Source organism: Lampris incognitus, chromosome 14 (assembly GCF_029633865.1).
Source record: "Lampris incognitus isolate fLamInc1 chromosome 14, fLamInc1.hap2, whole genome shotgun sequence".
Lineage (NCBI taxonomy): Eukaryota > Metazoa > Chordata > Actinopteri > Lampriformes > Lampridae > Lampris > Lampris incognitus.
The window spans coordinates 19,486,180-19,556,916 of NC_079224.1; the positions used below are offsets into that span (position 1 = coordinate 19,486,180).

Sequence of the window (70,737 nt, forward strand, 5' to 3'; positions counted from 1 at the left end):
ATTATCCTGCTCCCTTCATCTGAGTACACAGAACACATTTACCCTAATTGTTGCAACTGAACATAGACAAATAAGGTTGCTGTTGATTTTGAATGGTTATTTTATAGACAAATAAAGTTTGCACAGTGGCATTGTTTTCTTTGTTTTTGCCAATTTCTGCCCTTGTGATGCTAAAGACAATAGCCCCTGTGTGAATTGATACAGTAATTTTGTAGAAACCTGGTGAGTTTGAAATATCTGCATGAGTATATGGGTATTGAAATAAGTAAATATGTAAGTAAGAACAAGATTTGCCACTGTAACATTTTTTAAATAAATGAGAGGGATGCCCTTTTTTCACTTGAGCACTGCACCCCCAAAATGTCTGTGCAGTGACATAATTAGAAATGACACATAACGATGTTATCAGGTTGCACGTTTTTTAATGTGTTTGTGAATTTTCAAGAACAATTTTGCCAACAGTGGTGCGGATGCTGGGTCACCGAGCATGGTAGATGTCAGGGGCACTCATACGCTGTCAATTGAATGCAGCTTCCAAATCCACGTCAACTAATAATCTAGAAATGTATAAAAAGCAATCCTCCTACTATGAAATATGTCAATGATAGCTATGGATATAGTTAAAGGCAATATTTTGACACACTGTGCATTTCCACATTGGGCCTGAAAAAGGGTTGGATCTGGAATCTTTCATTTGGGCATGAAATTTACGTTACGCTTTACTAAATAACTAAACTTAACTAAATAATACTCCTACAATATCTCTAGCCATCCCAACGAAGGCCACATCATTTTGCATTACAGGAGGGGACCTCGTTGATGAAAATGTTTAATAAAGTTGGTGGTGACACAGATATTGGGGATTTTGAGGTGGGAGAAAAAATAAAACTCTTATCGCAAAAGTAAAGAATAAAGACAATTTCAACATTTAAAAACAACATACTGCAAAGCAAAAAGTAATGAAAGAAATTACAAGCATTATAATGGAAAAAAATTGATTACAGGTACAAAAACAAATTGAGGGACAGGTAGAAAGGCCTTGAGGCTGGTCAAGATGTGTCAGGTTAGAGTCGCCAGTCCTCTTAAGCCTTCACCCTCGTACCACACACTTTCACATTTTCATGACCTATTTCTCTTAATAAAGACATCTGTTCTGACCTTTTTCAGTGAGTCTAGTATATACCTCCATTCTGTTCTTGTGGTTTTGGCACCCATTTCCCGGTAATTCAAACTTTTTGATACTTTAATCAAGGACAATTGTTACAATTTACCAGTCTATCTGGTGCAATTTAAACCTAAACTTCCATTTTGAACTTTCCACTTCACCACACTTTTTCCCTTTTAAAACTTTACTTATTATGGTCTAGTAAAGTTTCACAAATCTGCTGAATAAACTTACTTTTAATGACTTAATTTTTATTACTTTTATTCAGCTCATAATCATATTTGCAGCTACTACTGGTGTTGGTGCTGGTGTGTTACAGCAGATTGATTTATTACATTCATCTAAACCCCCTCGAACCCTGACCCACTGGGGTCATCATGTCTTTTCTTCTGCCTTCTTTGAAAATGTCCCCTCATCGTGGCGGTTGTTGCACAAGGGTCAGAGGGCTTCTTTCCAACTCCAGGATCAGCAGTGGGCTGGCTCGTGACACCTCCAATTACCAATTCTACAATCAATATTACAACAACATAACAGTGTTCAGATATAGTTTGATGCAGTTTGTAATACATTACATTGCCTGTGTTAGTGTTGGTCTGAGGATGCCATTTTTGAAGTGTGGGAATTGCACACAAGCAAACAATGTCTGCTACACTGTATTTGTAGGTTTTCCCTGCCGGAGGAGGGAAACCACAGATTTTAGCTTTAATTAAAAGCGATGATCAACATCTTGGGACATGTTTAGCTTTTGATCAGCGACATTTTATACCCTCAATGTTAAAATGCACCATCTGAATGAAATGCATAGTTTTCATCTCAAGCGCAAGACACAATAAATATTTTGCCAATGCTGACATTCAGAATTTAATAAAAAAAAAATCAAAGCAACACTTTGCATTTTTCTGTTAATTTATTAAGGTCTGGAGTGTGTACACAACAAATTGAGACCTCTTGTGCTTCAATACATCACTTAATTCCACTGCTATTGCCTCAAATGCCCTGGTGCAATACACACAGGCAGTCTTGCCGCAATGCCAGCGAACATGATGTGAACATTTCTTCGCGCGCAGAAATGATGCTTGTTCCGAGGCATGATAGATGAAAATGAACATGGGATTTTAAGATGCTTTTTTCTTTGTAGACTTCTTGCAAAGCAAATTCTTGGCTTGTTGATGATAGGCGGTAGGTTATAACAAAATACCATGTAGTCCATTGCTGAAGAAAAAAACATCTTAAATCCCATTGTAGAGCCGCATTCCAGGGGCGCCTTAATGTGGCGGTGTATCTTAGCCCGCTGACAGGCAACACACGAGTCGGCCCACGCTTTCACGTCTCTCTTAAGTCCCTCCCACACAAACTTAGCAGAGGTCAGGCGCACGGATGGCTTACCGCCTGGATGAGAGAGGCCGTGCACAGCTTCAAACACGGGGCGTCTCCGGCTGTCCGGGACGATGGGCCTGGGCTGTCCTGTGGAGACGTCACACAGGAGGGTGACACCTGTGTCGCTGAAAGGAACGTCCTGCAGGCGGAGCCCCGTGTCGGAGGTCCGGAGACGGAGGATGCTCGGGTCCATGGCCTGGTCAGCGGCCATCTGTGCATAGTCCAGGCCTAGGTGGACCGCTCCAATCACTGCCCTAGAGAGACAGTCAGCTACCTGGTTAGACTTACCAGCGACGTGCTGGATGTCGGTAGTGAATTCCGAAATGTAGGAGAGTTGTCGCTGCTGGCGAGCGGACCATAGCTCGGCCGTCTTGGACATGGCAAACGTGAGGGGCTTGTGGTCCACGTACGCAGTAAACTCGCGGCCCTCTAGCAGGAACCGGAAATGCCGGACGGCGAGCCAGAGACCGAGGAGTTCCCTGTCAAAAGTACTATACTTGTGCTCTCGGGGTGTAAGCTGGCGACTGAAAAATGCCAAAGGCTGCCAAGCCCCCCCCCACCCACTGCTCGTGAACCGCACCAACAGCATAGTCCGATGCATCCGTGGTTATGGAAATAGGCGCTGTAGGTGAAGGATGCGCTAGCAGGGTAGCCTGGGAGAGTGCAGCTTTAGTCTCGGTGAACGCCCGGTCCCGCTCTGCTGTCCAGTCGACCGCCTGGTTGGGGCACATGCCTTTCAGCGCCTCGTAAAGTGGCCGGATGATAAAGGCGGCTCGGGGAATGAAGCGGTGGTAGAATGTCACCATCCCGATGAACTCCCTGAGCACACGAGCTGTTTGGGGGGGCGGAAAGGCCGCCACCACTTCCACCTTTGAGGGCAGGGGGACCGCCCCGTCCCCAGTGATGCGGTGCCCGAGGAAATCAATGGCCGTCAGCCCGAACCGGCACTTCGCCGGGTTGACGATCAGCCCATGCTGGCTGAGGCGTGTGAAGAGGGCGTGAAGATGGGACAGGTGTTCTTCCTCGGAGGCGCTGGCGATGAGTATGTTGTCCAAATAGACGAAGATGAAAGGAAGGCTACGGAGCACTGAATCCATCAGCCGCTGAAAGGACTGGGCCGCGTTTTTGAGTCCAAATGGCATTTGTAGGAATTCAAATAGGCCGAATGGGGTAGTCACCGCTGTCTTGGGGATGTCCGAGGGGTGCACGGGAACTTGATGATAACCACGGACCAGGTCGACTTTTGAGAAGACGCGTTTGCCAGACAGGTTTGCAGAAAAGTCCTGGATATGCGGGACAGGATAGTGGTCGGGCATGGTGGCGTCATTTAGTCGGCGGTAGTCCCCGCATGGGCGCCAACCTCCATCAGGCTTAGCGACGATGTGGAGTGGGGACGCCCACGGGCTGTCAGAGCAGTGGATGATCCCCATGCGTTCCAGGTGCTCGAACTCAAACTTGGCAATGCCGAGTTTGGCGGGGTCGAGACGCCTGGCTCTGGCGTAGACCGGGGGCCCCTTCGTAGCAATGTGATGCTCCACCCCATGCTTAGCGGTGGGTGCAGAGAAGGTAGGCTGGGTGAGGTCAGGCAACTCAGCGAGGAGGCGGTTGAACTTGTCTGCCTCTGAGAGAGAGTTGGCTAGACCTGCATAGGCCGCTTCCCCCCGCGTACATGCGAAGGAGGAGAAGGTTAAGGCGTCGACCAGACGGCTGCTCTGAATGTCCACTAGCAAACCGTAAGCGCACAAAAAATCAGCTCCGAGGAGGGGAAGCGTTACATTGGCCATGACGAACTCCCACGTGAAACGTTGTCCACCAAAACACAGTTCTACAGACCGCACGCCGTAGGTGTGGATAGGGCTGCCGTCAGCCGTCGCCAACTGGGAGCCCCGCTCCCCGCCCATGATGTCGACGTCAGTAGCAGGGAGCATGCTTCTCTGTGCGCCCGTATCACAGAGAAATCGCCGACCGGAGATGGTGTCGAGGATGAAGAGTAGCCTGCTCGTATCGCCAACACTCATGGCCACTACTGAGTGTGGGCCCTCTCGTTTCCCGTCGGCCTGTAGTTGCAGGGGGAACGGCACCGTTTAGCTTTCGCACCAAATCGAGCGTGGTACATACAGAGTCCAGAGGGCTTGTAGCGGTCTGACGCTGTGGCGCCACGCCCGCGATGTCGGCGGGGGGCCAGTGAAGGTAGGAGCCAGCACCCCGGCATGGGAGGAACGTTGTGTAGCGACGAAGAATCGGTCAGCCTCCTTTGCCAGCTCACGGGGATCAGTGATGGTGGAGTTAGCGAGCGCAGTCTGGACGTGGGGCGGCATGTTGCGCAGAAACAGCTCCATAAACAGGAAACATGGCTTTTCTTGACCCGGTAGGTTTAACATCCTGCTCATTAGCTCCGATGGTTTGCCATCTCCCAAGCCCTGAATTGCGAAGAGGTGACGTGCTCTCTCCGTAGTTGATAGTTCAAAAGTTTCAAGGAGGAGATTTTTAAGTGCGGCGTATTTACCATCGGCCGGTGGGTTGGTTATGAAACCGCTTATCCTGGAAGCCGTAGCGCCCCCCAGCGCTGCCACTACGTAGTAGTACCCTTTCTCGTCTGCTATTATGTCTCTGAGCGCGAACTGTGCCTCAGCTTGCGCGAACCATGTAGCCGCGGAAGACTCCCAAAACTCCGGCAGTTTAATTGCAACGGCGTTCGTAGCCATAATGTGTGTGGTTTCAGAAAACTTATCCGAAAACCGACGTCGGGGTCACCAGTGTAGAGCCGAAGGAACGGAGAAGACCGTAGGTTCACACTTTAGCCGTGTAGGCAACTTTCTTTAATCCACGGTAAATCAGACAGACAACAAAACCACAGCTCGACTGAGCGGAGGCGGCAAGAATAACCAGAAAACTGGCTGGACAACCATAACTTAACCCTGCGTTAACCTGCCAGGGCAACCCTGACTTAACCCTTAGTTCCTGGGGGGAATTCTGTCCCCAATACGTGTCCACCACACCGTATTCATTTTTATCTTAACCCGTAGCGAGCGCCATTTCCCGTGTGTGGAGAAACGATCATGTCTCGGTTGATGGTATTAATAATAATAAATTTAACTTATGTAGCGCTTTTCTAACACTCAAAGTCGCTTTACAATAAATGGTGGTGAAACAAGACAACAGATAAACAACACAAACATACAGGGGTGGATGGGAGGGGGGCTACGAGAGGGAGAAGCGGCAGCCACACACGACACCAGCAGTACTCTCCGACTTAGACAGATACAAAAGGGCAAGAAAAACACAAAACAACAGCACTGTAGACGTTGATTTTCTTTAGGGGTTTACTCCCGTAGCCTCGTAGGTATTCCCATAGCCAATCCCGTAGGTATTCTTGTAGCCAATACCGGGAGTATTTATTGCAACAATACTGCTTGTGTGTGTCGCACCAGACCATTTGAGACAATAGCAGCAGAATAAAGTGGTGTATTGAAACGCCAGATGTCTCAGTTTGTTGCATAATCACACCAGATCTTAATAAATTAATAGAAAATTACACAATGTCACTTTAATGCAAACTACCATGCACAATTTCATGAAAATGTAAGCAGGACACACAAGCATGATAAGTAATCAAGACAAGTTTGTAAACCTACTGTTCTGGACCAGTTGCAGCTCTCCACCTGGTCAGTCAACTCAGACAAAGCTGAGGACAAGTTTCTTGGTTAGGGTGTATTTGGGCTCAGGCATTTGCTTATAGCTAAGAAATACTCCCTTACTGACTTCCCGGTTCACACGTGTCAGAACAGTGAGAATGTCCTCGTGTCTGTAAGAGAGGAAAATAGTGAAAAGTCAAAGTGATGTTAAGTTATACACATTTTCATCTCACTAAATATGCCATTGTCATTGACTGTTTTGTGTTTGTAAGTTACACATGTCTGGTCCTTCTGAAATGTCATAGCACAACCGATTAGCTAAAGAGGACAGAAGGAGACAGAAGTTAAGCTGGAATCATTTTCTGAGAAAACATTCTCTCAAACAGTGGTTTGAGCGGTGGACCCCCAATACTGCTGGTTTTCTTTTCTGCCACATAGTTCATTACATTCACCTGTTCCAGGTATAAAACCTTTCTGACTGGGAGCTGGACTTCCTGACCAAAAAAGTGAATGTAATTAACTACCCGGCCGAATACAAAAGCAGCAGTACCGGTGGTACTCAAAGACCGGATTGAAAACCACTAGATTACCTGGCTCACCACAAATAAGAAAGCACATCCATCTTTTCTTGAATCAACATTTAATGTCAAACCTAAATTGTAGACAATTGCAAAATAAACAATAAATAAAAAATGTTCGATTACTATTTTTCCAATATCATATTCTGCTACTGATGACAGTTAACATTAAATTCTATTCAATAAAAATAAAAAATAAAAAAACCACGTAAAACAGAAACTTAAATACTTCCATAATACCCAGGAAATTCTCTACTTCAACCAGTATCGAATAATCCGTAACATCAGAACTTGTGGTCAGGTTGTGAAACATGGCAGGTTTGGCCATGGTCCTGTCATGTTCGGTCAGGTTCTACATACGGCCATCATAAGTAATTGAGTAACTCAATTACAAACTGATCCACTGCAATTTACTGCCTCCAAGCTTTGTTTCATATCTTTATGCATGTCTAAACATGCCCTGGCATGCAGGACAATCACATAGGTCATCGAAGCACTCAGATGATTATGATGCATGGATTACTCGAATCAAGGAAATGGAGGTAAAGCTAGGAGGAAAAAAAGAAGCAGGACCCAATAAAATGACATAAAACATCAAAAGTTTGCAACCATTTGCAATTAAAATGCAAAAAAAAAAATGCAGTGGTCTGCAAGGATTGGGCTACAGTCACACGTGTGAATGCAGCATCGCCTACCGAGACAAAATTCGTATATTGTTGTGCTGAATGTGGACAGTACAGGATGTCACACGGAGATTAGTTCGCTGGTTTGTTGTCCATTTGAGCGGTTGTTGGTTTCGCAATGGGAAAATGTACACTTAAGTCCAGAGAAATATAAATAAATGTTTTCACTTAATTGTCTCACTTGTATGTGTTATCGTAGTTTTATGGACAAATACAGAGGACGAAAGCTATATTTGTATATCACGAAATATGAATTGATGTTATTACGTTCAATGCCTGTCTCTCAACTCACTGCCAGCATCTCTCTTGTGGGGCAGTTTGTAGCTTTCATGGACAATATCATACAATACCGGCACGTTAGACACAGCAGCAATCAGTCTCCTCCATCCTTGCTCACTAAGAAAACTACAGCCAATTACAGCCAAGTGAGGTCAACCACACACACGTCTCTGCTACTGGTTGAGGCTGCGGATTCGCCGGTCAAACTTCACCAAAGTTGAACTCCTTGCGAAGTGAAGACGCAAATTTCTTTTGCCACCATTTTATTTGCCCCTTCACTCACATAGAATGGAAGTGAATGGGAGGCAAATATTTGCCAATGTTAATTTCGCGCACGTTGACCGTAGCCTATAGCAGAACTTGCTTACCACAACAGCACAACATCCATGCTACAGCACCTCAAGAGAAAGCATCCTCTTTTCTCTTATTTTTTGGATCTTTTCTCCTTTTTTCTCTCCAGTTGTACTCGGCCAATCACCCTATTTTTCAGAGCCGTTTTGGTTGCTGCTCCACCCCCTCTGCCGATCCGGGGAGGGCTGCAGACTGCCACATGTCACCTCTGATACATGTGGAGTCAGCAGCCACTTCTTTTCACCTGACAGTGAGGAGTTTCGCCAGCGGGATGTAGCGCGTGGGATGATCAAGCTATTCCCCCCCAGTCCTCCCCCCCCAAACAGGTGCCCCGACCGACCAGAGGAGGTGCTAGTGCAGCGACCAAGACACATACCCACATCTGGCTGCCCACCTGCAAACAAGGCCAATTTTGTTTGTAGGGATGCCTGACCAAGCCGGAGGTAACATGGGGATTCAAACCGGTGAAACCCGTGTTGGTAGGCAATGAAATAGACTGCCACGCTTCCCGGACGCCCAAGAGAAAGCATTCTGCCCAAAAATTGAGAACTTTATTTGATTGGCGCCTTTCTGTAGATTCAAGCTTACCTTGCATTAAAAGATGTAACAAAACATACATTAAAGTGGGCAATGGGGGGGCTGGGTTGGTGGGCACAGCATATATTGTAGGCCAGAGTGAATCTTACTTTACATTGTTACTCTGAAATAAAAGACTTAAAAGTACTTTTTCTTACCCCAATAACTTAAATAATCATCAGAATACTAGATAGATTACTCTATTAAATATTCACTATTAGTAATTAAAATAGTCATTATTAAAATACTCATAAACAGCTTTAAGATAGACAAGCCATGGTACAGCTCATTTAACACTGAAGCTGGGGAAAACCAAGGTATAGATCAGTTTTTGACCATCCCTGAAATGCTCTCTCACCTTTCTGCTGACCTCTCCAGCTGCCTGCACAGCTCCTGGATGTAGATGGAGCCGCTGGTAGTGTTCCGGAAAGACTTGCAGTCTTCTACTGTTGCCATGCCCACCAGGAAATCGGCATCCCACGGAACTGACTCCATGTGGATTGGACCCGCGTCTTCCTCAAAAGTACTCTGTCTGTCCCCAACTCCCTCTTTCAGCCTTGGGAGACACGGCATTGCTCCCATCTGGTATTGGCGCCCCTGACATGCCTGGATGAAGAATAGCTTGGGCTTCTTCGCTAAGGTTTTGGCACGCCCACTCGTGAAGGGCTGCGTCAGTTCCCTGAGGGTAACCTTCTGCTCGTCAGTCCCAAATACACATCCCATCTCCCCATGGGACAGCACGCACACCACCTGAGCTCAAAGGCAGAAGTGCAAATGGTCATAACTTCCAACAAAATTGCCTGAAACTGTCAGCAATATATAACTAGTGAAATCTTTACTTTGAAAATGTAAGTGGCTGTGCTCACCAAGGCATCTGCGTTATCAAAAGATTGCCTTCTGAGGTCTTCTAGTACTTGCCGTATTCCATTTGCAGTCAGGTCATTATAAACCCTGATCTCAAACCCTAGTCTTATGAATATCCCTCTCAGAGCCCCTGTGTGACAGAGAGACAACTTGAGAGAATTAAAAGATGAGGGTCAAATAACTTATGCTGAGTGCTTTCTCTGGACAGAGACCTAGATTGAATCCTGATTTAGTAACTAATAACAAAAAAAACCAAAAGAACACCACATACACGCATGCACGCACGCACGCGCGCGCGCGCGCGCGCACACACACACACACACACACACACACACACACACACAAATATGAAGGCAAATCAAATCAGAGTAGCAGCTTGTGCTTGGCTAATCAGGGATACCTACTCTCATCCTCCTGAGTTCCCGGTCGATCTTTCAGCTCAATTCCCAAGAACTGCTCGTTGTTAATGATCAAACATATCCCACGAGGTATCTTGGTCAGTTCGTAGAAATCGGTCTACAGCAAATGTGCACCCGCACACACACATATACACACACACCACAAATGTTTATTTCAATCAATGAAGGTAATGAATGAAAACACAAGTGACAATTTTAATCAGAATTTAGTGTGACAGCCATGCATTATGAGAATGAACACCTGATCTTGAGGGGAAGAAGATTCTGTATTTCTCTCTGCGTCAGAGAAAAGACTCTGTCTCCCTGGACGCGGCTCACCTGAAGAGCAAAAACACAAAAAAGAAGAAACTTGCATTTCTTGGCTAGGTACTGGCAGTCATTACTTGTTCAGCAATAAACTGTGTGCATAATTTGTTTCAAAAATAGTTTAAAGGGATGTATTGAAAGCTGTGTATTTTGAGTGTAAATGATTGAGTGAGTAAGCCAGTAAGACTGAAACACAGAGGGAGAAACTCACTGCTTGACAGGGTTCCTGATAGAGACAAACTATGCCGTTGAAAAGAGTTCACAGGCAACTGTAAAAGAAGCGGAATCAACAGTCAGATATTTCAAGCTTTTAGTTACTCATGCCCTAAAAGAAAGACACATGCATGCATGCACACACCATCCTCACTGGCAGTCACTTGGGGTTGAGTATGACTGTCCTCCTTCTAGGTCCTTGAGTCTTCAGATGGGTGTAGAGGCCGATCTTGGAGCCACATATTTTGGGGCAATGTGGGTAAGGGTGTGAAGATGTGGTTTGGGCCTTTATGGAAACTTGCTCCTTTCTGAGTCTGCTCTTGTTTTCAGCAGCACAGTGGAGGTCATGGTTGTAGTGGCCAGCCCCCTCATGGACAGCCAGTCTCCGGGCCTCCCTGTTTTTTGCTGTTTGTTCCCGGGTGTTAAGGTCAATGCCAGACCTTTTGATGTGGGCTTTGATGTTATCTTTATATCACTTCTTTTGTGTTCCTGGGGCATGGCATCCTGTCATGAGCTGAGAGTAAAGGACTTGTTTTGGGAGGTGACAGTCAGACATGTGGAGGACATAGCCAGTCCATCTCAGCTAATGTTGTGCAATGGTGGCAGTTATAGTTATAGGCATGTTGGCCTCCCGGCTGATCTTAAGGATTTTCCTGAGGTGTCATTGTTGGTATGCCTTGAGTACCTTCAGGCGCCTGCTATAAGTGTGTGTGTCTGACATTCTTCTGTAAGAAGTCGGGTTGTTGTAAGGCATCTAGTGTGTTGTTGTAGTGTTCTGTGCCTGTCACGTCTCACTCTCAACCTTCATCGCTGGCTAGCAGAAATGTGAACAGGAGAGCCGAGCACTTAAGTCTCTCCCTGCCAGTACATAGCCTCTCCAACAGCAAGCCCTATGTAGTGCCTCCTCGTGGCGACACATGGTAACTGGGTACACCTTGGACCCTCGCTGAACTACAAGGGACTCGGAGGAGGTCTGGCCCCTAGATGTGTGGTACGCAGGCCCACCGGTGTGTGGATATTCCCTGATGCCCATGAACCAGCCCCCCAGCTATGGGTTAAATAGTGCCACTGCCTAGTGGATACCTCAGGGGAGAAATAGGCTATGGGAGTAAACCCCTACAGAAAATTAACATCCACAGTACGGTTGTTTTATGTTTTTCTTGCCCTTTTGTGTCTGTTTAAGTCAGAGAGTAGTGCTGGCATCATGTGTGGCTGCCACTTCTCCCTCTCATAGCCCCCCCTTCCCATCCACCCCTGTATGTCTGTGTTATGTTTATCTGTTGTCTTGTTTCACCGCCGTTTATTATAAAGTGACTGAGTGTTAGAAAAGCGCTATATAGGATTGCTTTATTATTATTACATGTGGTCCAGGTTTCTGACCCACACAGTAGGGTGGGCAGCACTACCACTTTGTATGTCAGAATTTTTGTTCTGGCCTGAAGGTCAGTTTTCAAAAACCCTTTCACTCAATCTTGAGAAGGCCTGGCTGGCACAACTGAGGAGATGGTGTATTTCAATGTCAATGTTGGCTTTGGAGGAGAGAAGGCTGCCAATATATGGGAACTGTTCCACATTTTCGAGTCTAGTGTTGTCTACAGAGATGGATGGGGGCAGAGCAGGCATATTTCTGTTGGGTAGGGGTTGGTAGAGGATATAGGTATTTTTTGTTAATGGCCAGGCCAAGCTGCTTGTATACCTTTGCAAAGGCGTCCAGTATGCTCTGTAGTTCCTCTTCTACGAGGGACACTAAGGCAGTCATCAGCATACTGCAGCTCTTTACCTTTAGCCCTGAATCTGTTAATATTCAGAAGATTCCCATCAGTCTTGTACAAGATTTCGACTCCACCAGGCAGATTGGGACCCATAAGGTGGAGTATGGTGGCAATGAAGACAGAGAACCGTGTTGGGACATTGACACAGCTTTTTGAAACTCCTGTGTGGACCTTGAAGGACTCTGTCTTGTCTCCATAACTGCTGAGTACTCTAGCTGATGTATTATCATGCAGTAGTCGTAGTACTCTGATGTATTTGTCAGGACAGCCTATTTTTGACAGAACTAGCCAGAGGGCCTGGTGTTTTACGGAATCAAATTCTTTGGTTGAGTCTATGAAGGCCATGTGCAATGGTTGATTCTGTTCCTTGGCTTTTTCTTGGAGTTGGCGAGCAGTACAAATCATGTCCATGGTGCCTCTGTTAGGACGAAAATCGTTCTGGGATTCTGATAGAATTTCCTCTGATACTGGGAGGAGTCTGTTGGCCAAGATCTTAGCCAGGGCTTTCCCTGTGGTGTAAAGCAAGGACATGCCATGGTAGTTTCCACACTCAGCTTTGTTCCCTTTCTTAAAGGTAGAGACAATGAGTGTGTCCCTAAGTTGCACAGGGATTTCCTCTTTTTCCTATAGTTTAAGTAGCAGGGCATGGATATGCCCAATGAGTGTAGGTCCACCTGCCCACAGTACTTCTGCTGGTATTCCATCAGGACCAGCAGCTTTGTTGATTTTCATCTTCCTGATGGCATCCTGGACTGCTCTTAGAATAGATGGTGCTGCCATGTCCTCCTCTTTGGGTTGTTGAGGGAGCTGTTGGGAGGGTATCCATCTCAGGGCTAGAGTCTTGGTTTAAAAGGTCCTGGTAGTGCTCTTTCCACCGCTTTTTAATTGACTTGTCTGTTAGCAGTGTGTGCCCATATCTGGAGCGAAGGGGCTTAGATAGCAGTGGCTGGGACTGTATATTGCTTTAGTAGCATCGACCAAGCCTCTGGTATCCGCAGCATCTGCAAGGTGTAGGATCTCAAGGACCTTCTTTGCCCACCACTGGTTCTTCAATTCCCTGAGCCAGCTTTGGACAGCTGACTTTGCTCTTGCATGGGCAGCTTGTTTATTTGGCAGTTGATGTCATTCTGCCAGATGGTAAAGGCTTGGCTCTTGATGTTGATTAACTGTTAGATTTCCAGGTCATTCTCAACAAACCAATCTTGGGGGTTCTTCATCTTATGTCCAAGAGTGGTTTTACAGGTGCCAGTGATTGCAGTCCTGCGCATATCCCAGTGGCTTTCAATATCATCGGATACTGCTTGGGCATTGATGTACTAAGCACTGCCTGGAACTGTGGATGAGAGGAGGTATCAGTAAGTCTTTTGAGGTTGAGCTTAGGGCAACTCTGCTTTTTCTGCACCCTTCTTTTCCAGTGAAGTTAGATGGACAGGGTGGAGCAGCTAAAGCGTGGTTAGTTCAGCAGTCATCTGCACTGATCATCACTCTGGTGTTAAGTACCTCATGTCAGTGTCTTTGACAGGCAAAAATGTAGTCAATGAGGTGCCAGATGTTAGAACAATGGTGCCTCCAAGTTGTTTTAAAATTTGCTCTTCTGGCGGAAGAGTGTGTTGGTGATAATTAGGCTGTGTTCTGAGCATGTCGTTAATAGCAGGATGCCATTGAAGCTTCTGTTTCCAACTCCTTCCTTGCCAATTATACCTCTCCACAAGTTGTACAGGTACATCTCAAAAATTAGAATATTGTGGAAAAGTTCATTATTTTCCGTAATTTAATTCAAAAAGTGAAACTTTCATATATTCTAGATTCATTACACATAAAGTGAAATATGTCAAACCTTTTTTGTTTTAATCTTGATGATTACGGCTTACAGCTCATGAAAATCAAAAATCCAGTATCTCAAAATATTAGAATATTACAGAAGACCAATCAAAAAAAGGATTTATAATACAGAAATGTCGACCTTCTGAAAAGTATGTTCATTTATGCACTAAATACTTGGTCAAGGCTCCTTTTGCATGAGTTACTGCATCAGTGCAGTGTGGCATGGAGGCAATCAGCCTATGGCACTTCTGAGGTGTTATGGAAGCCCAAGTTGCTTTGATAGAGGCTTTCAGCTTGTCTGCATTGTTGGGCCTGGTGTCTCTCGTCTTCCTCTTGACAATACCCCATAGATTCTCTATGGGGTTCAGGTCAGGCGAGTTGGCTGGCCAATCAAGCACAGTAATACCATGGTAATTAAACCAGTTACAAGTAGTTTTGGCACTGTGGGTAGGTGCCAAGTCCTGCTGGAAAATTAAATCAGCATCTCCATAAAGCTTGTCAGCAGACGGAAGCATGAAGTGCTCTAAAATCTCCTGGTAGATGGCTGTGTTGACTCTGGGCTTGATGAAACACAGTGGACCAACACCAGCAGATGACATGGCACCCCAAATCATCACTGACTGTGGAAACTTCACACTGGACTTCAAGCAACTTGGATTCTGTGCCCCTCCACTCTTCCGCCAGACTCTGGGACCTTGATTTCCAAATGAAATGCAACATTTACTTTCATCTGAAAAGAGGACTTTGGACCACTGACCAACGGTCCAGTTCTTTTTCTCCTTAGCCCAGGTAAGATGCTTCTGACATTGTCTCTGGTTAAAGAGTGGCTTGACACTAGGAATACGACACTCGTAGCCCAGTTCCTTGGGCACATCTGTGCGTGGTGGCTCTTGATGCACTGACTCCAGCTTCAGTCCACTCCTTGTGAAGCTCCCCCAAGTTCTTGAATCGGCCTTGCTTGACAATCCTCTCAAGGCTGCGGTCATCCCTGTTGCTTGTGCACCTTTTCCTGCCACACTTTTCCCTTCCAGTCAACTTTCCATGGATATGCTTTGATACAGCACTCTACGAACAGCCAGCCCTTTCAGCAATTACCTTCTGTGGCTTATGAGGTATTGTCAAGAGGAAGATGAGAGACACACGACCCAACAATGCAGATGAGCTGAAGGCCGCTATCAAAGCAACCTGGGCTTCCATAACACCTCAGCAGTGCCACACGCTGATTGCCTCCATGCCACGCCGCATTGATGCAGTAATTCATGCAAAAGGAGCCCCGACCAAGTATTGAGTGCATAAATGAACATTTCAGAAGGTCGACATTTCTGTATTATAAATCCTTTTTCGATTGGTCTTATGTAATATTCTAAAATTTTGAGATACTGGATTTTTTATTTTCATGAGCTGCAAGCTGTAATCATCAAGATTAAAACAAAAAAGGCTTGACATATTTCACTTTATGTGCAACGAATCTAGAATATATGAAAGTTTCACTTTTTGAATTAAATTACAGAAAATATTGAACTTTTCCACAATATTCTAATTTTTTTAGATGCACCTGTAATTTCGCCCCACTCTGGCATTGAAATCTCCAAGCAGGACTAGCTTATCCTCCCTGGGGACTTTGGTGGGAGCATTGTGCAGGTCAGCATAGAAGGTCTCCTTTACTTAATCTTGTGAGTCAAGTGTTGGAGGATATGCACTGATGACAGTGATGCTTTGGTTAGAGTGGATCCTAAACAGGGCTGCTCAGTTGTGGGTGCAGCAGCCAAGAAGCCCCTCTGCCTCAGTCCCAGGGTTTAGCGACTGATCATACACCCACCGCCTGTATGCCAGGTTGTGGCTAGGGGCTGCCAGACTTAACTGTCCTGCCCCCTTTGCCTCTTTCTGATCACCACAGGGCTTTGACCCAGGATGTTTATGGGTTGATCCTTGTGGGAGAACACCTGCGCATGACAGCTTTTTATGTGAAGAGGCTGATGCACCAGCAGCCACCACACGGTCCTTGGCAGGGGGTGGCCAGAGTCCAATGGCATGGAGAACCAAGACGATTGGGGACCGCCCTGTTGCAGCCTTCATCTGCCTTCACTGGCATTGTTACCTGAAGACATCTTCCAACAGTTCCACCGTTGAGGTGTTTTTTGGATCACGCTTTGTCTGGAATCTCCCTCTTGACCTATCCGCCTTGGATGACCCTACCAGGAGCCAAGCTCTGGACGGCATAGCTCTTGGGATCATTATTACACGCAAGCTACTTCACAACGAGAAGGTGGCAATCCAGGAGAACACACACAGGCATGCACGCACGCACGCATGCACACAGACACACCTGGTCAATGCTGAAATGGGGTGGTAATCTGACCTGAGAATCCTGGTTGCAGATTGGCTGAGTAGATTCTTGATGAGATGGCAAAAAGGCCCCTGTAAATGAAGCAGCCATCACATGAATTGTGATACTTTACAACACTGATAACAGGGGTGTATGTGTCCTTGTTTGTGAGTATTATACCTGCTCTGTAGTTCTTAATTTCAAGTGCCAGTTGTGCATCACACTGCTCTATTATTTCTTGCAGCTCTTCCAGTTTCTTGTCTGACAGTATACAAGCCCTTTCCATTTCAGCAAACACATCCAGTGTGGTCTATGAGAAAGAGGACAGTTAATGTGTCTGTGTATGCATATACACCGATTAGCCAAAACATTAAAACCACCTGCCTGTCCCCCCTCATGCCACCAAAAATAGCTCTGACCCGTCAACACATGGACTCCACAAGACCTCTGAAGGTATCCTCTGGTATCTGGCACCAAGGCGTTAGCAGCAGATCCTTTAAGTCCTGTAAGTTGCGAGGTGGGGCTTCTATGGATCGGACTTGTTTTTCCAGCACATCCTACAGGTACTCGATTGGATTGAGATCTCGGGAATTTGGAGGCCAAGGCAACACCTTGAATTTGTAATTTGTGATATTGGGCTATACAAATAAAATTGACTTGACTTGAACTCTTTGTCATGTTCCTCAAACCATTCCTGAACAATTTTTGCAGTGTGGCAGGGCACATTATCCTGCTGAAAGAGGCCACTGCCATCAGGGAATTCAACTGCCATGAAGGGGTGTACCTGGTCTGGAACAATGTTTAGGTACGTGGTACGTGTCAAAGTAACATCCACATGAATGCCAGGATCCATGGTTTCCTAGCAGAACATTGCTCAGAGCATCACACTGCCTCGCCGGCTTGCCTTCTTCCCACAGTGACCCCTCGTGCCATTTCTTCCCCAGGTAAATGACATGCACGTGCCCAGCTATCAACATGAAGTAAAAGAAAATGTCATTTATCAGAACAAGCCACCTTATTTCATTGTTCCATGGTCCAGCTCTGATGCTCAAGTGCCCATTGTAGGTGCTTTCGGTGGTGGACAGGGGTCATCATGGGCATTCTGACTGGTCTGCGGCTACGCAGCAAGCTATGATGTACTGTTTGTTCCGACACTTGTCTATCACAGCCAGTGTTAACCTTTTCAGCAATTTGAGCTACAGTAACTCTTCTGAAGGCTCAGCCCAGACAGGCTAGACTTCGGTCCCTACATCAATGAGCCTTGGGAGCCCATGACCCTGTCGCTGGTTCACCGGTTGTCCTTCCTTGGACCACTTTTGGTAGGTACTGACCACTGCATACTGGAAACACCCCACAAGACCTGCCGTTTTGGAGATGCTCTGACCCAGTCGTGTAGCCATCACAATTTGGCCCTTATCAAAGTTGCTCAAATCCTTACACTTGCCCATTTTTCCTGCTTCCAACACATCAACTTCAAGAACTGACTGTTCACTTACTGCCTAATACCGAGATAATCAATGTTATTCACTTCACCTGTCAGTGGTTTCAGTGTTTTGGCTGATCAGTGTATACATGTACATACAACAAGATTTTTTTTTCTACATGTATTCTCACAGTGCAAGACTCGATTTTCCTTCTTCCCAGCTTGTCGTTCAAAAGAAACTTCATTTTGTTCAGGTTCTCTTGTGTCAAGTCATCATGTATTCGGTACAGCATCACCCTGATAAAGAGATAAAGCAACAAGACATGGCAGAACAGAGAAAAGGGAGGGAGGAGAATAAAGGAGGAAGGAAAAACAAGTCAGAAGGGGAAAATGAAAACCTCTTGCCAGCTTGGCCTCTTGCTGAAATGTCGTCAAACTTTCTGTAGCTCTTACCTGTAATTTGATAGAATGGGACATGAGTCTGTTTGTGGGTCAGAAATATTCCCTAGTTGACTGCAATCTTGTTTCAGTTGGCTGTCGAGGTCAAACCGGCCAATAGTCCTGAGTAGCTGGGAGAGGAAGTGATGGTTCTCCAGCAGACCTTTCTCCTCTAGCCTCAAAAACAATGCTTTCCCATCCTTTACCTGCGGGAAAGGGAACAGGAACACGCATATCAAATTACAGAAGATGATGTTCTTTCATTACCCCAGGGAAATGATGCAGCAGCAGAAGTGTGAATAGAAATAAATAGTACCAAAAAAACCCCAAAAACAATAATGAAGACACGCATTTAGGGAGTCATCTGGCGGCAATGGCATGTGTACAAGGTCTGCCAACACTGCAGTGGTAGCTGTCAACAACAATCAGTAATACTAGAGCACTAAACAATGTTGATCATAGGTGTATAGATTCATATAATAGAGATAGGAAAAATTAAAGCACACTGAATCCCAACGGCAGTAATAATTGCAGACGTACACTGAAAAGTTAATAGAAGTACGGAAAATGCCAAACCTATGAAATATATATGCAATAAAAATACAGCAGTAGTATAATTTAGGTTTCGAGGTAATACTGATAAAGATATACTATGTGTATAGATAATCATAAGAAATATGCGTATCCATGTAGTTTAAAGTTAAGTGTTGAAAAATAGATAAATAGGTGTATATCTAATAATAGTAAAATACAATTAATAATGACAGTGTAGACATATTTATATAATTGCATTATTGTAAAGTATAAATTATGTCTGAATAGAGAAGTTGGATGCACCTTCCCAAAAAGAAACTCTTACTGTGGTGCTAAACCCAAAAAAAATATACTTCAAAGAATCACATCCAAGGATGTAGGGTAGCACTCACCAATTTCAAAAAGGACAGGGACAGTGCCTCATTTCCACAGATTTATTTTGGCCAGCAAAACATGCTAACATTTCGGCCTACTGCTACAGGCCTTCATCAGAGCATGATGAAGGCCTGTAGCAGTAAGTATGTTATTAGAGAATTATGTTAATTATTAGACAGGCCGCCATCCCATCCTGTGATGGGATGGCGGCCTGTCCAGGGTGTCTCCCCGCCTACCGCCCAATGACTGCTGGGTTAGGCTCCAGCATCCCCGCGACCCTGAGAGCAGGATAAGCGGTTTGGATAATGGATGGAAAATGGAGAATTATGTATAGAATTATATATTAGAGAAACAATGTAGGTTAGACATACAAGCACAAGTTACAAAAATGGACTCAAGTCTAATGGTTAGCGCGGTCGCCTCACAGCAAGAAGGTCCTGGGTTCGAGCCCCGGGGTAGTCCAACCTTGGGGGTCGTCCTCTGTGTGGAGTTTGCATGTTCTCCCTGCGTCTGCGTGGGTTTCCTCCGGGTGCTCCGGTTTCCTCTCACAGTCCAAAGACATGTAAGTCAGATGAATCGGCCGTATTAAATTGTCCCTAGGTGTGTGTGTGTGTGTGTGTGTGTCCGCCCTGTGATGGTCTGGTGGCCTGTCCAGAGTGTCTCCCTGTCTGCCATCAAATGACTGTTGGGATAGGCTCCAGCATCCCCGCGACCCTGAGAGCAGGATAAGTGGCTTGGATAATGGATGGATGGATAAATTATGTCATTGTGTTATGATACTTTCAGTGGAATAATGGTGAGGGGGTTCCGGGGTTGACACCAGCCCTTCTGTGTGGCATTTGCAAGTTCTCCCCCCATGTTTAAATCGGTTTTCTCCTAAAAATACAGTTTCTTACTCAGGTCCAGAGACATGCGTTTGTGAATCAGACTTGCCCAGAGGTGCGAATGGTTTGTGAGCGACTCTGTGTGTGTGTGTGTGTGTGTGTGTGTGTGTGTGTGTGTGTGTGTGTGTGTGTGTGTGTGTGTGTGTGTGCCCTTTCATTGACTGGTGACCTTTCTAAGGTCAGTGCATGCTGAAATACGCTCCACTCTAAACGAACCTGAGCTAGATTAATTTGGTATACAGAGTGGATGGATGGATTATAATTATATCTACTTTTAGATGGTTATATGATATATCATTAGTAACAGAACAAAACAGTCTGACACTGTTAGCCTGGTATAATATTATAATGCAGGTGTACAAAAACAGCAGTAAAACCCACAACACAACATGATAATTAAATCATAATGTAAATTGAGTAGCCTCTGCCCGACTGCTGTCTGCAAATTAATCCTTTCACAAAAGCAGATTTTCCACTTTCCGTGTCACTTTGCTATATGATCACTAGATAGTTTAACAGTGGGGACTGTGAGTGTGAGTAGTCTTTGGGTCATACAAAAAAAAGAAGAAAACAACTTTACTCAGCCCGAATGAGAGACAGCAAGAGAGAGAGGGAGAAAGAGAGAGAGAGAGAGAGAGAGAGAGAGAGAGAGAGAGAGAGAGAGAGAGAGAGTGTGTGTGTGTGTGATGAATTGTTCAATTTGTTTTTCGATCAGAACCATTGAGTAAATCAGTAACAGTGAGACTATTAGTTTTTCAAAGAGGTTTTAAAAGTAGTTAGGCCACTTGGGAACAAATATTCCTCAACAAAAGACAAATTCAACGACACGCAAGTAATTTATAACAATTTTCGCTCGATTTGTACAGCCCTAACAAGGACCTTTTAGGACAACTCTGCCACAGTGACAACTGCAACCAATATCTGCTAATGTAACTTTCAATTTCTGGTCCTGGGAGAACATTTTATATGACTGAATGAGGTTGAGATTATGGCGAGGAGAACTGTATAATGTGCTCACCTTTTCAAGGCGTTTCTCATTGACTACGTCACGACACAGAAAGCACAGGGCAGCCACATCGGAGGCCCCAAGCTCTTCATCAATGCCAGAAAGTGTGAGTAAATCCATCAGAGGGCTTGCTCCTCTGCTAACAAGTCTGTGAATATAGGAAAATATGAAAGCGAAAGAATAGAAAAGTACGGAGTAGTATCATATCCTGAAAATCGGCTATTTCATCAAAGAAACATTATTTAAGTTAGAAAACATGACTACTGTCTTGGTCCCGTACACTTTTCCACGGAGGGAGCAAGGCGTTGTGACGTCACGCACGAGTACGCCGGCCAAGAGAGAACATTACATTAAGTATTTTCAACACATTTGTTTCCACAAGTACGCCGAAAGAACTCATATAGCTTCTGGATATTTGCTTAGCTCTTCGAATATCTGATTTCAAACCGGTAGATTTATATTTATATAGGCTGGGGCAATGAAACTAATGAAAAGTTTGTTTTTCTGATTAGCGTTTCTGAACTTACCGAAAGTGTGTTGAATCCAGCTAATCGCTTTTGTTTGTGTGTTCCTCACACAGTAATTAATCGTTACTTTCGCACCTTAATATAAAACGGAAAACCAATTCCAAATCTTACGCGTGAATACCTTTTCGCTCGCCCTTCGTCTGTGCCGGTCTCTTTACTTTCAGTTTCCACAAAACTAACTAACAGAGAAGCGCGCCGCCTAGTGGCCGCCAGAGATCAACCGAATAACCGAACTTAAACTCATCCCACTTTTATAAAGGTGAGCACATGTGGTTCTCTCTGACAAATAACAACTTAAAAAAAAGAAAAAAAGGCACAAAATGTTTGATGCAGACCATTTTATTCAAACGCGAATAAAGCTTTGGACAATATAGCAGAGCTCAAATGGTTTATTAACGCTTGTATCCCAATGTTATCTTTGACTCTTTCTTTTGACACCACTAGGCTACGTCAGCTGTCACTCGGTATAAAGGACAAGAGTTTGAACGTGTCAAAGCTGTTTCATCTAAGCTTAATAATATGTAAGTGAAGGATGTGAAAACAGAAGGGTCCGTGATGAAGGCCGAGATACGACCTCAAACGTGCTCTCAGAGTGAGGATGTGTTACAAGCTTGGCCCCGGATGGCGACGGGAGGAAAAAGGGAGGAAGTACTCTCTGGCAAACCGGAAGATGTCGTCTGGTTTCTTTAGCAACATGAACTGCATGAAGTCAGCCATGAGGGCACGGAGGTGTGGATCCTGTCTCAAGTATGAGGCATGGTCCGCTTCAAGTTCCGCCTAGAGATGGAAACGCACACACACACACACATGCAAATTGACATTTTCAGCGTTTGTGTTGTGATCAGAAGAATTGTTAAGAAGAAAATGAATACATAGATGTTTTGTGCATGCATGGAAAGTAAATTTAGTCTGCACAAGCACAACTAATTTTTACAGTTGTTCCTGGATATCTGACTGTGATGTGTTCATTTTTCACCCCCCGAGCAAGAAGGAAAGATGATTGAGTTGCAGAGCTGTTGCTCACCTTTCTGTCCAGGAATTTAGAGCGCATCTGCATGTCCTCTTCCCAAACCAGCGGCCTCCTCACAAAGACTGGTTTGTCATCATCTAAGACACACACACACACACACACACACACACACACACACACACACACACACACACACACACACACACACACACACACACACACACACACACACACACACAGAAAGAGAGGGAGAGAAATGTTCTAAGATATCTACTTTGATACAAATGGAAGTAGAAGATAATTCATGGTTTGTGTGTGTGTGTGTGTGTGTGTGTGTGTGTGTGTGTGTGTGTGTGTGTGTGTGTGTGTGTTAGTGGGCAGACTACCATTTTCCAGCTCTGCTGGAAGCCGCAGAAGCCTCATGGTGGCTGGTGACCCCACCTGCACCCTGCTGGCCAGATGCCTTGTAAGAGAAAATTAACTGTTTATCGTGACAAGTCAGGTCAGGTCATATTGATTCGTAGTCTTTTAACAGGTTTGTCACAAAATGCTTTGCTAATTTCCAACTGATATATACTGAAAAAACAAAAAAAAACAAAAACAGGACGACACATCACAAATACAAGTTGTGAGGTCAGGGTTTGTGTGTGTTTTCATGTGTCCAATATGTGTGTGTTAAAAAAGTAACTGTTTATAAGAAGATAAATTAAATAGAATAAATGCAATAAAATATAGGGGTTGTGTACACTAAAACATCCCAGTGTATCTGGAAATTTCCCTAATTAGTATTATTATTAATATTGTTTTTTTTGTCACTGCCATCATACGTAATCTGTTAAAACAATGCTAATGCTTTAAAATCACCCCAATGAACGAATTTCATCACCAGGATGCACAGTAAATTACCCAAACAATACTAATGAAACTTTGCACAGGGGTATGCACTGAAACTCTCCAGTTGCCATGCTCTGAAGAAGCGATGTTGATCTTACCCATCAGGTAGGAAGTAGGACTGCCAGGAAGCAGGGATTTCCTCCAGAGAGTCAACTGTTCTTTCCACCCCAAATACCTCGATCATCTCACACCCGACTTCCATCTTCTTTGGACCAAGCTCACTCTAACCACAAACAGACAGTAATCTAATTGGACAAATTGTCCTTGGGAATATCCAATGACCAAAGCCTCCTTCAGACTAAAAATTTGATTTTTTTTTGGGATCTCAAATATGACAAACACACACCCTACCCTATTTTATGATTGCTACCATAACATCTCTGACTCATCAACCTTGAGCTTGAAAAAAAAAAGTGGCAGACTAGATTATTTGGATGTGTTGCTAGCTTTACCGTATTGCACATATCCTGTCCCACATATTGCAGTGGGACAGGATAGGGAAGAATATTTGGCCCTGAGAATGCCAAGCTGTCGTTCTTCCTGTTCAGTGGCTAAACACACGTAGCTATGCATTTTCATTGGGTGCATCTTTAATTTGATGACATCAAACACCAAAGCAATTGCTAGGGTTCTGGGAAGACCCTGACTGCAGTTGTAGAGCATTGGCACAGTAAGATGCGATGCCAATGCCAAAGAACACTGCTGTGCTGTACCCAGAATAGTTTTCCTAGGATACGGAACCACTGGTCCTTTAACACCAAAGGTGATCCCAGGAAAAACCCAGAATTTCAGTTTGGTGTGAAACAGGTACAAGTGATATCTCAACAATACATTTAAATACTTAACACAACTGACTACTTACGTAGGTGGTGCGGGTGATGTGTAATTCTTGGTCAAAGGTGATGAAATTAATGTTCTCTGGAACCTTCTTCCTGAGAGCAAGGATCCGCATTAGGAGCAAGTTGGAACCTTCAGTTACCAAGCCTCTAAGGACAGACATTGGATAAGAAATGGTATCCTTTGTCTCCTGCTGTAGACACACACACACACACACACACACACACACACACACACACACACACACACACACACACACCCCAATTAGTTCACACTAAAATAGTTTGAAACCTATGGCACAACTTTAAACCTTAAATCTCACTCAAGAAGGCTCTGGTCAATTGACTCTTCATGATTGTTTTTCCCTTACCTCCCCTATAGTGGTAACCTTATTGATAATCATCTGACCGTCTTGTTGCACCATGTGACATCTCCTTTGCAATCTGTGGTGCTGAAGCTGAAAATTGGATTGAAGTGGTTTGGGCTCAAACGCAAAAGCAAAAAGCAAATAAATAAATAAAATAAAATAAAAATAAGAAAGAAAGCAATTAAGAACACGTTGCTGACTCACCTTGAGAAACTCATGACAGTCTAGCTCCAGTGTCTCCAGATACGTCGATAGGTAGGCTAACATGGACATTTCATGGATTGAATGACAGGATAAAGACAGGGTATGTTTTACACGTTTGATAACAGGCAAATTGTTGAGTCTAACCTGTGATTTCCCCTCTTTCCCCCTGTCAAAACCCTCGCCCTTCCATCTCCCATCACCTGTCACTGTTGTTCCACACGGTGTGTCATCGATGGTTCCTTGGCTGGAGGCACGCAGCAGCAAACAGGGCTGCTGGCCTCGGAGGGCAAACTCCACCGTCACCGTGAACTCCCCCAGCTCTCTCCCGCCCTCGGACACTGTCACCAGAGAGTCTGAGAATAAACACTTCTGCAGCTCTCCAAGTTCTACGTCACACGTCCAAAGAGAGAGAGAATGGGGGGGGTGGAGAGGGAGAGAGAAAAGTGTCACTCGTTGGTAGGAAATAAGTAGTGGTGCATTGGTTATTTTTTATTCATTATTCAAATGTCATTGAGCTGACTTGACCTAACTTTTCATGTTTTGGTTTAAGAACAACTGGGCCGTATTGGTCCGAATATAATACTTTTTTTTTTCCTGGAAGTATGTCTGAAAAAGTGGAGTCATCTTATATTCGGAGTCTAGACTTTTAAATGTCAATATACATTCACAACAGCAGATGGCGCTAAATATCCATAAAACGAGTGCTCCCCTCCTGTCTGCAGCGGGCCCATGTTGGCTGGACTGGCCAGCCTTACTGTACACGCGACTGTCGCTGAGCGACCGAGTGATCAGTTTGACACGATTGGCCGCTGGATCAGGTGACCAACGACGGTTTCAGCGAGCAGCGACCAACGACGTCACTGAAGTTACACGATTGGTCGCTCGACCAACCACGTTGCTGGTAAACACGGAAGTAAGTTTCCCTATTTATTTATTTATTTAAATGAATGACAAAGAACATACAAGACATTACAATAAGAAACAATAAACGTACATAAACTTAACATTGAACACAGGGGTACAATCGATTATGCAAATGTTAAATTAAATTTCTCAAAAATATTAACAGTTCGAATTTCTTTTTACATAAATGAATGGTCTTTTTTAAAAAAAAAATTTCTGATTTTTCCCATTTTTCTCCCAATTTAGTGGCCAATCGATCCCTATTTTAATTCAAACACCCTCCCTCGTACTGCATGCGTTCGCCAACTGCATCTCTCCGGCCGGCAGTCTCGAAGGAGACCGCCTCCCCACTTTCGTGACAAGGCGACTCCAGGCCGAACCACTGTTTTTTTCCGATACACCAGAGACGCATTCACGTGACGAACACAAGCCGACTCCGCCCCCCTCCCGAAGACAGCGTTTGCCAATGATTGCTGCTTCATCGAGTCCGGCCATAGTCGGATCTGACGAGACCGGGGCGCGAACTCCAGTCCCCAGTGGGCAACTGCGTCCACACAAAGCCGATGCTTAGACCGCTACACCACCGCGGACCCTTAAATGAATGGTCTTAACGACCTGGCGTCCATATGCGTGGACGTCACATTTTGGGTTATATTACCACAGTCGTTAATTCTGCTTAACTGGGGCCTTATGGCCACGTATGTGGACACTTACACTCCCATCTAGTGGTGTCAGAAGAGTACAACACACTACGGGAAAAATTCAAAATGGCGGCGAGCGCAAGGGAAGGTTCGGGTGGCCACTCCAAACACAAACATCGACAAGGTAAGAAGTCCAATCATATTTCATGGCTTATTCTGATTTAGATATGCATAAAAGCATTGTAAGTTTGCCATGACATTGCAAATTTGACAAAAATTAGTAAAAGTAATGATTTAGTATGCCGCTAAACATGATGTACACGTATGAGGGACTTAGTTTGGTTGAAAATGTTAATATGTTAGCAAAAATGTGCACATGTAAATTAGCTTATAGCTAACTCTGGTGCAGCTAAAAAGCTGTACATTGTCCCGGTGAAATAAATAACAATTAAATACATACATACATACATACATAAATTACACTGATTTGTATTTGATTTTTCATGATTTTATTTCCAGAGCGTTTTTATGTGCAAATAGCACTGGAGCTACTTGAGTTACTTGATGGAGACAAGTCAGATTTGAAAAACTTGTCTGACAACGATGATGCCATCCTGGATGCTGATAACCAACCCTCACCACGGGAGCAAAGCAGCAGTGAGGATGACAGTAGTGATGATGAGGACCCCATTCCTCAGCCCACTGAGCACAGCAGGGGACGTAAACATCTCCGTGGTGAAAATAAAGGTTAGCCAAGACCCAGTGGATATTTGTTTATTTTAGGCAGTTAGGGCTTCAGGGCTAGGTGAAGGATTGGGAGGAAAATGTATAGACATGGCACCATTGAATGTTTGTAGCAAAATGCTAATTTACAACACTTGTTGACAGAGTCAGGGACAGGTACAGGTTCAGACTATGACGTTGCCAGATCCCACACTCCCAGACGTCACCGTCAAACTCAGCAGATTGAGGCTGATGGCTCAAATGATGGCCCGGAAGAGCCAACACCAGGACCAAGCCCTCAGGGACAGTCCAATAAAAGTAATTGCTCTTATTTTGGCACGCCTTGAGGGTAAATCTTCAAATTTAATACAAATGTCCACTCAGATTCAACAATGTTATGTACCAATACACCTCAGTGAATTGCTTGCATGGGTATATGCGTAACTTACTTTGCAATAAGTACTATTTTTATTCTGATTCTGGTTGTGCAGGACGTGGAATGCGCTGGAGGGCTACTCCATTGACGCCAAACCTTGCTGAGTTTGAGCATGAAGACGAAACTGAGCAAGACAGAAATGGCTGGACCCCACTAAACTATTTTGAACAGTATATAGATAAAGATTTGATGAAAATTATTTCAGATTGCTCTAATGCTATGTCACTGTCTAGGAGTGGGGGCCTACTCAACACATCAGTAGATGAGGTTTACCATTTTTTTGGTGCCTGTATTTTGATGTCCTGTGTCCAATACCCAAAAATCAGGATGTACTGGTCCAATGCCTTGAGATTCACTGCCATCACTGACAGATTCACACGTGACAGATTCTTCAGACTGAGGTGATCATTAAAAGTGCTAATTGATGATGATGTGCCAGAAGACCTGAGGAAGAGTGACAAAATCTGGAAGGTGAGGCCTTTTCTGGATCGGATTCTGCAAGGCTGCATTTCTCAGACTCGACCTGAATGCGTATCTATTGATGAGCAGATGATTCCTTTCACAGGAGCCTGTCCGTGCAGACAATATCTGCCAATGAAGCCAAACCCAGTTGGCATAAAGAACTTTGTTTGTGCTTCAACAGATGGCATTGTGCTGGACTTTGATCTGTATCAAGGTACAGGTGCACTGCTTGAGCAGGTCGAAGAACCAGAGGGTCTGGGTTTGGGAAGCTTAGTCATGGCTCGTCTGTGTCAAACTCTGCATCGTGGCACAAAAGTGTATTGTGACCAGTTCTTCACAAGCATCCAAGGTGCAGAACAAATGATGAAGAAGGAGCTGTAAATGACTGGTACAGTAATGAAGAACCGAGTTGCTGCAGCAGTGCAGAAGTTACCCACTGACAAAACCATGAAAAACGCAGGAAGAGGTACCTCAACAGAAGCTTCCACTGAAGATGGAAAGTTATGTGTAGTGAAGTGGTATGACAACAAACCAGTACTAATGATGTCTGTTGTTCATGGTACACAGCCTGAAGACACCTGCCAGCGCTCGGACAAGAAATTGAAACAATATGTGTCTGTCTCGTGACCAAGCATTGTCCGTGAGTACAACCTCAAGATGGGTGGAGTTGATTTTGTTGATAGAATGATTAGTTACTATCACATGAGCGCCCGTACTAAGAAGTGGACAATGCGGATGCTAATGCACTTCACGGATCTGGCTTTAGCCAACAGCTGGCTACTCTACCGCAAAGACCTTACAATATGTGGTGCACTAAAGAAGAGCATCATGCAGTTCCTTGAGTTCCGTATAGAAGTGGCTAAGACCCTCTTGGCCCAGCATGACAGTCAAGGAAACGATGCAGACCTTTCAGAACTGTCAGAGGAAGAAGACGATTCAAAACAAGGGAAAAAACGTCCAGTGACAGCGGTGCCCCATGTCTCAGTCCGCAGGAGGGCTAATGCACATCTCCCAGAGATGATCAGCCTGAAGAACACAGCGCGCTGCAGAGCAGCAGGCTGCACTGGAAGAACCCGAGTGCGTTGTGTGACCTGCAAAGTGTTCTTGTGCTTGCAAGCCGATCGCAACTGTTACACAGCCTTTCACACATAGGTGTGTACATGTTCCTAAAGAAAAGGCATTCCTATTTTTTTTACATGACCAATGCAAAATGCTTTGAATGTTTTATATTTTGTGACAGGCATATGACATCTTCCTGCAACTGCAACAGCATTTCGAATGAGCCATTCTGTAGCTGTGACTGTCCAAAAGGGGCAAAAATGCTGTGTTTTCATTTTGTTTTTTGCACTCTGATATTCAAAAATGTTAAAAAATATGTTTGTATGTGTTATTAATACATGCAAAAGCAGTCAGGAAAAAAACTGCTGTGTTCAGGGTGGAAATAAAGAGTTTTTCACTCTATTACACAAAGGTGACTTTATTGTGTTTATGGAAATTCAGAACGAGTGTCCACATATGTGGACATAATTTTTCTCTAAAAGTGCATCATATCAAAAGAAGATGCTTAGTTTTTATACTTATCAGGTTCCAATAAGCCCAAATAGCAAAGACGAATAAAAAAATGCATATCAAACAAGAGCTCGGGTCTTATTAATGTAGTTTTGCACGTCTATCAAAAATACATTTAGTTTGGGTTTTTCCCCCCATTCCATTTCATTCTATGCACAAAGAATCTGCCAAGAATAATTAATAAATTTACAACAAACATCATGTCGGGGTCTTTATGTATGGAGTTAAATAGAAGTAGGATATCTGGCAAGGTAAGATTGAAAGAGGTTTTTCTAAGAATAAAATCTGATGAATCCGTCCAAAATTTACTAACTTGTGGGCAGTTCCAGAAAAGGTAGCTTAGAGATTCAAAGACATTTTCACAGAATACACATTTATCATCAATGTCTATTTTAAAGACATTGAAGAAGAGACATTAAAGAAGAAACGGATCCTGACCAAATACAGGCTCAGTGACCACCACAGGAAGACACAGACAAATATGGCTACCCAGAGAGGAGCGTATATGTGGTCACTGCTCGAAAGGGGAGGTAGAAACAGAGATGCACTTCCTCCTCCACTGTGAGAAGTTCTCTTCAGGGAGAGACTTCCACTTCCAGGAAATAGCCAAGAAAGCACCAAACTTCCAAATGTTAAGCCCAGAGGAGAACCTGGCAATTCTCCTGGGCGAGGGAACAACAGCTCCTCTGGCGGCTAAATACGTATCTGCCTGCCACAGCCTACGGGACTCAACCACTCTGAGACCCCCAAGATATATGCTGTTGAGTCACTGCATTCAACTGTGTGGCATTTGTTGCGCTGTACTGTATGGCAGTGAGGAAAAAAAGGCTTGACTGCTTAGGTGGGCAAAGATATGGAGCATGCTTATGTGATGACACCTATATATTAATGTGTGATGTAATGTGAACTTGATGAGTGTTTAATATGTGATGTAATGTTTTAGTCTTTTGCAAACTGCTTTGGCAACGGCAGGTTTTCATGCTAATAAAGCTATTTGAATTTGAATTTGAGAGAGAGAGAGGGGGGGAGAGAGAGACTTTAAGTACGGAGGAGAAAGATGCCAAAACAAGATGCTTGTAGCGGCCATCCGCCGTAATGCCAACTCTTCTCAAACCCTTGAGGTAATGTTAAAAACAACGAAACGCAAAATTACCAACGCTGAAGAGAAATTTGATCGCTTCGTCGGAAACCGTAGACTTGTCGATCCTTGGCTCTTCAGCCTCAGCTGCAGGAACGACAGCAGTCTCGCCTTCAGAGGGAATTTCCATGACACCGCACGATAGCCTACAGCTGCGTACTGTCTCAATTTCTATAAAAAATAACCCCTGCGTGGGTTAAACTGTTTGCTAGACAGTTAAGTGATGTAACAACATAAACTACCTTTTCATTTTTCGCCTGCATAACAAGGATACGGAGTAGATACAGAAAAGAACGTTGCAGCTAAATCACGTTACCAAGGCAACGACGCTGTTGTACCGTAATACTATTGTAGCGCCGCAGCAGATCAAATACAACATGACTACCACACTAGTGCTCCTCTCTAAACCAGGGACATTAATAGTTACTCATAGGTTAGTTAAATGGGACAGGTTTTTTTTGTACTGATTGAAAATGTACAATTACTTGACAATTAACAAATCAGAATATTAAAAAATGCTCTTGAAAATCGAACAGAGCACACAATATAAATGTACCAAAGTAGAGATTTTTTTAAGTTTTAGTGGTCGTCAGATGGCTTCTATTATGTTCAAAATCTTTTTTGTTGGTCTTTTCTTGAAATATTTAAGTGCACTCAATAAGTTTATGAATACTTTTATTTTTTTACATTTATGAACGGAAAGCTTCCCTAAATTTGTTAAAATGTTTGAGATAGATTCAATGTTTTAATCCTCAATTATTTAATCCTCCATAGATTTTGTAACCTATTATAAGGTTACAAAATCTCCAATAAACTCTACTAAAGGGAAAATGTTTGTTTGACCCAAATGCTATCATTGAACAAACTATTCACTCACCGGTTGGAATTTTTGTGCGAGAATCTGAGTTTGACTGTCCCATGATAAACACAAGCAGTCTGTTTGCATTAGCAGCAATTCCCCTTTTGACTTGACTGACTGAGGAAATAGACTGGAGCATCAGCTCCAGCTCTGCCAATAGATCATTGCCTTTGCTGCCATTCATTTTGTATAAGATCAATTTTAAGGTGAATGAAGCCAGTGTCTCCAAAACCTTACTTTGCAGCTGCAATATCTTCCAATGCATACTTTGATGAATGACTACAATGTAGAAACATTTTTGGGAACATTTGTAATGTAATTTGTGGTTAAAGCATTTCATGCAGTGAATAAAAAAAAATGCAGCTTGATCATTTTTTGGCAGTGGGATTGTAAAAATATTCACATTTGACATGAAACAGATCATCAACACAGTTGGAAAAAAAAGGTAAAATTTTATTTTAACAAATGAAGTTATACAAATATAGAGAAGATCGATATGCAATCTAAAAAATTATAAGGGAAGACAACTAAAACTAGCTTCTAAATTACAAAAAAGTTATGGATCTTTGTGGAAAATGTTGCATGTAAATGCTATATGTGGTCCTCAATAACCTAGATGAGCTCACAAGATCATGAGAGCTGTATATTTGATGGCTGAATAGCACTAAAATGACTTGTTATTGAAGCACCGTTATTCCTCTTAAATCTCTGTAAACTGTTTCAAATGTTTTCTTATACACAGAAACAATTCTAACTAATTCTTGGACAGAGAGAGAGGCATGTCGATAGTTTCTGAATAAAACATTAGTCAAGATATGAAGCATACAGTGTTTATATGCAAACATTTCCTGGTAATTCAGCCTTCGCTGGAGTGTGGTGAGAAGACAAGCCTCTTCCTCAGCGTGACTCTTCTAATTTCAGGGATCTGCTTGGCTATACCAGGACAGGCATTGGGAATCTCTTTTTGGCTTACTTCATCATTTACCCGATAGAGAATTTCCATGAGGTCATCGCCCCTGAAAGAGACATAAAGTGCAGGGTACACAAACATGTAATACATGTAATAATCACAAATTCAGCGATCAGATCAAGTGCACAGCATGTAATGCAATGGTGTTCCATCAGATGGTGAGGTTTATAAAATATTGTGGACAAAGTACACAACATTCCCTCATCGACATAAAACTGATATAAGCCACAGCTTCCTTAACACATAAAGTTACTATTCTGATTTACCTGGGACAGTATTCTTTCATTTGGTGACACACAGACTGGATGAACCAGCTCCCGTGTTCATTGTGTCTGTACGCAACGCAATTCTCTACGGTGGCAATTGCTACCAGAAAATCTGCTTCAACGGGGATGAACTCCACCAGAGTAGGGAAAGCATCATCTTCCATTTGCGGCTCTGAAGAATCTACCGCAATTCCTCGGTGCTTATCCCTCCCTTGGCAGGCCTGGATGAAGAACACTTTGGGTTTGTTGTTAAGGGCAGAGCAGTTTAATCCATTAAAGGTGGAAGTTATTTTATTAAGGGGGATGGTCTTTCCATCAACTCCTTTGATACCATCCTTATCCCCATGACTCAGAATGCAGCAGACAAAAGCATCACCATGGTGAGGAATCTCTTTTATATCAGTGAATTCACTGTTCGCCCACTCCTTGACACCAAACTTCTGCAGTTGGGAAAAGTCTTTCGAAGAGGCGAAGAGTTGTAATGCCTGATCCATCTGGTCTTTGGTTTGGTCTTTACACATTACCACTCTGAACCCCAGTCCGCTCAAGACCTCTGCGAAACTATCTGCAGGGAGAGAAAAAATGGCCATTAACTCATTAAGCTTCAACTATCAATGTAATAAGATAAAGGTGTAATGTTGTAAGCGTATCTATTCCAGAACATACAGGCATCCTTGTCTGTTCCATTTCTCCTTTTTAAACTCTCAAAGTTCTCGTTGTTGATGATCACACAGAGACCAGTTGGCTTGGTGGCTAGCTGATACTGGTCATCCTAAAAAAGCATTGTGGACAGGTCTAAAGTTTGAAACAAATACATGATGAAGTGCCATACAACCATTTCAAAAACTACTGGGTCTGCAAGACATAACCAGCTCTCATAGTTACCAAGCATCTCAGAGTAGGAAATCTGCCCATCAACATTTGTTTCCTAGGAAAGATTTCCAACATTCATCTGTACTTAGATGAATATTCAGGTGCTGCAGCTCATTATGAGTTCCCAGCTAATGCATACATTCTGTAACAACAGGGATGCTTGACGATGTGGAGTTTAAAAAGAGAAATTGACTTGCTCTAAATTGTATACTCTTTGTCACTGACTTCATCCAACATGCAATCTTATATGCCCTATGTGTTTACAAAGAATTGCATATAATCTTAAATAATGCCACACAAACTTGAATCAGTTCATCTAGATGAGTAATAAAATGTTTCTCCCAATAAACGTTGTGTTCAGATGAACACAACTTTCAACTTTCTGTGAAGCCTCTCACAAGTAATCTCAATTTAAGAGCAACTTGATAACAGATTGAGAAGTTTGTGTACATGTAATTTACACAAACGTCTCTTCTCATTACATGAGTACATGTATTTACATGTACGCATGTGCTGGTGCTCTCGTAAGATGGAAATTTTCCAAGAAGTAATGCGAATCCTGAAAAACATCCATAATTACCACACAATAAAGGTGCCATCACCTTTTTTCTCTTTGACGCTGGGGACATGGCATCTGGAATAATAAGTTTGAGAAAATTACACCTAAAGCTATAAAATTTGACAACATCTTAAAAATTAAGATGAATTCTTACTAATTTCTGAAAAGTAGTACAACAGGGTAGCATATAATTGCCAGTAGAAATCAGGAGCATACATACACTGCTCAAAGGGAACACATAAGCAATGCAATGTAGCTCCAAGTCAATCACACTTTTGAGATATCAACCTGTCCAGTTAGGAAGCAACACTGATTTGTGAATCAATTTCACCTGTTGGTAAATTGTCTAATTTCCACCTGGTGGAAATTAGACAATTTGTAAGACAACTCCTATAAAAGGAATGGATTTGCAGGTGGTGGCCACAGACCATTTGCCTGTCCTCATCTTTTCTGGCCGATCTTTGGTTAGTTTTTCATTTTGCTAGTGCCCTCACCACTAGAGGTGGCATGAGGCGGTATCTGCAACCTACAGAAGTTGCTCAGGTAGTGCAGCTCATCCAGGATGGCACATCAATGCGTGCTGTGGCAAGAAGATTTGATGTGTCTCCCAGCACAGTGTCCAGAGCATGGAGGAGGTACCAGGAGACAGGCCAGTACACCAGGAGACGTGGAGGGGGCCGCAGGAGGACAACAACCCTGCAGCAGGACCGCTATCTGGTCCTTTGTGCAAGGAGGAACAGGAGGAGCACTGCCGGAGCCCTACAAAACGACCTTCAACAGGCCACTAATGTGCAGATTTCTGCTCAAACAGTGAGAAACAGAATGCATGAGGATGGTATGAGGGCCCGACGTCCACAATTGGGGCCTGTGCTCACAGCCAAACACCGTGCAGCCCGATTGACCTTTGCCAGAGAACATCTTGGTTGGCAGATTCGCCATTGGCGCCCTGTGCTCTTCACAGATGAGAGCAGGTTCACACTGAACACATGTGACAGACGTGAGAGAGTCTGGAGACGCTGTGGAGAACGTTCTGCCCCCTGCAACATCCTCCAGCATGACCGGTTTGGCGGTGGGTCAGTGATGGTCTGGGGAGGCATATCCTTGGAGGGCCGCACAGACCTCTACATGCTAGCCAGAGGTACCATGACTGCCATTAGGTACCGGGATGAGATCCTCAGACCCATTGTCAGACCATATGCTGGTACAGTGGGCCCTGGGTTCCTGCTCATGCATGACAATGCTCGTCCTCATGTGGCCAGAGTGTGTCAGCAGTTCCTGTATGTCGAGGGCATTGATGCTATGGACTGGCCTGCACGTTCCCCAGACCTGAATCCAATTGAGCACCTCTGGGACATCATGTCTCGTACCATCCGCCAACGCGATGTCGCACCACAGACTGTCCAGGAGTTGACCGATGCCCTGATCCAGGTCTGGGAGGAGATCCCTCAGGAGACCATCCGTCGTCTCATCAGGAGCATGCCCAGACGTTGTAGGGAGTGCATACAGGCACGTGGAGGCCACACACACTACTGAGCCTCATTTTGAATCGTCTTGAAGAATTTCCACAGAAGTTGGATCAGCCTATGTTCTCATTTTCCACTTTGATTTTGAGTGATTCTGAATCCAGACCTTAATGGGCTAATGATTTTGATTTCCATTGATCATTCTTAGGTTATTTTGGTCTAAACACATTCCTCTGTCTAATAAATAAAGATTTTCAGCTAAAATATTTCATTCATCGAGGTCTATATTGTGTTTTTAGGTGTTCCCTTTATTTTTTTGAGCAGTGTATGATGGTTGACATGTGAATTACAATCTACTACTACATTATGAAGCGTGTGTGTTAGGTAGGTGTACCTTTGCTTGAGACTGGACTAACTTGCAGTTTAGGAGGATCACCAGAGGCTGCAACAGGATAACTTTGGAAGGGGTTAGATGAAGGAGTGCCATCCCATTCTATGTGCCCCAGTTTTGGAAAAGTATTTTTGATGTCCTCATCAGTTTTTATTATGTGCAAGAAGGCCCGGCAGATGTCATCTCCCTTATTCATGATCTTATCCACAAGACGAGTGACGTGCCCCTCCACATCTTCTCTACTGATGTCTTTGAGGTTGTTATACTCACGTGTAGTTACAAGTTTATTCTCAAAAACCTTGTCAAGTATGCGTTTGTAGTCTGCAGACAGAATATCCTGCAGAGCTGTCTTATTCCGCCTGATGTTGTCATGAGCAGCCATCTGAAAACTGTGAGCGAGAGAGAGAGAGAGAGAGAGAGAGAGAGAGAGAGAGAGAGAGAGAGAGAGAGAGAGAGAGAGAGAGAGAGAGAGAGAGAGAGAGAGAGAGAGAGGGACTAAGGCGGTCATTATGACCGTTTTGGATTTTCAAAGTTTAATAACTTTGTGGGGAAAAAAAAAGATACAGACCTACTGCTCCCTGAATTCTCCTAAAACTCCATATATTTGCAATAAAACAAGTTTTGGACCAATTGCACAAAAAGTTATGATAAGATCTACCTAAAACGACCATGAGTGGTCAAAATGACCGCTTGTATTTTGCGTGTGATCGTGCGCGTCATGTCACTATTTATGATGTGTTTTGGTTGCATCATTTTCTTCGCGAACTTCATTGCTCTGTCCTAGAAAAAAACTAGAATTCTCCAGTGCAGAGTAATAGTCTAAATTTAATTGTTGATTTTTGCCAACATGTCTGGGTACAAACGCTGTTTCAGATGCACCATGACTACCACTGAGGCGTTGCAGTAGTTACAGGTGTTGGACCATTTTACATTGTTTTAAAAATAGTATCAAATTTGTTAAAAAGTTAATTTTTTGTGTCAGTTAGTTTCTTAACAGACATGAATTAATATCTCAATTGGGTATTTATCTTGACAGAATATAGAGTTTAAAAACCGTGGCGGTCAAAATGGAAGTGGAATGAGCATAGGTAAGATAAGCAATCTTAGATCCGCAGATGACACGGTACTAGCAGCTGATGGACAGTGAGAGCCAAACGAAATGTTGAGTCGAGTAAATGAGGCAGGGAAAAAGAGGTTGCTCAGTTTGAATGTGAAAAAGACAAAGTGCATGAAAGTGGGTGAGTCAGACATTGCAATCTCAGTAGATGGACAAGATGTATAACACCTAGAGAGCTTCAAATACTTGGGTTCAGTTAAGAAAAATGACGGTGATTGTACAGATGACATAAAAATCAGAATTACCCTAACAAAGAAAAGAATGATGGAGATGGTACTAATATGGAAAGATAGGGGAATAAGAAAAGAAGTGAAAGTCAGTCTACTTAAAGCACTCGTCTGGCCAGTGTTGTCATATGGAGCTGAAAGTTGGACATTGAAGAAAGCGATGGTAAACAGGGTTGAGAGACGTGGCTTTATCGTAGGATGCTTTGAAAAAGTTGGACAGAGAAATGAACGAATGCGAGCATCCTTAACGAACTAGGAACAAAAAGAAGACTAATGGCACATAGTATAATGAAAAGAAAGCGATCATTCTTTGGGCATACCTGTTGTCCAGGTGGAAGTAAATTAACAAAGACAGCGATTGCGCAAGAGAGGCCGACTGAAAAGGCAGTATCATGATGACATCAAAGAATGGATTAGTCTGAAAATATTGGAGGCAACAAGATCAGCTCAGGACAGCAAGAACTGGAGGAGACTTGTTTAGCAAGCATGTCATCCTGATGGTGCTGGCAACCCTCGCTAACGAGGAAGCCTTGAAGAAGAAGAAGAAGAAGAAGAAGAAGAAGGCGGCAGTCAAAATGACCACCCACAGTCGTTCAAGTAGTTTTTAAGTTCTAGTCGTTGTTTAGGACTGTTTCAATATTTATTCTCAGTTCTTTTTTTACATTTAACGTTTTATAGGCCTTATTACGTTTGTTAGATTAGCAATGTGTGTTTTCCGTTTTGCTTTTCAGGTAATATTTTCACTTTTTCAATTTTGCTATTCAAGTTCGACCATGTCTGTCTTAAGTTTAAATTGTTTAAAAATAGTATTATAGTTGTTAAAAATGTTAATTGTGGTGTCAGTTGTTTCCTAACAGACATAATACTGCTGGTTTAATTGAGGTGGGTGGGATGAGGTGGGGGATGAATTGAATTTAGTGACGCAATTGTGTTCCTTTCTGTATGCATGAATGTGAAAGCATGTGTATACATGGATGTTTTTAATGCGGACCCCCATGGCCCCCTGGCTGTTGCCTTGGGTAACAGCTAATGGGGATCTAAATTAACTTACACATACATAGGCAATGCATTGATATCTCAATTGGGTATTTATCTTGACAGAATATAGAGTTTAAACCTGGCGGTCATTTTGACCATCCATGATCGCTTTAGGTAGGGGTGAAATCCCAGTTGTTAATCAAATAGAATTTTTCTGTAGCTAGTTCCTCTCCTCTACCAGCCAATTTGCCAAACAGCCAAATGGTTTCTTTCAGAGGTGGCAAAAGTACACACATTCTTTACTCAAGTAGAAGTACAGATACTTGTGTAAAAATAGACTGGTAAAAGTAGAAGTACTGATTCAACTTCTTTACTCAAGTTGAAAAGTAAAAAGTACAGGCTCTGAAATGTACTCAAAGTATAAAAGTAAAAAGTACAGCCTCGGCCATTTCACCATGTCACCTTTATTTTTAGTCAAAGTTACATTATCACTGTGTTTTAATTTAGTTGAAGGCACAGATTAATTTGAAAAGTATAGCCCGAAAATAGTCCTTGGTGAAAAGATCGTTTTATGAATTCAAACGTCCATGACTTTTATCAAGGCACCGTGAATATTAGCCAGAGAAGTAGATCATTTCATGATAGGCTTATCCCCTGAAAATATGAATAAAAACAAACAAAACATGCGACAACACCGGTGTAGTCCCTTTTCCCCAAAGCATTCAGCTTTACTATTATCTTAACCATTCCAACTTCAAATCAAATTAAGCCCGTCTGGTATCGCGAGACTATCTGAGATCATCTCCACTAAGCGTTTAGAGACTGACTTATGAATCTACAGGGTTATAATGTTAATAATCGATAATTCCCCCCGAATATATTAAAACTAAAGTAACGAGCCTGATTTGAAAATGTAAGGAGTAGAGAGTACAGAAATTTGTGTTAAAATGTAGGGAGTAAAAGTAAAAAGTTGTCAGAAAAATAAATATTCAAGTAAAGTACAGATACCTGAAAAATCTACTTAAGTTCCCACCTCTGCTTTCTTGTGCTCTAGGCGGAAGTTGGGCAGATTAAAATATTGAAGTGTTTCGATCCATAATATGGCCCGGAGACACGATGTCAGGTCAATTGGTGAGTTTTATTGCCCTTATTTTTTTTATTACACCCACGACTCGCACTAGCTGCTCGCCGTGCGGACCAAAACATCAAGACGCCCACTTTCTCTCCACTCCTGCTCAAAAACCACCCCCAAAAAGCCCACCCCCATTCGTTGCTAGGATACCAAATCCTGATACGCTACAATATTGAAACCAAGTGTTAAATTTGGAAATCTATCGGTCTCTGATGACGTATCACTTTTGATCACTGAATTCAACTTCTCACCAATTACCAGTAAATGACACTGTGCGTGACCGATCTGATCGCTCCGCAAAGCCACCTCGAAACTTCGATCATCAGTACCACGCCACACGTTGGTGTAACAAGCGGGTAAATTAAAGTGTTATTTTAAGTAGCCGATCATGCTCACAGCCAATTCAAACAAGTTGTTTGAATTGTTTTATCCGATCCTAAACAACTCACTTCGGTCCCGTATAATGAGAATGTGAAGGTATCTTGAGGAGAATGTGAAAGTATCTTCACAACGAGAGCGTCATGATATCTTGAGCACGTCTTCCAGCCAAATGACTTTTCCCGCGCAAAGTCATGACGTCTACTGATGTCGACGGCGACTAATGTTGACGTTGGTGTTCAAACAGGAAAAACTACAAATTCACGAGGAACTTTGCCTACAGAAAGGGGGAAAAAAATACACGAGAAATTTGTCTACAAAGGGTCAGTCTGATTTAGCTATTGCCCATTTCCTTTTTAGATATGTAATCTTTTTGTAATCTAATCTATTTCGATGTAATCTATTTAATTCTATCACAATCAAGACCCAGAAACACTGGCAGAGCCCCTTGTAATGTATACCAACAAGAATTTTACTTGCGTGTCCCTGGTGGTCTAGTGGTTAGGATTCGGCGCTCTCACCGCCGCGGCCCGGGTTCGATTCCCGGTCAGGGAACTTAGTTTTTTCTCCTTAACCAGAGAAGAAAATCATTGAGATTAAACTTCTCTTTTACAACAATTCCCTAGTCAAGGTAGATAGCAGTAGACAAACACAAGTTATAACCGTAAAAACAGTACCATAAGACAAATTTAAAACAGGGTGTCAATATATGCATTTGCAGTGTTAAACACAAAGGCAGGACAGAGAGTCTGTTTCTGTTTTTCCAAGATAAACTTAGCTCCCTTTGGAGACAATTTCAAGAAAAAGGGGCAAAATAGCTAAAAGCCTTCTTTCCAATTTCAGTGTGCACACTAGAAGAAGAGAACAGACCTTATTTGTCTGGCTAGACACTGAAACAAACACACACACGTAGGGAGTGGTGGCTGAAGAAATGTTCCTTCTGCATTTTTCCCATCCTGCTGTTCTTCCTCCAGGGGCAGCCAGGAGCAGTGTGCAGTCCTTTCCTTCATCTCTCCTCCACATGTCCAAACCATCTCAATCTTGCCCCTCTTGCTTTGTCTCAAACCGTCCAACCTGAGCTGTCCCTCTAATATAATCGTTCCTAATCCTGTCCTTCTTCGTCATTCCCAATGAAAATCTTAGCGTCTTCAACTCTGCCACCTCCAGCTCCGCCTCCTGTCTTTTCATCCGTGCCACTGTCTCCAAACCATATAACATAGCTGGTCTCACAACCATATTGTAAACCTTCCCTTTAACTCTTGCTGGTACCCTTCTGTCACACATCACTCCTGACACTCTTCTCCACCCACTCCACCCTGCCTAACAACATTTAACCTAACCGCACAGTCGTTAAATGTTGATGTTATGTGGAATTACATTACATTGAAATGTAGTATATTTTATTAAAAATTAACATTCTAAATCTAGAATAAAATGTCAAAATAAAAACACTACTCTTTAATCTGCTTAACAGTAATTTTATTAATTTGCAGAGATGACTGTCGAAAACAAAACATCCATATACTCTCTTTTGGTAGCATTTAAAAGGAAAGGCACTTTTCTGGCAGAAAGTTGATGCAATTTCAAAGTGCTTTGGAGAATTAAGTTGAAAACAGCTGTATTGTCCGGGTTGCATTCTCTTGTGCTGATGACGGCTGCAACAAAGCACGTTGCTGAGAGCTAAGTTTATTTAGCAGGTCACTTGCTTTCTCCTTTAGGTCCTTGCCGCTGTACTTAAAAAAATCGAGCGAATGGGTCGTTTCGTAATGACAACAGATGTCATGTTCTTTCAAAACAGCCGGTTTCTGCAAATGAGACAAAATGCTGTTGAATATATTCTGTAAAAAAACAGACTTAATAGTTTTCCAAATGCTCCTGGGATCATTCAGGTTTTCAGAGGTAAGCGGAGTACTGACACTTTTTTTTCTTCCCCACTTCAAGCACTGATAATGACCAAGATAAGAGCTAACAAGTTAAGGTAATGAAATTACCCTGAAAATAGCCTAGAGTCCCAGGTCCTTTCTGTGTGGAATTTGCATGTTTTCCCCGTGTCTGCGTGGGTTTCCTCCCACCACCAAAAACACATGCATGTTAGGGTTCATACTCCTGCCTGTGCTCCTGAGCAAGGCATGGAAAGAAGAACTGGAGTTGGCCGCCGGGGGCTGCAGCTGGCCACTGCGCCTACACAATAGGCAGGGTTAAATACAGAAGACAAATTCATTGTAAGATTATAATTCGTTGTAAGAATACAATGACAAAAAAGTGGCTTTAAAACGATTATTCTAATGCAATATAAAAACAGTATTTTTTTGTTGAGAACATGTTCAAGAACATTAAGAAGTCAACAAGTGTATATTAATGTAAAAAAGAAAATGACAAAATAAATGTAAATGGAGTTATAAATAATTAAAATGTAAACTTTTGATTTGAGGAGGGCGATAAGGCTGGTAGACTACTCGCCAGATACAATAAACAGAAAGAAGCAATGGACACTATTCCAGCCATTAGGACGGAAGATGGGCATCTTCTGTCTGATCCCAAGGAGATAAATGTGGCTTTTAGAGATTTTTATGTAAAACTTTCCACCTCTGAGCCAGAGGTAGACAAAAAATGACATTACTTCATTTCTGCCAACCCTCAATCTTCCATTGTTGTCAGAGTACCAGCTTGAACATCTTGATTCACCCATTACTATTGAAGAGATAACTGACATTATCAAGCACCTACCCTCAAGTAAAGCACCAGCTTTAGATGGCTACACGACTGAGTTCTATAAGGCTTACGCCGAGGAACTAGCACCATTACTCCTAGACACCTAGTGAGGGAAAGTTAGCAGGAATTTGACCAATCTGGGAAGTAAAGTGTTACCAATAAATTTCTTCACCAATGTGTTCCTTAAGGTGTGTAGTAACATGTATTAAAATGTTGAAATTCAACTCCCTGGGGTAACCTCCGAAAAAATTGCTCAAAGTCAGGGTACCGATAACAGATTTTCGAAAATTGAAAAAAGCTTAAATTGGACTTAACTTACGTTTGAGGGGTCAAACTAGGAATTTGTCATGATTCTAAGTTGATTGCAAGCATTTATTTTTCACCAAGACCCTGGTAGAAAAATATTCACATCCACTTTCCCACTCATCACCCCCCCCCCATGCCGTTGAGGGCACCCGACATGTTGAAGCCATTTACATCCTTTTTCTCTATTGATCACGGGCTGACTGAATATATTGCTTTCAACACCTGATACGTACGTATTCTCAACAATTTTTCTAACAAGCTGAAATGTTTCTCTGCACAACACTGATGATTCTCATTTGTTACATAAAAGGTATAACTTCGCTTGTTCTTGTTAGCTAGCTAACAGTAAGTAATATGATCGGCTAACGTAAATGTTAACTTCCACTAAAAGTTGTCATTACTAGCTTAACAATACTTGTTAGCTGGCTCATAGTTGTCATAAGTTGTCTGACTCTCATGTGTGTACTATACTCCAAAACCTACATCTGATTTATTTATTTAGTTAAATGCTAGCTGCCTGCTCCATTAACTACCTAGCTAGGTTAAAGTGGTGTAGCCTGTACTGCCTCAGATTTTTTTTTTTTGATTTATTGTTACGGTTAAGCAAATCTATTCTTTTACACCTCAGTACAATATTTCAGAAACTATGCCTCTATGACAGATTCGGTCTTTATTCTACTTTGTGTAGGCTATGGGTCTTCAGTAGGCTAATATGGAAGACGATGTGAACCCACCTCTGCTCAAGTGTTTCTTCTGTGAAGGCCTGGAAACGCCAGGTGAGAGGCTTTTGCAAGGAACTTCTAAAGGCTACGCTACTTTATTGAAACATGCAGAAGCCATGGAAAATGCTACAATTTTGGAGCGTATGAAGAAGGATGAAAATGAAGGAAGACTTAGATACCACATAAAGTGTAAAGATTATTTGTACAACAAGTTTGTCAAGGTCAACAAGACGTCAGCTCAAGCATCAAAGGCAGAGGAAGAGACAGCAAAGCTGAAGTGAAGGCGCACTTGCTCTGAGTTCAGTGCACCAACTGCATGCACCTCTTCAAGTTCACAGTCCGTTCAGCTTCTGTACAAGAATGTATGCATTCTTTGCAACCAACCCACTCATCTCTACGAACATAAACCAGCAGACGCTAGAAAGAAATATAGAGTGCCTGATAATGTGACTGCAGATAGACTGAAGGCAAGCTTGCCGAAGATAGCAAGGAGTCGTGGAGATGACTGGGGCACAGAAGTCCTTGGACGTCTGGAAGGGATCAATGACTTAGTAGCAGAAGAAACCTTGTATCATTTGCGCTGCAGACTTCTTTTTGAAGAGGGTAGGCCTTACTCCAAGACTGCAGATGAAGGACCAAGGAAGAGAGGACAAAAGAAAATAGATGATGAGCGAGAGGTTGTTTTTATTGAATTATGCGAATGGCTAGACACAGAACTTGAACATGGGGTGATGACGCTTGACCAAGTCCACGAAAAGATGCAGCAGTTTGATCAGTCACCCGATAAGAGCCTCTCTTATTCAAAGAAATGGCTAAGGATGAAACTTCAAGAGAAATATCATGAAACACTGTACTTCACATCACAGTCGAAAAGGTCAGATGTACTCTGCCTCAAAGATAACACAAGCAACATTCTGCGAGAGCATCATGCTAATCTTCAGCAAGGAGATGAGAAGACACAAATCATAAAGACAGCACTAAAGTTCATATGCAACGACATCGCCATGATTAATCTAGCTCCAAAATCATACCCCACTGCATACAGTATGGCTGATATCCAGAGTCAGCTGGTACTTGTTCCTGAGAGCCTCCACATGTTCTTGAGACCAATAGTGAAGACCGATGAATGAGTAGCTGTTTGGGGTCAGAACTTTATCAAGGCTCGTCGGCCTCGATCAGGAGTATTGCCATACCAAATGGGGCTTGCCATACAACTTGATCATAGATTCGGGTCAAAATGGATGATCGACAAGTTACACCGGCTAGGATACACTGAGTCTTACTCAGAGACACAAAACTACAAATACTGCTTCCTCAATGACAGGAATGGAGATGGCATCCCAGATACATCTGGCACACTTGATACCATTGTAGAAGAAACTGATGACCAGATCAATGATGAGGCTGCGATTGATGCCGCACTTGAGGATCCAACGGTTCCGACCGCCAGTGAAAGTGACAATCAGGTGGTCTCCATGGAGGTTGCGGAAGCAAAAAATGCAGTCACTCAGTTCGTTGGGGACAATATAGATTTAAACATTGTCTCTGTCAGTGGAAACACCCCGTTTCATTCAATTGTTTGAAGAGAACAACCCATTCGACCATGATCGAGACAAGAATATGCTTGTATCTTTCTCTACAGGATTCACAAGCACGGGGGATGACTCAGTCAATGCGGAGAGAGCAGCTGAAGTAGGTAGAGAGATGCAGATAAAGCTGGATGGACAGTCAGCAACATCAACCATGGAGGTGAAGTCAATTGTACAAGCCCTGTCATCACTCAGAAAGATTCCCAAGATCAACGAGAAGAAGATTCATCTTGACTCACTCAAGTTGTTCAACCGACTGATCATTTTTGCTCAACGGGATATGACAGTTGAGACAAGCTTGGAGTATGAGCTAACTCCCGTCCCATTGTCCCTTTTCAGCAACAAAGATCACAAAAGGAACAAGGCAAACAAGGCAGCGTTTTCCAAAACTAGCCTGACGGAGTTGACTGATCCACTTGAACTCACTAACCAACCCTGTTCCACTTTGGTGGTTGATGGAGGATGGCTTCTCTACATGGTGAAGTGGGAACAAGGCCAGACTTGGCAGGAGATTGCCAACAGTTACCTAAGGTACGTGCAGCGTCTTGGCTATAACTCTCAAAGGATCATTGTGGTCTTTGATGGCTATAACAGATCACCAAAAGATCATGACCACATCCGACGTAGCAAGAAATCATAAGTGAATATGTGTTAATGGAGAATTAATACATGGTTCTAATTAAGGTGAAAGCATACAGAATATGTGGTATGTGTTTTGGTTAGGAATGTTTTGATACTGTCATTATATGGGTTCATATTTTTGAATTGAAAATAACCTGAAGTTTATTTCCCAGAAAAGGAGGGATGTCATGTACCGGTTTGGCATGTAAGGGCACCCGTGTGTATGTGACGTCACCTGTTGATGTGGGGAGAAGCGCGAGGAATATTATTCGGGCAGTCTTGCAATATGGTGGAATAAAGCAAGCCACGTTAGGCATTGTGTAATAACGGTGTGCCTAATCATTTATAATTAATGACACCTAAATAAGCATATAGGTGGGAATAACGGATCAGAACACTGCCGCGGAGCCGACGGCAAACACAGCGCCGACCATCCTCTGAGCTACACACAGCCTACCGGTCGTGGGAGTGTTGGGTCGTGAGTAACCTGGACAGAGCCTTCATACACACACACCCACGCACTTTTGTCTCGTCGCCTGGGCATCGTAGGGTGTCTGCCTTGCCCTGCGCTTAGAGAACTGGTTTAATGTGCACCAACGGGCCCCAACAGAAAGCGCTGGGTATTTTGTATTCTTTTGATACTTTCTCTCTGTGTATTGTGAACGGTTGTCACACCCTGTGAAATTTTAATTAATGTTTAGTTGATCAACAGTACCACCCTCGTGTGGTACTCTCTGTTTTCTCTCTCTCTCTCTCTCTCTCTCTCTCTCTCTCTCTCTCTCTCTCTCTCTCTCTCTCTCTCTCTCACACACTCTCTCTCTCTCTCTCTCTCTCTCTCTCTCTCTCTCTCTCTCTCTCTCTCTCTCTCTCTCTCTCTCTCTCTCATTATTATCCAATAAATCCTATTATTATTAATTATATTTCGGGTGTATTGGCAGCTCATTTACTTTTGGAGTGCTGGTAATAAGCGTGTACGGTATTTCAGTACACAGCAGGGTTACACGATCTGCCTTAACCATAGGTTTGTTTAAATTCTGGGAAGATACACCATTCACTAGCCTTAGGTAAGTGTAGTATTTTCTCAGTGGAGGCACCGCGCTACTACACTGATAAATATCCTGGTTAAATATTTCTATTATCATTCGTCACTATTATTGTCATTAGTGGCACTAGCCTACTAGTGCACAGGAGGTTCGGCCAGCTCAGCATTCCACCGCTGAGAACTCAGGACCCTGTTGCGCCATTGGATTTGCTTGTAACACTTTAGTAGCTGGTAGCATTAGGATGTTGTCTTGTTCAAATGTGCTTGGCGTTGCCCGCCAGTGAAGAAGGGGTTACATTTGTATATTGAAATAGCTTTAAAAAACATTGAAATGCACTTTTCAGGTTTTGTGCAGGGGACATTGATAAACATATGGACATCTTCATGGACATTCATGCTACCAAGGGTGCAGTGGTTCAGGCTGGAACTGCGATCTTACAATATATTTACAATGGACCAGGTACTACTCTGGGTGAAATTCGGTACACCATGTTCTCACGGAAGGCAGCGGCTGGGCTGATCAAACCAGAGACTTTACCTCCAACAGAGGGTGCGGCTGCACAGCATTCTCTCCGTGCCTACCTACAGACCCGGGACTGGATTCTTCTACAGAGCATGTCTCTGGACCCCAGTGACTATGGATGGACATTCGGTGTTCATGGTTATGAGCCAGTTCCAACATTAGACCCAATGGCTCCTGAGGAGCTCCTCCAGTTCACAAGCTGTAATTGTAATGGAGATTGCAGCAACAGGCGATGCAGCTGCAAGAAGAATGGTGTCAAGTGCATCTCAGCATGTGGAGTTTGTAAAGGCATTACATGCAAGAATGGTATTCATGATGGTCTTGAAGAAGACTCAGACATTGACTTGTGAAGCATTTGACATGGATTTTCTCTGACTATTGCAACTGTTGTAATAAATGCAAAAAAAATATACATGCAAAAGTTGGCATGGCAGTTATTCCACTAAGGAGTAGATCTAGAGAAAATTAAATGCTAGCAATCAACTCAGAATCATGAAAAAAAGTCTCTACAGCATTGCTGTGATTTGTTATGATAAAAAATGATTTATCTAAATCTTTTTCAAAAAATCACCCTCACACAGACCCCCCCTCCCCCACTTCCTCTCTATTTTACTACAATATTTTCAAAACAAAAAATGAAAATAAAAGAATAGATGAATTAAAGAACAAGGGTCTCTCACTGGGAGGGGGTGGATGGAAAGGGCCTTAAGAACGGGATAAAAAAATAAAAAGAATAAAAAATAAAAAATCTTTTAAAAATCATAAAAAATCATATGAGTGAGTTAGAGACTTACCCCAAGAGACTTTTTTGTTCAGAAAATTATGTACAAAAATGTTTTGGTAGCCTTTTTTCCTAAACCGGAAGTTGATTTTTTTAATACTGGTGTCAATACCCCAACTTTGATCAGGTTTTTTCAGGGTTTCCCCTTGGAGTTGAAGTTCAACATTTTAATACATGTTATTACACACCTCTATGAACACATTCATGAAGAAATTTCTTGGTAATGCTTACTTCCCAGATTTTCCTAACTTTCCCTCACTAACCTATAATGAAGCCCCAGAGAAGGGAAAACTTCCTCCCTCTCTATCAGAGGCTATTATTACCCTTATTCCGAAAGAAGGGAAGCACCCTTTAGATTGTAAAAATTTCAGACCCATGAGTTTGACCTCCTGTGAGAGTAAGATACTATCTAAAATTTTAGCTAATTGGCTGGACAGGGTTATAACCTCTTTGATCCATCCTGACCAGGTCGGTTTCATACGCTCCCGCTCCTCAGCAGACAACATTAGGAGATTTGTAGATTTTATGTGGGCTACTCAGGATAACACCTCTCCTATGACTGCCATCTCACTGGATGCCGAAAAGGCATTCGACAGGGTGGAGTGGCAATATCTGCTCTCCACCCTGGAATGTTTTGGTTTCATCAAGAAGTTCATCGATTGGATTAGTCTCATATACACCCATCCCAAGGCATCTGTGCTCACCAACGGCATAATCTCTCCCTCATTTGAACTCGGAAGAGGCACCAGGCAGGGGGACCCTCTCTCCCCTCTGCTTTTCACCGTCGCACTAGAACCATTAGCAGTGGCTATCAATAAAGAACCTATATGTCCAGGCATTCAAATTGGGGACAAATGTCATAAACTGATGTTGTACGCAGATGACATTCTTTGTTTATGTCCGATCCTGAACGCTCTCTTTCCTCCCTATTTAAAATTATTGACAAGTTCTCGTTCATTTCCGGTTATAAAGTGAACTGGACAAAGTCTGAGGCTGTCCCTCTTACGCCATATTGCCCCAAAAACCTCTTCCAATCAGGCACTTTTGCTTGGCCTAAGAAAGGCATCAATTACCTTGGAATAACGCCCCCCCTACTGTCTGACTTGATTAAAATAAACTTTGACCCCCTATTGGATATATAGAGTGTTGGTCTCCATTGTATCTCTCTATGTGGGGCAAGGCAAACATCCTTAAAATGAATTGTGCTCCGAAATTCAACTACCTACTGCAGGCTCTCCCATTCCGAATCCCATTACACTACTTTAAACAATTTGATCAACTTTGTAATAAATTCTTATGGAACGATAAACACCCAAGAATGAGCCCGCGAAAACTGCAGAGGCCAGTGGACAGAAGAGGCCTTGCGGTGCCTAACCTGCTATTTTACCATTACGTTTTCACTTTTAGGCATATGGCACAGTGGTCCTTGCCCCCGAAGAGAGCTCCCCCGTGGCTCCATCTTGAGAGCACCATTTGCACTCCTCTTACGCCCATGAACTATACCACAGCCAAACTAGCCCCACAGTATCGGTCACATCCTATTTTGTCCCATATTCAGTGGGTTTGGAAGAGAATAGCTCAGATCCTTAAATTTGATCCCTTTCCTCATCCGTCCGCCGGGATCTGGCTAAATCCCAATCTCTGTATAGATAAATCACCCTTCCTCTGGAAGTCATGGTTTCAGAAAGGTATCACAGTCCTAGGCGACCTGTATCAGGGAGAAACATTAAAATCTTTTGAGGCACTTAGGCAGGAATTCGACTTACCACACACTCAATTTTGGAAGTATTTGCAGTTAAGACATCTGCTGATACACATTTTCGGCTCGCCGTCAATAGACCCATCTAGCGGTGACACTCTAGAAAGAGTCCTTAAGATCTTTGGACGTGGTCATGAGGCTTCTGTCTACTACTCTATGATCCTTACAGCCTCAGATTCCAACATACTGACCCTAAAATTGACATGGGAAACTGATTTAAAGGTTTCATTTTTAGAGGCACAATGGGGAAGAATACTTAGGAATGGGAAAAAAAATGTCAAGGGAACTGCGAACAAGGCTGATCCAATTCAAAATTATAAACAGAGTCTACTGGACGCCATCTAGGCTGCGTAGAATGTGTTTGGTGGACAGCTCAGAGTGCTGGAGGTGTCTTGACAAAGATGGTACTTTAGTACACATGCTTTGGAGTTGCCCAAAAATACAGGAGTTCTGATCTGCTATACATATCGATTTTTAAAAAACTTACCGACTTAGACATCCCTTTCTCTTCCAGCCTGTTTATTTTGGGTGACCCCTCTGCATTAAGTGACTTGACTCCACCGCTTGCTGACTGGATCCAGACTGCCCTTATGTTAGGACGGAAACTCGTGGTCAAAGAACGGAAAGCCTCCTCTGCACCAGCGCCATCTTTGTGGTACACTTCTCTTGGTCAGCTGGCTGCCCTAGAACAGTTATCATATAGGCTGCTTGATAAGGTGGAGGAATATCTCTTGAAATGGGGGCAGTACCATTCTTATATATTGAGTGTGTAATGGCGTTTCCAGCTCATAAAAATAACAGTAACATATCACATGTAATGCAAATAACTGAGATACATTTGGTTAGAATACCTGTTGACAAGCAATGCTGTAAACTTTTAAGCACTCCACGCATCACAGTCATGTTTTTTCTTCTTTTTGTTTTTTTGTTTTTTCCTCTTGTTTTTTTTTTCTTCTCTTTCCTTATTTCAGGATGTCTCTCCTATCTTTTATTTATTTTTGGTCTGGTTGTGTTTGTTTCGTTTCTATCGCATTCTGATTTAATGTCCATGTTATTTGTAATTGAAATACTTGTGTATATATATTTATGTATATGTATGTATATATACATATATATATGTGTGTGTGTGTGTAGAGCCGAAGTAACGGAGAAGACCGTAGGTTCACACTTTAGCCGTGTAGGCAACTTTCTTTAATCCACGGTAAATCAGCGAGGCAAACAAAACCCACAGCTCGACTGAGCGGAGGTGGCAAGAATAACCAGAAAACTGGCTGGACAACCATAACTTAACCCTGCGTTAACCTGCCAGGGCAACCATGACTTAACCCTTAGTTCCTGGGTTGAATTCTGTCCCCAATACGTGTCCACCACATGTGCATATATATATATATATATATATATATATATATATATATATACACTACCGTTCAAAAGTTTGGGATCACCCAAACAATTTTGTGTTTTCCATGAAAAGTCACACTTATTCACCACCATATGTTGTGAAATGAATAGAAAATAGAGTTAAGACATTGCATTGACAAGGTTAGAAATAATGATTTGTATTTGAAATAAGATTTTTTTTACATCAAACTTTGCTTTCGTCAAAGAATCCTCCATTTGCAGCAATTACAGCATTGCAGACCTTTGGCATTCTAGCTGTTAATTTGTTGAGGTAATCTGGAGAAATTGCACCCCACGCTTCCAGAAGCAGCTCCCACAAGTTGGATTGGTTGGATGGGCACTTCTTTGAGCAGATTGAGTTTCTGGAGCATCACATTTGTGGGGTCAATTAAACGCTCAAAATGGCCAGAAAAAGAGAACTTTCATCTGAAACTCGACAGTCTATTCTTGTTCTTAGAAATGAAGGCTATTCCATGCGAGAAATTGCTAAGAAATTGAAGATTTCCTACACCGGTGTGTACTACTCCCTTCAGAGGACAGCACAAACAGGCTCTAACCAGAGTAGAAAAAGAAGTGGGAGGCCGCGTTGCACAACTGAGCAAGAAGATAAGTACATTAGAGTCTCTAGTTTGAGAAACAGACGCCTCACAGGTCCCCAACTGGCATCTTCATTAAATAGTACCTGTTAGAGCCTGTTTGTGCTGTCCTCTGAAGGGAGTAGTACACACCGGTGTAGGAAATCTTCAATTTCTTAGCAATTTCTCGCATGGAATAGCCTTCATTTCTAAGAACAAGAATAGACTGTCGAGTTTCAGATGAAAGTTCTCTTTTTCTGGCCATTTTGAGCGTTTAATTGACCCCACAAATGTGATGCTCCAGAAACTCAATCTGCTCAAAGAAGTGCCCATCCAACCAATCCAACTTGTGGGAGCTGCTTCTGGAAGCGTGGGGTGCAATTTCTCCAGATTACCTCAACAAATTAACAGCTAGAATGCCAAAGGTCTGCAATGCTGTAATTGCTGCAAATGGAGGATTCTTTGACGAAAGCAAAGTTTGATGTAAAAAAAATCTTATTTCAAATACAAATCATTATTTCTAACCTTGTCAATGTCTTGACTCTATTTTCTATTCATTTCACAACATATGGTGGTGAATAAGTGTGACTTTTCATGGAAAACACAAAATTGTTTGGGTGATCCCAAACTTTTGAACGGTAGTGTATATATTTTGTTATTATGAAAAAAATCAAAAACTATTAATCATAAAAAAGTGTAAACTTTTGAACTAATAACAAGAAAGTCTAAAAACTATGCATCTCAGTAAAATGAATTGTGTGTGCCTACATGATAGTCTGTGAGGGATGTGTTCATGATGTTCTTCAGAATTTCTGTTTCCCAGATTTTTTTCATGCAAAGTCATCAACGGCATCATCGTATGACAACACCATTCCTGAGAAAAGAAAAAAAACACCCCACGGGGCTCCCATTGTGGTTAGGGGCCCATTGCATTCACTTATATATGCGTATGGGCAAAAACGGCCTGGAGAGGGGGTGTAACAAGGAGTGGAAAGCATCTTTAGGTGCTGACGGGAGCCTATAGCAACTAGCCTGTTATATGGAGACCTCCACATTAAGTGCCAAGAACTCCCGTTGCAGAGAAATAGCCTCAGAAAGGACCACATTTACACAACATTTTGATATTATATAAATGGCCACACCATCACCCCTTTTCCTAGGTTTGTCTGTGCGGTACACCCTATAACCACTGACACATACTTCCTTATCTAAAACTGACTTCTTGAGAAATTACTCAGAAACCATAATACCGTCAGCATCAGTTGATTATCCTGAACATATTACTTTTAGGAAGCAGGCTACAAACATTTGAAATGAAAGCCACTTTATTTGACATTGTATTCTTACAATGAATTTGTTTTCTGCATTTAACCCATCCTATTGTAAAGGAGCAGTGGGCAGCTGCAGCACCTGGGGACCAACTCCAGTTCTTCTTTCCATTGCCTTGCTGAGGGGCACAGGCAGGAGTATTAACCCTAACATGCATGTCTTTTTGATGGTGGGAGGAAACCCACACAGACACGGGGAGAACATGCAAACTTCATACAGAAAGGACCTGGGATGGCCTGAGGTTCGAACCCAGGACCTTCTTGCTGTGAGGCGACAGTGCTAATCACTGGGACACCATGCCATTTAGATGCAAGATTGCAAGACCAGATTAGGTTTAAAAATCAGCCAGTCTTTAAATACATTGAATGTCTGGGCCAGGGTTTGGTTGCACATTACCTGAGATTGACAACAACAAAGCCACCACGCATCTTAGTTTCATGACATTATACACATCTGTCCTCGAGTCCGCACCACAAGCAAAATTAACTCGAGAATTCTCAGATAGCACAAGAGTCCTTTTAAATCATAAGGTTTATGAGATGGCACACTGTAAGTAGTTCTGAGACAAATCCATCAGCACTTGTTTTATTTGATCAGGGGAAATAGAGCCAGTTCCCATACAAGTAAGGCCCAGCGGACCTTTTCACCCTTTCTAGTGTCCAATAGCGTTAACGTGTAAAGTAACACAAAGAAAGTCATTTTCTCAGTGGGATGAGAAGTCAGTGGGCCAGGGAAAGGGGGCTGGATGTGTGTAGGTGTAGTGGGATGTGGGGGGAGGCGAGGCTGGCAGGCAGGAGAAGGCAGGTCACGGGAGAGCAGCTCAAACTCTTTTCTTTACCGACCTTTAAGTTCAGTATAGTTATGAAACCATAGTCGTCGTTGTGACAAACAGTGACTGGAAAGTAACAGCAAAGCCAAATTGAAAAAAAGTCTAAATATGAATTCACTTAGCCAATATTTAATGCCTTCGTCATACTGTGTAATAATGTCCTATAATATTGTGCTCAATATTCAACTCCACGTGTTCATTTGCATGTTTGCACATTAGATATCAGCTCTGACAGATGCACCTGAAACAGCAGATAACATTAGCCTTGCAGACTAAGGGACTTTGAGATTGTTAGGAAGGAAAAACTTGAAGGAGATTAGAAAAAAGATTAGAGGGGCATCCGGGTAGCGTAGTGATCTCACTGGCTGAAGGAAATTGCCTCAGAGATATTTCCTCATGTAAATTTCATAAGAAGAACAATTTCTCGGTCTTACCGGCAATTTAAAAGGAAATGGTGAACTCAGATGGTTGCACTGGGCTAATGATTTTATGATTTTGAGTAAAAAAGAAAAAAACAATTACAGGAAAATATTCTCAGAAACTAAAAACTTATAGACCCTCATGTGGGTTTAGAGAATCTCCCTATTTCTGAGGTGTCCAGGTTGCAAGTACAGACGGAGGTACAGAAAAGTTGAAAAATCCGGAAAGCACAAACGTTCAGTTCATTTAGATGTCCTGACTCAGACACACTGATTTAACAAAACCAATCAAACCACCCATGCAGTGTGTACGAGTGCGGTGGTGTTTGTGAGAGAACGCAAAACCATTACAAGTTCATTTTCACCTCCATGTTCCCTTAGGGGCTTGTGGAGTTAGAAAACAACGAGACAGGAGACGTGAGAGTAGACGTAGTTGAGGTAGTTTACTAGCTCCAACTTTGCATGTCATACGTTCGACAACGACACTGAACTGTGTACCGGAAGTGGAAGTGCATTATCTGACCCCTCGCCTCTTCCCTTAAAGGTACACTGTCCTCTTAGGTGAATGTCTCTAGTTATATAGATGTGGGTCACCACACAGGCCCCCCCAGAATTCACCTACACAAAACAATGCAAAACAGCAAAAGCGCAAGTCATGAACATAAAAATAGACTCTACAACAGAACAGTCAATGACATAGTGCAAAGTCACGGGGAAAACAAGTGACGAGTCGGGGGGCGGACCCTGCGGCCATAACGGCTGCGCTTCACAGGAGGGGAAACAGATGGGGCCGAAACCCGGGCCATAGGCGGGGCCGAAGCAGGAACAGAGGCAGGTGCCGGGGCCGACCTAGGAGGGCGTCCCCGCCGCGGGGGTAGGGCCAATTGCATTGGCTCCCCAATGTCCAAGTGAGCGGGCTTGAGACGGTCTATAGCGACCCGCTCCGGCCTGCCCCCCATGTCCACCACAAAGTTCTTATCCCCCGCCTCCAGGACGCGGAAGGGCCCGTCGTATGGGGGCTGCAGCGGGGACCGATGGCTGTCGTGCCTACTGAAGACGTACCTCGCCGATGGCAGATCCTTGGGGACGTAGGACTGGGGGAGGCAGTGTTGAGACATCGGAACGGGAGCGAAGGCACCGGCAGCACTCCGGGACGCACTGAGGTGAGAGGCAGCCGACCAGGGAGCCGTAGCATCCGGAAGAAACTCCCCCGGAACTCGCAGGGGCTGGCCATACACCAGCTCAGCGGAGGAGGTCTGGAAGTCTTCCTTCGGGGCCGAACGCAGGCCGAGCATGACCCACGGGAGCCGGTCCATCCAGTCGCAGCCAGTGAGGCTTGCCCGCAGAGTGGCTTTCATGTCCCGATGGAACCGCTCACAAAGTCCATTGCTCTGCGGGTTGTACGCCGTAGTGCGGTGGATCTTCATCCCCAGGTGCTCAGCGACCGCCGTCCAGAGCTCCGAGGTAAACTGGGAGCCCCGGTCGCTCGTGATGTCACCCGGCGTGCCGAAACGGGCCACCCAGCAGCCGATGAATGCCCGTGCTACCTCTGCTGCCGTCGTGGAGGACAAGGGAATAGCCTCTGGCCACCTGGTGGCCCTGTCCACAATAGTGAGGAGGAACGTATAACCACGGGAGGGGGGCAGGGGACCCACCAGGTCAACATTGACGTGGTCAAACCGCCTCTCTGGAACCACAAACGGCACCAAAGGGGCCTTGGTATGGCGGTGCACCTTGGCGCGTTGGCACGCCACACACGAGCTGGCCTAGGCTCTAACATCCTTACGGAGCCCAGGCCAAACAAACTTGACGCTCACCAGCTTGGTCGAGGCCTTCACTCCCGGGTGGGAAAGGCCGTGGACGGTGTCGAAAACTCGGCGCCGCCAGGAAGTAGGCACCAGGGGGCGCGGTTGACCGGTGGAGATGTCACAGAGGAGGGTGGTGTTGGCCGCGTCGAACGTCACGTCCTCCAGCCGTAGCGCCGTAGGGGTCGACCGGTAGTCTTGAACGGTCGCGTCCTTGGCTTGGTCCGCTGCCATAGCGGCGTAGTCGAGTCCCAAGTGAACGGCGTTAACAACCGCCCGTGAAAGGCAGTCGGCGACGAAGTTATCCTTGCCCGACACGTGTTGTATGTCCGTGGTAAACTCGGAAACCGCCGCGAGATGGCGCTGCTGACGCCCAGACCACGGTTCTGAGGTTTTGGCCATACAGAACGTCAGCGGTTTGTGGTCCACGAAAGCGGTGAACTTTCGGCCCTCCAATAGGAACCTAAAGTGTCTGGTTGCAAGGAAGAGACCCAGTAGTTCCCTATCAAAGGTGCTGTATTTGCGCTCGCTCTCACGGAGTTGTTTACTGAAGAACGCCAATGGCTGCCAGCCCCCCCCAACTCACTGCTCACACACGGCCCCACGGCGTAGTTGGAGGCATCCGTTGTAAGGCTATGGGGGCGGCAGGCGACGGGTGAGCTAGCAGCGCAGCGTTGGCCAGCGCGGTCTTGGCGGCCACAAAAGCCTCGTCCATCCCCGAAGACCAGTCCAGCTCGTCCTTAGACTTCTTACCCCGCAGGGCCTCATACAGGGGACGCATGATGTGGGCGGCACGGGACAGGAAACAGTTATAAAAGTTCACCATGCCCAGGAATTCCTGCAGCGACTGTACAGTGCGGGGGCGGGGGAACATGGTGACAGCCTCAACCCTGGCAGGGAGGGGAACGGCCCCCTGTGGAGTGATGTGGTGCCCGAGGAAGGTGATGGACGACTCCCCGAACTGACACTTAGCTGGGTTGATGATGAGACCGTGTTCGCTGAGCCTGTCAAACAGCTGTCTGAGGTGCGTCATGTGTTCCTCCGCCGACGCGCTGGCCACGAGGATGTCGTCTAAGTACACAAACAAAAATGGCATGTCGCGGAGCACAGAATCCATAAGGCGCTGAAACGTCTGCGCTGCCCCTTTAAGGCCGAAAGGCATACGTAAAAACTCAAAGAGCCCAAAGGGTGTGATGACAGCCGTTTTTGGGACATCCAGTGGGTGGACCGGCACTTGGTGATACCCCCGCACTACGTCGATTTTGGAATAGATGGCAGCGCCCGCCAGGTGGGTAGAGAAATCTTGTATGTGCGGTATGGGGTACCGGTCGGGGGTCGTGGCATTGTTTAGGCGACGGTAGTCCCCGCACGGGCGCCAACCCCCGTTGGCCTTAGTAACCATGTGAAGAGGGGAAGCCCACGGGCTGTCAGAACGGCGGACAATGCCGAGGCGCTCCATATAGTCCATGGGGCAGAGCCCAAAATTTCCTCTTTCGGTACACTCAAGGTGGCAAAACTTACTTATAATTTTTGAAAGGATCCATGTCTGTAGATGATATTTTGGTATGATAACCATTCCTGAGTGGCAGCTGTATCACAGTTATCAGCTCATGAAGTTAACCACCCCCTAAAGTAAATTGCATTTTAGACGCTGGTGCATATCCTGGTTTAGCCTCATGGTCAGGACATTTTTCAATGTTCTATAATATTGTCTTTGGTATAATTTTAAAGGGGACCTTCTTAACTTTCATTCAAGCCCTGTTGTGGATATTTCTCACAAATATAGAGGTCACTTGAGCTCTTCAACCCGTCAATAACACACATCTTTCTGCAATGTTCGCCTAAACTATATACTTTCTTTTAGCCCTGTGGCATCTAGGAATATCAGGGACACAAAACACAAAAACTGGAATACTCACAGGACTGTAAAGATTCAGGAAATGTATAATATACCCATACTATTTCATTGTGTGAGGTGATTGTGAACCTTAAATTAGAAGGGCATTATTACTAAGAAACTAACTAGACCAAAGCCAGTTAGTCCATGGGTCAGCCCAGATATCGATATCACCCAAGGTGACACAACTTCACTGGTGCCATTTTATTTGGTACACTAACAGAAGTAAAATAATACATGATAACCTTTCCAAATGAGCAGCTATTTCATTTTTCTTTCAGGAAACCTGTTTCTGTGCCTCTCACGATTGTGTATTTGCCCAGATTTTTACAAATATAGCATTTCAACACCCCTGATACTGATTAGCCTAGCTTAAACTCTGGGACAGTTCTTAGTTGGCCAACAACCAAGGATAACCAGTACTGTGTACTTCCATTCATTGTGCTAAGCTAGGCTAACGTGCAGCCAGATAGCTTTCTACTAAACACATATAGAGGAAACTGGTATCTATCTTCTTGTCTCACTCTGGAGAAGATTGTAAGCTAATTTCCCATAATGTTAGCATGTTCTTTTAATGTATATGTTAATATGATTAGTTAAAGTGGCTACGAGGAACTTTCATCTTGTGTTGATTTTAGCGGCCTCATGTGGACAAAATACAGCTGTTGCATAGCAACTAGGTAATGTATCTATTTGTGGTTATGTAAGATAAATAATGGTAATATGACGCTGGTGAAGCAAAGTAAACTTTGTTTTAGTAGTGTTCATACACCTAAGTTACATGTATTTGTTTGTATGTGGCAGGTGAAAACTGACTGAATATGGCCACTGGTGAACAAGCAAGTTTTTACCCAATACCAAAGCGCCCACGGGTGGAGTGCATTATCTACTGTTCTGATGATACAGATAAGCTGGTTTCACTACAAAGTGTCGACTCATGGAGAACTCTGCTCAGGGCAGCTCAGATACGAAATCATGCACCAGTTTTGAAACTGGCAAAAGACATTCCTGAGGGACAGATTCCAGCAATCTACTACCACAGAAAGTGTCGCAGTATCTTCACTATGAAGCAAATTCTTGATGGCCTCCTTGCAAAAGAAAAGAAAAGTTGTGTCTCTGCTGAAGAGAAACAATCTAAGAGAGTAGCTCGACATGCTCCAAGTACATCTAGGACTTATGATGCAGAGTGCATATTTTGTCAGAAAAACAGCAAATATTCCAAGAGACAGAATACGAGAGAAGTACTGGTGCAGTGTCGAGAACTGCGAGCTGATGCAAAGATCAGGAGGGCAGCCACAAAGAAAAGGGACAGCAGAATCCTTGCCATTGTGAGTAGAGACCTTGTAGCAGCTGAAGGGCACTACCACAGGTCATGCTATAGACTTTACACCAAAGAAGAGGTTTCCAAAGGAGAGGTTGCCAGCAATGAAGATGATGATGCTGCAGCCCAGTATGAAGCTGCTGTGAATAAGGCATACAATGAGCTGTTCCTCTTCATCAGGATGGAGCTTTTTGGCAATCCTCAAGTGATGACAATGACTGATCTCTCTTCTAGACTGGTAGCTTCAATGAACTCCCAAGGCATTGCCTAAGTCAAGGAATCAACCAAGAAGCACATAAGGCGAAACCTGGAGAGTGAGTTTGCTGGAGCCTTGCAGATATTCCCTGATGAGAAAGGAAAATTCCTCCTCTATCCCGATAACTTGTCCATGAGGGAACTTGCCAAAGAAAATCAGTCTCTCAAAAGGGAGCTGCAGACCCTGAAAAGTGTCAGTGCACAAGATGTTATAGCCAAAGCAGCCATCAAATTGAGAGCAGACATTAAAAGTCAAGATGTTCCTCAAACCTGGCCGCCTGAAGTCAAACCAGAAGCAGAATGTCCTACCATTCCAGAGTCGCTCATTATCTTCCTGTACTCTCTACTCACAGGCTCAAATGATCCTGATCATGCATCCCAGAGAGTGCAGTGCCTTCTGCAGTCATTTGGCCATGACATAGTATATGCAGTGACATGTGGAAATACCAAGCCTTCCAAGCACATTGTTCTGCCATTCAGTGTCAAATCGTTGACAGGAAATGTAGAGTTGATAAACATCCTCAACCGACTTGGTCACAGTGTGTCCTATTCACAGATGGAAGAGATCAACACTGCCCTGTGTCTCCAGAAACTCTCATCATCAGGGAGTGGCATTGCCCTTCCAGCTAACATCCATCCTGGCATATTCACAACTTTAGCCTGGGACAATATCGACCGTCTTGAAGAAACTGTCAGTGGTGAGGGAACATCTCACAGAGTCAATGGGATTGCTGTGCAAGCAAAGCCAGTCAACCCACTTCCTGTCCAACCCATGCCCACTGTTCCCAAAACAAAGAAGAGAAGCATTGATGGACCCCCACCAAAGTTACCAACTTACAATGCTGGACAACGGGTAGGGCCACCACAAAGCAAAAAGTCAGATGCCGATACTGCAGCCAATACTAAGCTTGCCAGAGAGAAAAACCTTCTTTGGGTCCTAGCACGCATGTCACAACAAGAAGAACAGTCAGTCAGCAGCTGGACAGGCTTCAACATCCTGACTCGAGGAGAGATGACGGTCATCCCCGACAATATAGGCTATCTGCCTACCATCAATGCTACAGCGACACAAATGTCTACTGTCAACGAGGTGCTTAACCAGTCACTGAGCATCATGCAGTGCTTAGGCCTGAGGAAGATTGTCTGTGTCTTTGACCAAGCCCTGTATGCGAAGGCTGTCGAAATCACATGGAAACACCATGACAAGTTCCATGATATCATCGTTAGGCTTGGGGTATTCCACACCATCTGCACACTGCTGGCAATAATAGGAAAGCGTTTCCAAGATGCTGGACTCAAAGACCTCTGCATTGAGTCTGGCATGATTGCAGAAGGCTCAATTGCTGGTGTTATGGATGGCCGCAAGTACAACAGGGCAGTGCGACTACACAAGCTCCTGTATGAGGCTCTCATGCGACTGACCTTGAATGGTTTCCTGTCCTGGTTGGAAGAAACTCACAGGAATGACATGGTTCACCTGAATGAGACACTGAAGACCATTGACAGCCTTGGGAAAGAAGTCTCACAACATGCTTTGAACGAGGTCCTCGAGAACAGCTCTTGTACACGCATCATGGATCTATTTGAAGTCTACCGTGAGTTCCTTATAGGTGGAAACGGCAGCCTCTCGAACTTCTGGATGTCCTATTTGGACATGGTTGAAATCTTGTTGGGGCTCATCCGAACATCCAGAGAGGGAGACTGGATGCTACACTTGGCTAGCATTCGAGCAATGATCCCATGGTGCTTTGCTAATGACAGGATGAATTATGCACGCTACCTCCCCTATTACTACGCCCAGATGTCTGAGCTGCCCATCACACACCCAGATGTGTACACAGAATTCATGGAAGGAGGCTTCTCAGTCCAACTGGGCTCCACCAATCCCTTTGGCCGAATCCCTGTTGACCAAGCTATAGAAGAAACGGTGAACAAAGACACCCAAACAGCTGGAGGGACAAAGGGATTCAGCTTGAAGCCAGGAGCTGTGACCAAATATTATCTCACAGCTGAGTATAGAAGCATGTACCTCAGACAGCTGAGAGACCTGACAGGTCAAGGCAGGTGCAAATGGTCTCATCCAGATCTACAGAGTCCAAGGATCAAGAGAGATGAAGCAGATGTCCAGTCTCTCATGGACCTTATGGAGAATAACTGGCTCAATCCTATGTCCCCTGATGAGATAGAATTGGTTAGCCTCTCCACTGGCAACATGGCTCCACCTGATGTGACCATAGATCTCTTGAGAGCTCTTGAGAAAGGAGAAGAGGCCTACCAAGCATTCCAGCAAACAAGGTTAGATGCAGACCCACCACCTGTGAAATTCCACGACAAGATGACCAAGCAAAGTCTGAAAACATTCTCCAATGTCAGCACAAAACAAGCTCATGGAAAGAAAGCACAGGATGTGGTTCTGAAGGCAGATAGAAACCTTTTCAGTCACATGATCCTGGTGGCTGAAAGCAGGAAGGTGAATCTGAAGGATGTCCTTGCCTACCCATTGGGCCCACTACCATGGGCACTGGCAAATGCTGATGGGTCCTTACGAAAAACAAACAAGGCTGCACTTGCCAGAGAGCTTGAAAAGAATGTATCTCCTGCAGAAGACATCCCAATCCCATCTACTTCCATCATTGATGGGATGAGCCTGGTCCAAAAAATGAATGGCAACAACAAAACCTTTGCACAGGTGGCAGAGTCAGCCTTGACCCAGGTCCTCCATGAGGGAGCACAGAGTGGGAGGATTTATGTTGTTTTTGGTGTCTATCACCAGACTTCGATCAAAGATGCTGAACGACTGAACCGGGGTGGAGACATCACTCTCCAGTACAAGAATCTTGCAGGGGGACACCACGTCCAGCAGTGGAGAAGATTTCTGTGCAGTTCCTCCAACAAGACCAGTCTCATCAAGTTTCTGGTGGAAGAGTGGAAACTCCCACGATACAGAGCTATTCTGCATGGCAAGGTGTTGTACATGACCTGTGAGGAAACCTGCTACAAGTTGACAGAAGATGGGTGTGAGGAAGCAGCAGAACTGCACTCCACACATGAAGAAGCTGACACCCGTCTGCTCCTGCATGAATTGCATGCAGCAAATGCGGGCTCAAAGTCAGTTATCATCACAGCTGAGGACACTGATGTCATGGTGCTTTGTCTTGGCTTCCAGAAGGACATCACCTGTCCCATCTACCAGAAGTGTGGGACTCAGAACCGCACACGGTTTGTCGACATCACCAAACTGGCAAGTTCACTTGGAGACAGCATCTGTGACAGCCTAATTGGCTTACATGCCTTCACAGGCTGCGACACTGTCAGTGCATTCGCTGGTCGAGGGAAGCTGAATGCCCTGAAGATAGTGAGAAAGCACACTTCCTGCCAAGAGACTTTTAGTCAACTGGGACAGACATGGAATGTGAGTGATGAGCTGTTCCAGAAAATTGAGCAGTTCACCTGTCGGATGTATGTTGCTAATAGCAGCACTGCTGAGGTGAACAAACTGCGTTACCAGCTCTTCTGCACCAAAAGGGGAGAGGTTGAGTCCAGCCAGCTGCCACCATGTAGAGACTGTCTCTTTATGCATGTTCAACGAGCCTGCCTGTGGTGCCAAGCCCTACTGAGTATGGATGGACAGACGATGACGGCAAGCTGGCCATTTACTGGATGCGCTCCCCACCTGCACCAGATGTCGTCTTGGAAATGCTAACATGCAAGTGTGTGCATTCATGCAAAATGCCAAGCTGCATGTGCCTGTCAAATGGACTTCCATGCACAGACATGTGCAGGTTACAGACCTGCAGTAACCAAAAACAGCAGGATGGTCCAGAACTGGACTTTGAACTTGGGGAGTCAGATGATGAGAGAAACGAGCAGTTTGATGAATGACAGTGTGATGATTCTGATGGTATTACTGTGGTAGTAGTCTATTGATGCACAGGATGTTGATTCTGGACTTGGTTACCCAGAGCTTGATAACAATAATGTGACCATATTCACATATACCCATTACCCTACCCATTACCATTACATATACCCACTAATTATATGGGATTACATGTATCATTGACTAAGTATATGTAAATGTCAATGTTGTTTAAAATATTAAAATAGTTCATTACCTCACTATGGTATTCCTTTTTATCATGTATTTTGATTGTGTATTTAAACAAATGTATAGAGACCAGTTTGTGACCTAACTGGCTTTGGTCTAGTTCTCATTTAAGGCTCACAATCACCTCACACAATGAAATAGTATGGGTATATTATACATTTTCTGAATCTTTACAGTCCTGAGTATTCCAGTTTTTGTGTTTTGTGTCCCTGATATTCCTAGATGCCACAGGGCTAAAAGAAAGTATATAGTTTAGGCGAAAATTGCAGAAAGATGTGTGTTATTGACGGGTTGAAGAGCTCAAGTGACCTCTATATTTGTGAGAAATATCCACAACAGGGCTTGAATGAAAGCTAAGAAGGTCCCCTTTAAAATGATACCAAAGACAATATTATAGAACATTGAAAAATGTCCTGACCATGAGGCTAAACCAGGATATGCACCAGCGTCTAAAATGCAATTTAGTTTAGCGGGTGGTTAACTTCATGAGCTGATAACTGCGATACAGCTGCCACTCAGGAATGGTTATCATACCAAAATATCATCTACAGACATGGATCCTTTCAAAAATTATAAGTAAGTTTTGCCACCTTGAGTGTACCGAAATATCGTCTGGCCCATGGACTAATAGTCGAAAACTCCTCCCTGGCTATTGCGAGCTTGGCCGAGTCGAGGCGTCGGGCCCGGGCGTAAACTGGGGGGCCCACTGTGGTGATATGATGTTCCACGCCGTGCTTGGCCACCGCCGAGGAGAAGGTGGGTGTGGTGAGCTCGGGGAAATTTGCGAGCAGGCGTTGGTATGGATCCCCGGTGGAGAGTGTGTTAGCGAGGCACAGCGCTCCAGCGCCCCCAAGCGTGCAGGGGTATGACGCAAAAGAGACGGCATCAATCACGCGACAGTTTTTAACATCCACCAGCAGGTTGAAAGCACGGAGGAAATCCGCACCTAGGAGCGGGGTGGATACAGCAGCCATCACAAAGTCCCAGCCGAAATGTCGGCCGCCAAAACACACGTCCACATGTCTGATACCGTACGTCCGAATGGACGTGCCGTTGGCGGCGTCCATCTGGGGGCCGTGACTGTCGGTCATCGTGTCCACAGCTTGTGCTGGTAGTATGCTGCGTTGAGCGCCAGAGTCAACCAGCAGCCGCCGGCCCGACAAGGAGTCTCTGATGAACAACAGCTTGCAGTCACGGCCGGCCCCCATAGCCGTTAACGAGCGCCGGCCTTGGCGTTTCCCTGAACCCTGTAACTGCAGGGTTTGCGACACCGTTTTTCTTTTGCTCCAAACCTGGCATGGTAATAACAGAGCCCGTCGTCAGGTTGGCGGCGGGCTGTCACCGCAGCCGCGGTGTCCATATAGTCGTACACAGGTGGTGGTGGGGCGGTCTGGTGGGGTAGCAGGGCATGCACAAACTGTTGCCGGTTGGCCAGGAAAACCCTGTCTGCTTCAGCAGCCAGAGAACGGTAGTCCTTGGAGGCGGCGAGAGGAGAACTGACCAGTGCTGTGCGCACAGGTGCGGGGAGCTGCCTCAGAAAAATGTGTGTGAAAAGAAAGGCCGGATCAGCCGATCCCAGCACAGACAGCATTTTTTCCATTAACTCAGACGGTTTGCCGTCGCCGAGGCCATTCGGGGACAATAAACGGTCTGCCTTCTCCAGCTCCGACAGTTCAAATAGCTTCAGGAGGAATGTCTTTATAGCATCGTACTTGCCAGCAGCTGGCGGAGCTTCCAACAGTGTCATTGCTCGCGCCGTTGTCGATGCGTCTAACGCCGCCACTACGTGGAAGTACTGCGTTGCATCCTGCGTTATCCCTCTCAGCTGGAACTGGGCTTCCACATGTTGAAACCACGGCCGTGGATTATGCTGCCAAAAGTCGGGTAGCTTCACAGTAGCGGTGTAAATGCTAGCGTTAGCAATAGCCATGTTGTTAGCACCGGCGTCGTCGTTGTCAGACATACTCGTATTAGTAGTTCGATCACGTCGGGGTCACCAATGTGGAGTTAGAAAACAACGAGACAGGAGACGTGAGAGTAGACGTAGTCGAGGTAGTTTACTAGCTCCAACTTTGCATGTCATACGTTCGACAACGACACTGAACTGTGTACCGGAAGCGGAAGTGCATTATCTGACCCCCTCGCCTCGTCCCTTAAAGGTACACTGTCCTCTTTGGTGAATGTCTCTAGTTATATAGATGTGGGTCACCACAGGCTCCGTAATTTTGTTTGGTAAAAGAAGAAAAATAATTTCAGCTGCATTCACATTTGGAGGTGTGATGAGAACAAAATGGGAAAATCCAAGTGAGGGTGAATACTTGCTGAATGACGTATATCACATGTATGTCATACAAACCATACGGGGAATTATCAGCCACATAACACCACAGCCAACAGTGTGAATAGCGCGATCCTCCCACGCGTTACGTCCCCCTGGCGAAACTCCTCACCGTCAGGTGAAAAGGAGCGGCTGGCGACTCCACATGTATCAGAGGAAGCATGTGGTAGTCTGCAGCCCTCCCCAGCTCACGGCAGAGGGGCTGGATCAGCGACCGGGGTGGCTCAGAACAGTGGTGTAATTGGCCAAGTAGAATTGGGGAGGGGGTACTTGAATTTATTTCATACATGTCACACATGCATAATTTGGGAGCTGGCATGGGGACAGCGAAGTCAAATTCGGTTTATTTATATAGAGCACATTCAACACATACACTGTGCTTCACAGAACACAAGTAACTAAAACCTACTAGTAATACATGATAGACAAAAATAAGGTTACATAAAGCAGGAAGCAGCAATTGTTGCCGAGCAATTTCAGTCTTTATTACAAATAAACCTTTTTTTGTTTCTATTACTATTTCAATGATGACTATAATCGTGATGAGAAAGTGATTATCATTATTATTATAGTTGTTGTTGCTGTTGTTACTGTTGTTGTTAAAAGACTTTACTGCAAGAATAGCAACAGAAATGAGATGTTTCCTGAAACGGTTTTCATGTGACGTCAAGTCTGTCCTCATCTTCTGCCAGTGACAGCTGTCATTCAGTAGACAGAAAGAAAGAAGGAGTGAGCGCCCATGACAGCAGGTGGTCATTTTTTCTTTTTTTTTCTTTACAGACATGTGATGGTCAAACGCTTTTCCCAGCTAACCATGGGGCAAGACATAAAAGTTGAATGGCTGACTGCTTTTGATAATACCAAAATTTCAAGGAGGCCCCTCAAGATGGGTACGCCCGGGGCGATTTGTTTTACCGTTTGCTGTCTGATTTGAAACGCTTTGGTTTGTGTCAGATGGAAAAGCTATTGGGGGTTGGCAGCATGTTGTGTAACGTTCAAAACTCATTATTTGGTATGAGAGAGGAGGTTTTATGGATTGTTTCTTATAATAAGAAGGACGTTTCCGCCTCGTTATTATCGAAAGGTCAGCCAGGGCTCAATTTTATCCTTTCAGAACGCAAAAAAGGGAAGTGTCGCACACAGGAAATGTGTCAGCCATCAGGACTTTACAGTAACTACAGGGTGTCCTAAGAGTTCCCTGATACAATCTCTTATAATGAGGTGTCACAATCCAACTATTTTTGATTTGTGTGTGTGTGTGTGTGTGTGTGTGTGCGTGCGTGCGCGCGCGCACGCTAGGGGGCGGGGGTAGCATGTGTGTGTTTGTGTATATCTGCATGTCTCTCCATTTGAATGCAGTATATACTTGCCTCTTAGGCTGGTTATGAAGCCTTCTCCTTCCCCCCATATATTCTGGCTCACTGTTCTGGTTCTATGGGCCCACAAGAGCTTACAAAGTGGTAAGTGACTACTGACACCTTAAAGCTACAATCCTGAAAATGAACTGTCTTGATTGATAAATTTATTTATTTTTTACTACTTTATATGACTGGCATAGAAAGCAAATTATCAGTCACATTTGTAAAACTGGTGAAATGCATTGAGCATTAAAAGTTTTAGTCACTTGCCAGGACCTGCTGCATGAACACCTTACATCGTGTGTCAGTCCACCATGTAAACTGTGACACGAAGGACTGGATGCTTAAAATGTGTGGCTAAGTTTCACTCAAGAAAACAGCGATATAACAAACTGATACGTCAGGAAGATGACCATGGTCTTAAACCCCGAGCATCATACTGGTGGCAACGATTTTGCTTTAGGAAACATTTTGGTTTATTGGAATTTGGGATTAAAAAAAGAACCGGATTAGATAAACGGAACAGGATCCCGCGTCAGAATCAATAAAATCGAAATTAATACCCCAACCACACAGCTACTAGTGACTCTATGCATTTGGTCGCGCGCGCGTGTTCATGTACCAGGTTTTTCTATGCTAATGGGGGCCAAATGTCCCCATTAACATAGAAAAACCTGAAGCCACTTACCTTGGTGGTGACATTTGGAAAAGGGTCTATGGTTAAGGTTAAGGTTAGCTATGTGGTTATGATGGTTAAGGGCTAGGGAACGACGGTAGTCAACGAGAGGTCCCCACAGTGTAGGGTGACATGGCGTGTGTGTGTGTGTGTGTGAGAGAGAGAAACAGTCGAAATTGTGAAATATACCTTTAAGACAGGGACGTACTGTCTCGCCTAGGAGTGACGTCATTTGACCACGTCTTTGTTTCCGCCTTGAATCAGTTGAGCAACGTCCGCTCGGGCGTTGCCGAGCTCCTGTTTATTTTGCCTCTCAGCCCAACAGTAACGTTTAGGTTACGTGTGGCCTCTCTTTTGTTTATGTATGATAAAATAGTAGCCGTACAACCAGGCTTGGTGAGGTTGATGTGTCGTCAATAAACGACGAGCAAATTTGTGAAATCCCAGCACTTGTGTGGACGTGAGTTTTGCCTTCGTCTTCCACCGCCTCAGCTGAGACACGCGGACCCAAACCGTTACAGTGTGTCTAGCTCTGCTAGCGTACTACCAAGGCTCTCCACAAGGACGTGAAGTGGCCCGCCAGTTGGAAAAAGTAGCCAGTTTGGGTGTCTGTGGGCTTGCCCCCCCCCCCCCCAACAAAAACTCCTGAGAAAAATTTTGGCTGTAAAAGCCTCTCGCACATTCTAATGCCAAGTCCATCACATACACTGATCTTAATTATTGCACATTTTAATGAGTTTGCCTACCCGATTGTAAACATGTAGCGAGTTATTGTAAAGGAGAATTGGGCTTCGTGTGCGTTTCATCCCACACAGTCTGTAAATAGCTATCAATATTTAAAATCAAGCCTATTCCTGACTGATCAGAACTTCTGTAGTTAAGAATAATTAGACCTAATTTATTACTTATTTACTGACACCTTCACTTTAAGGTTTATCAAGACGTGCCACAATGATGGTTAATGTCGTACGAAAAACAAATGCACTCTTATCCAAAGAAAATAAACAAGATTATTTTAAGGGGGAGCACGTTTTCAGTCCCGTTTTATCTTCTAGCCTATGTGTTGGTTTTAATTGGTCAATAGCAAAAACTAAAGCGTTCCAGGAGATTTAAACTGTAAAATTACAGTGTGAGGCTGAGGCATAGCCTGTAGTGAGTGTTTGTAATGCGTCTTAGAGATGTCTCTGCTGTAAAATGTGCAACGTAAATAAAGATAATTCATTGATTCGCCGTGTGACGTATGCAGCGCTTTCAGTGGACTTTTTAATATCTGCTGCGTGTTCGTCAAGTTGCTGCCACCGGTGTTTTCCGAAGAAGCCCGTCTAAATGAGGATGTCCCGTCTATTCAATCAATGCAATTCTTCATGTGTTTTGTCATCAATAATTTACCTAATATTTGTCAAACACTGAAGACGACTCTCCGCTCTACTCGGAAGGACACAACCTCTCAGACGAGCGCGCACAGACACATGGGGGCATGACTGAGGCTAGTGGTCGTAATTGCACACGCCTTAGCGCATCGCAACTTGTTAATAAAAACTATTTTATTAGAATCAAAAATTAATATTGTGGCGAGCTGGCGTGAGAGAAGGAGACAAGAGGGGGGATCTCGTTTGAATGGCAGCTCCCCTGTCCCATACACCGCACGACCCCGGGAGCGCTCTTTTATTTTTGCCCCGGAAAATGGCTGCCGAAATATGGTTTCCCCCCCGACGTCACTATTAAAAACATCAGTCTTAGTCACGGTCCTACAGTCAGTCAGTCAATAAAATGGTCGTCTACCCAATCCGAGTTGAACCCCCAAACAAACAACACAACAATAACCAAAACATGAACTAAAACAACAATTTGAACATGAACGTTAACAGTCCCAGAATACCTTATGCTCCCCAGCGCAGAACTGCCGATAGTCAGAGCGACCGCCCTCTCCGGTTGCTACATAGCTCCCACCCGAAGGGTAAGTTGTGCTCGACGACCCCGTCACCCAATACATAGTCCCTCAAATGTCAAGGGCGCTGTCGCTGGCAAACAGGCTGCTTGGGGTTCACAGGAAGCGCAACTGGGGGGGGAAAGCACTGATCGGCGCATGGGGTGCTACTGTCACCCCTGGCCCCAACAACAGGTGGAGCAAGGGGGCTGTATGGGGAGAGTCTGTCCAGGTGCAGCACAACCATGCACCCCTGGCTGGGCATCCGCGCCTGGTACACCACCTCAGACAGCTGGCCCACGATCTCGCCAGGCCTCTGCCAGTGGCTGAGAAGCTTGGGGGAAATCCCCTTCTTGTGAACAGGACAATACACCTATACCTTGTCCCCTCACATGAAGGCCTGCCCAAGGCACCATGTGTCATGGGCCCTCTTCTGCCGTACCCCAGAGTTGACCTGGGCCTGACGGGTGTAGTCGTGCACCACTTGCAGGTGATCATTCAGTCCCCGGAGTTAGTCTATTTCTTTACTCCC

General features: G+C 44.1%; 5 protein-coding genes and 1 non-coding gene across 7 annotated transcripts in view; 3 read left to right on the forward strand and 3 right to left on the reverse strand.

Annotated features, from left to right (window-relative positions):
- Positions 1 to 411: 411 nt before the first annotated feature.
- casp8 (caspase 8, apoptosis-related cysteine peptidase) lies at positions 412 to 21,698 on the reverse strand. The gene is made up of 13 exons (XM_056292641.1): positions 21,556 to 21,698; positions 21,041 to 21,176; positions 18,245 to 18,435; positions 17,983 to 18,088; positions 16,549 to 16,678; positions 16,402 to 16,460; positions 10,445 to 10,502; positions 10,169 to 10,245; positions 9,913 to 10,024; positions 9,511 to 9,638; positions 9,003 to 9,394; positions 6,178 to 6,347; positions 412 to 1,670 (listed from the first exon to the last, which is right to left on the reverse strand). The coding sequence occupies exons 2-12, from the start codon at positions 21,146 to 21,148 to the stop codon at positions 6,218 to 6,220; spliced, it is 1,491 nt and encodes a 496-aa protein (XP_056148616.1). The 5' UTR covers positions 21,149 to 21,176; positions 21,556 to 21,698; the 3' UTR covers positions 412 to 1,670; positions 6,178 to 6,217.
- A 321-nt stretch (positions 21,699 to 22,019) lies between these two features.
- Positions 22,020 to 30,829, reverse strand: catip (ciliogenesis associated TTC17 interacting protein). The gene is made up of 9 exons (XM_056293814.1): positions 30,715 to 30,829; positions 25,028 to 25,213; positions 24,828 to 24,883; positions 24,627 to 24,713; positions 24,282 to 24,449; positions 23,518 to 23,642; positions 22,912 to 22,988; positions 22,580 to 22,662; positions 22,020 to 22,332 (listed from the first exon to the last, which is right to left on the reverse strand). Exons 1-9 carry the CDS (start codon positions 30,827 to 30,829, stop codon positions 22,159 to 22,161), a joined length of 1,071 nt encoding a protein of 356 aa, XP_056149789.1. The 3' UTR covers positions 22,020 to 22,158.
- On the forward strand, positions 26,020 to 29,609 carry LOC130123472 (uncharacterized). Of its 2 annotated transcripts, XR_008811327.1 has the most exons (4): positions 26,020 to 26,555; positions 26,891 to 27,118; positions 27,586 to 28,001; positions 28,096 to 29,609. XR_008811327.1 is itself a non-coding variant. In XM_056292642.1 (3 exons), exons 1-3 carry the CDS (start codon positions 26,498 to 26,500, stop codon positions 27,933 to 27,935), a joined length of 636 nt encoding a protein of 211 aa, XP_056148617.1. In that variant the 5' UTR covers positions 26,020 to 26,497; the 3' UTR covers positions 27,936 to 29,609. The 2 variants fall into 2 exon arrangements, 1 of the variants encoding a protein (XP_056148617.1); XM_056292642.1 differs by having other exon boundaries at positions 27,586 to 29,609.
- Positions 30,830 to 32,084: 1,255 nt separating the features above from the next.
- LOC130124173 (caspase-8-like) lies at positions 32,085 to 40,066 on the reverse strand. The gene is made up of 6 exons (XM_056293621.1): positions 39,984 to 40,066; positions 36,084 to 36,469; positions 34,270 to 34,301; positions 33,461 to 33,566; positions 32,795 to 33,359; positions 32,085 to 32,574 (listed from the first exon to the last, which is right to left on the reverse strand). Exons 2-6 carry the CDS (start codon positions 36,460 to 36,462, stop codon positions 32,415 to 32,417), a joined length of 1,242 nt encoding a protein of 413 aa, XP_056149596.1. The 5' UTR covers positions 36,463 to 36,469; positions 39,984 to 40,066; the 3' UTR covers positions 32,085 to 32,414.
- A 329-nt stretch (positions 40,067 to 40,395) lies between these two features.
- On the forward strand, positions 40,396 to 40,467 carry trnae-cuc (transfer RNA glutamic acid (anticodon CUC)). The gene has a single exon. It is a non-coding gene; the product is annotated as a tRNA-Glu (tRNA).
- A 27,168-nt stretch (positions 40,468 to 67,635) lies between these two features.
- The window catches only part of LOC130124247 (uncharacterized), an 8,658-nt gene continuing 5,556 nt past the window's right edge, over positions 67,636 to 70,737 (forward strand). Inside the window, exon 1 of the mRNA XM_056293702.1 lies at positions 67,636 to 67,704. The gene's annotated coding sequence lies outside the window, so the exon portion shown is untranslated. The remainder of the gene's footprint in view (positions 67,705 to 70,737) is intronic.

Excerpts from the sequence above, each read along its gene's own strand:
- catip (XM_056293814.1), bottom strand. The coding sequence starts at position 30,829 with ATGGAAATTCCCTCTGAAGGCGAGACTGCTGTCGTTCCTGCAGCTGAG. Across the intron at positions 25,214-30,714 it reads CAAATTTCTCTTCAGCGTTG|AACTTGGAGAGCTGCAGAAG; the intron begins GTAATTTTGCGT and ends CGTGTGACGTAG. Across the intron at positions 23,643-24,281 it reads ACATCACCCGCACCACCTAC|AGTGAGCTTGGTCCAAAGAA; the intron begins GTAAGTAGTCAG and ends GTTTGTGGTTAG.
- LOC130124173 (XM_056293621.1), bottom strand. The coding sequence starts at position 36,462 with ATGGCTGCTCATGACAACATCAGGCGGAATAAGACAGCTCTGCAGGAT. Across the intron at positions 34,302-36,083 it reads TAGTCCAGTCTCAAGCAAAG|ATGCCATGTCCCCAGCGTCA; the intron begins GTACACCTACCT and ends TTATTATTCCAG. Across the intron at positions 33,567-34,269 it reads CAGCGTCAAAGAGAAAAAAG|GATGACCAGTATCAGCTAGC; the intron begins GTGATGGCACCT and ends ATGCTTTTTTAG.
- casp8 (XM_056292641.1), bottom strand. The coding sequence starts at position 21,148 with ATGGATTTACTCACACTTTCTGGCATTGATGAAGAGCTTGGGGCCTCC. Across the intron at positions 18,436-21,040 it reads ATGAGAAACGCCTTGAAAAG|GTAAAGGATGGGAAAGCATT; the intron begins GTGAGCACATTA and ends CCTTTCCCGCAG. Across the intron at positions 10,246-10,444 it reads ATCAGGAACCCTGTCAAGCA|GTGAGCCGCGTCCAGGGAGA; the intron begins GTGAGTTTCTCC and ends TTTGCTCTTCAG.
- LOC130123472 (XM_056292642.1), top strand. The coding sequence starts at position 26,498 with ATGGCGGCGAGCGCAAGGGAAGGTTCGGGTGGCCACTCCAAACACAAA. Across the intron at positions 26,556-26,890 it reads CAAACACAAACATCGACAAG|AGCGTTTTTATGTGCAAATA; the intron begins GTAAGAAGTCCA and ends TTTTATTTCCAG. Across the intron at positions 27,119-27,585 it reads TCTCCGTGGTGAAAATAAAG|GACGTGGAATGCGCTGGAGG; the intron begins GTTAGCCAAGAC and ends CTGGTTGTGCAG.